General features: G+C 37.6%; 2 protein-coding genes and 1 long non-coding RNA gene across 3 annotated transcripts in view; all 3 read left to right on the top strand.

The window, feature by feature from the left end:
- LOC145243836 (uncharacterized) overlaps positions 1–11626 on the top strand; it is a 22137-nt gene extending 10511 nt beyond the window's left edge. Inside the window, exon 2 of the mRNA XM_080106865.1 lies at positions 6279–11626. Within this exon, the coding sequence (XP_079962991.1) occupies positions 7488–8426 (939 nt within the window). The 5' untranslated portion in view covers positions 6279–7487 and the 3' untranslated portion in view covers positions 8427–11626. The remainder of the gene's footprint in view (positions 1–6278) is intronic.
- An 11117-nt stretch (positions 11627–22743) lies between these two features.
- Positions 22744–41975, top strand: LOC145243838 (uncharacterized). Its single transcript, XR_013862949.1, has 2 exons — positions 22744–22842; positions 34603–41975. It is a non-coding gene; the product is annotated as an uncharacterized LOC145243838 (long non-coding RNA).
- An 8697-nt stretch (positions 41976–50672) lies between these two features.
- LOC145243799 (uncharacterized) lies at positions 50673–51275 on the top strand. Its single transcript, XM_080106832.1, has one exon. The coding sequence runs from the start codon at positions 50673–50675 to the stop codon at positions 51273–51275; it is 603 nt and encodes a 200-aa protein (XP_079962958.1).
- The last annotated feature ends 20814 nt before the right edge of the window (positions 51276–72089 follow it).

Genomic DNA, 72089 nt, shown 5'->3' with positions numbered 1-72089 from the left:
AAAGAATACTATAACTCGGATATTTACATACAGGTCCAACAAAGCAATACTTCCCTCACTGTCTGCAAGTGCAGGCATCCCTTACCTGAACATAATTTTCACCAGATATCCAACTGTTTTGAAGTCAAATAATGGGACCCCATTTCAGGGACAAGACTTCAGAAACTTTGCTATTCAGTCAGGTTTTAGACACAGAAAAATCACACATTACTACAGTGAAAGGTCACAACTGGAAAACCCAGTTATCTCATTTCCTTACGCAATATGGAGCTACCCCCCATACCACCACAAAAATATCTCCTGTTTAAGCTTGTACTAACAGAAAAATGAATATTGGCATACCTAATACTGTTGAGAAGCTAGCAGTAGGGCCGATACATGACAGCATAGAAAAAAATGATTTAAAAATTTGAAAATGAAAGAGTATGCGGATTAAAGCAAAAATACAAAGCCAATATCCCACTGCTAAAGAGACAAAGTCCTGATCAAGCAAAAGAAATAAGATAAGCTGTTCCCATCATACAACCTTAAACAATATACAGTCATGCAAAAGAAAGGGCAGCATGATAACTGTTCAGAGAGGAAACCACCAAATCACTAGAAACTCTTCTCTGTTCAATGAGTAAGCTCAAGCGCAACCCATGAGAAAGAAGAGTCTCACTCTGAAGGTGTGTACAACCCACACTCGCACACTGTAGAACACCAGCAACCCCAATGGCTGATCAACTTCGGAGACAAAACTCCTCACAGAAAAACAACCCCCAGTCCAACTTAAAGACTCCATAATGAAGTAATATATATATACAAAATAAATATAAAAGAGGATAATGCGTTCCAATAAGAATGAGAGGGATGTAATGTTGTAATTAAAGGGACATAACTCACAAAAGAGTTATCTGCCCCTTAAAAGGATATAAAGGATAAATAAAAACCTTGCATGCGGGCGGTTGATAAACTATCAATTTATACTCTGTTAGATTTTCCTTGGATCCTCACACCCGTGAGCTGGGACACTTACACCATTTATTTAACTTGAAAATCCTGTCTAAAGAATAGAGCACTTTATTGATTTTAATGTGACACAGCTGATGACATATATGTACCACCACCAGCAGCAGCAGGATGACATGTGTGCAAAGAACCAAGCTGGTGCATGAGGTGACATTACAGCCGAGGAATAGAAGGGAAAAGTGAAGAGAAAAAAAGCACCATGTGATGAGTGACTGGTGAGCACATGTCAGTATGAGATGAACATGTACTACATGGATTGCAAGTGTCTTGAGGGGAAGCACAGGTGAGGGCAAGAGGAATCTCTAAAACAAGATGCCATCCAAAAAAAAATGTTCAGATGAACATGTGCCATAGATGGAGTTGCAGATTTAGAAGCATGTGGGTTGTGACTGTGTGGTGAAACATGAACCAGTGAGAGAGATTTGAAAAACTTGTGTGGCGACAAAATGAAGGAACTTGTAATACCAAGATGCAGGCATATTTTGAAAAGTACCATGAATAAATGCCTTTTGTTAAAATTGAAAAAAATACTGAGTCATATTTCATTCCTTGCAAGACTTCTATATAGAATGTTGGGTTCCATTGTTAAAATATAACAACATCGTTGCATGAAGGGGATAACTCCATTTTATTAAGATTCTTTAATTTTTTTTGTACGAAAATTTAGGATGCTGAAACCAATGAAATAAAAAATTAGTCCTTTTTGAGGAAGGGTAACGTAGTCACAAACAAAAACAAAAGCAAAAAAAATCACCCATTTATAATATTAAAAACCTGGACAATTCGAAGGCATGTGAGTCTGATCTCATTCCTGCTATAATATTAACACAATGCTCTGCTGAGGTTGCTCCAGTTCTCTCTAAACTCTTCAACAAATACCTTACTAAATCTTGCTTCCCAGAATGTTGGATAATTCCTTCTGTGGTGTCAGTTTTCAAGAATTCTGGTGAAAGAACTGACCTACTCAATTATCGTCACATTAGTCTCCTTCCTCTCTTCATCAAAATTGAGTCCTTAATCAAACTATTCAACCACCTCCTAGATACTGACCTTTTCCGATTGACAGTATGGATTTAAGCAAGCTCACTCTACTGCAGATATCATTACTGAACGTGTAAAAATGTATTGGATAAGGCAGGGAAGGCTATGCCAGTAGCCCTAGATATATCTATAGCCTTTGATGAGTATATGACATTACTATATGAATACTTCTTGGGCTAGAGAAAAATGTAAGTTGTCCTGAATGGTCATAAATGAAAACATGCTAAAAATGCGGGTGTGCTGCAGGGGTCAATACTTTTATCATTTTCGATATTCATAAATGACCTCCCTGATAAAATTGTCTCCAAGATGAGTATATTTGTTGATGACACCACACTCTATAACAGATACAAAGAGAAAACAGATGAACGCATATCTAAGGTAATGGCTGAAACCTTAGATGAAAAGCTCCAGTCTGTACTGGAATGATGATGTAAATGCGTGAAATTGTGCACCAATTAATGAATTTCAGTTTAGATGTCATTATGTCAAGATATGTCCGTCACGTCTATATGAGAATCATGCCTTCTATGGTTTATTTTCTAAAGTGGGATCTGATTTTTTAATTATTTTCCCTGTTTGGATACCTTATACAAACTTTTATTGAACTTTTCCAGTGTCGTGAAAGGTTAAATTGTGAATCTGCCTGAACTTCTTGACATGCTTCAGTCAGGAAGAATTACTGATAAGGCCATTTACCAGTTCAGAGCAATGTTTTCTGCAACACAGAATTGAATATTGTTTTCATAATCTTTTTACCGCTGTATAAGAAATGTCTACACTAAGACTAAACTTCTTTCATTTAATAATTGCAAGAAACCTCAACCACTGATTGCCATGACCTTAAATTTCTTCATTTCAACCAAACGGTCGTACATTCAGAGGCAACATGGGTTGGAACAAATACATTGAGGACATTGCTAAGGCTGCTGCTGCAAAAAGGTAGACTCTTTACAATGCTAGAAAATTACTTTCACCTGACAGTATTCTATATCTTTACAAAGCAACTATTCACCCATGCATGGAATACTGTTGCCATATCTGGGCTGATAATCTGCTACTAGTCTCTTGCTCTTAGACAGGGTCCAAAACAAAAAAGGTTTACAATGTAGTAGGTCTCATACTATCAACCAAACTCCAACCCCTTCCCATCACTGAAATGTTGCATCCCTACTATGCCTGTTTTACAAGTATTTTAATGAAATGTGCTCTGACGAACTGGAGGCACTTGTACCTTCATGACACAAATACTCCTAACTAATCTGACAAGTAGCAAAGTCCCACCCATACATTGTAGAGATCCCTAGATGCCAGAAAGTCTTCTACTCTAATAGTTTATTTCCTCAAACTTCTAAACTTTGGATTACCCTTCCGGATCCCTGCATCTCTGACTGTACTGATTTGCAGAATTTCAAGTGTTAACAGAAATTCAAATGTTAACAGGCATTTTGCTGTCCAACTCCCTACATAATCCCTGTAGCTTTAGTCTTAAATTGTAGACCTTTTTATATCTAAGTGGCAGTGTGCCTTGTCTTGGGTTGAAAATCAGTCAAAAAAAAAAAAAAAAAAGTCGGGTCGCAATTTTTTTTAATAAATTCTCCATAGCAACTATCATTGCATTTCCTTTCTTTTTCAAAATGTCAAAGACTAAATTATCAATCTTATAAACTTTGTGACATTAAAAAATAAGTTGGTAAAGTTTAAGTTCTGTTTGTGATTGTTTACAAAGGATTTCTGCAAAGCTGTTGACTAAAATGTCCATCACTTTGAAATATTTTTACTATGAATGAAATAAGATTTTTTCAATTACGACAAAAAATATATTTAATTTTTACTTTGAAATGTTTTTTACTGTAAGTTTATTTCCAATAGTAAATGAAGTGAATGTGACTATTTTTATTAAAAAAACATACAATTTGAAACAATTTCAAATAAAGACTTTATGTAAACTACTTTAAAAAAATATTTTTGCTTGTTTGGTTAAAAAAATACAATTTGAAAAGAATAAGAAACACCTAGTTCATTTTACTATTGGAAAAAAAACTTGTAGAAAAAATATTGGGCAAATTTGTAGTTTGGAACTGGGATTTTGGTTCCATGAAACTGATTCCAAAAAGGCCAATTTAAATTTTAAAAATATGACAGCTACATTCTATGACGTTGAATGTCATATTTAATCTAATAAAAATGATAAAAAAATAAGAAAAATTAAACTTTTTAGGTTTTATTTCAGCCTTTGGTTCTGATAATTCTTTTTATATCGTAGATAAATAGTTTTTTATGGTTTTATGTCTGTAAAATAATTTACACCACTAAACTACAAATTAACCAAGCATTGAAATATGAAGGACTTTTGAGGGTCTTCGCGATGTAGTCAACGGTTATGCAGAAATCTTTTGTAAATAATCACAGACGGAATTTGAACTGCATCAATAAATTATTTGCAACTTTTGTAATGTTTGCATTCTTTGTTTTTTAAGGTTAACACCCATTTGAAAAAAATAGTTGCATCTTTCTTTTCTTTACAATTTCTTGAAGTTACATTATTTCAGCATTCAGCATTCTAAATTCTTGTATTTCATAGTAAGAAATAAACCTCATAGTAAAGTGGGGTTATCCCCTTAGATCAGTGACGTATTATAGAAATGTGCTAAAAAATAATACAGTTCGTATTTTGCATAGGTACCGCATTTTCTTTGTCTGTACTTGTACATAGACGTCCTAGAATAAAACTTTAGATTCAAGTTTTGTCAAAAATTTAGAGATTACTCCAATCTAGAATAATTTTTCCTTCAATGACAGAGGGTATAAAAGATTAAGTAAAGTATTAGAACATGTTAACGTTAATTCTTTTTTGAAAAGTGAGAAATAATAAATAAAAAATAAACCAAAAAAAGAAAAAATTGTAACATTGACCTTTTGGAAATGTTTGTTGAAATTCGGACTTAAGGCTAATTTTGATCTGGATAGTTCGAATTAAGCTTTCTCCCCCTTATTTATAAATCATGGCCGATTAAAAGATTATATCTCTCTTAGTCATAAAATTTGATTTTCTTAATTAAAAAAGTACTTGATCAATTCACGTGATTTTTGGAATATGACAGCTTCATTTTGTAATAAGTATGTACATCATAAAAAATTTCTGTATTTTTATTTTTTTTAATTAAGTGTAATTTTAAATAAACACCAAAATCTTTTTATTTGATGAAAAATAGAATTCTTTTATTTTCAAAATGGAACTGGCATTTTTAGCTTGAGAGTTTTTTTCTAAATAGTTAATAGTTAAGGTAAAATAATGGATGCAAATATCAGGTCAAATATTATGTTGCTGGTAACACATAGAACATGGATAACTGAGTAATTGCCAGCATTTTCACTTGCACTCACTCTAACTCACCCAGTCACTCACTCTGTCCTATTCCGAGTTGATAACAGTAGTTATAAGATGTGGACAAGATCATTCGTAGATCTCCACAACAGATTAAAACCCAGAAAACAGCAATTCTCACCCCTTTGTCAGAAATATATTTTCTCTTGATCCATAGATCATGATACAAAAATGTTTTAAAAAATCTACGTCATTATTAATAATTTTGTTTAAAAAGTTAATATAATATGGAATTTATTTTTCAAATATTATTTATTATTTCTTTGATCCACAAAACAAAAGTGTAAAACAAAAGAAGTTACAATTGTCCTATGTTTCTGCTAAAATTTTTCAATCATTGCTGCTGGTTCAGAAAAATTGATTTTGTGGCAAAGTACATCTCCATTATTTTTATCTGTTGCTGCTTAGTGTCCAAATTGTCTCAAAAGAATCTCCCGGGCCTGCTGTGTACCTCACTGAAAAATATGGAAAAATTGTAAAACAACTTTAGGTTGAAAAATGAAACAGGACTTTTATTTAAGCAAAGGTTATGCATAACTGAATAATTGTTGCATTATATAATAGACATAATTGTTTCTTCTTAATCCACAAAACAAAAGCATGATACAGAAAAGTATGAAAAAGTCTCAGTAATTATTAATATTTTTTAAAAGTTAATATAATATTAGTTCACAAAACATAATACAAAAATGTTTTTTAATCTCAATTAGTTAATAATTTTATTTAAAAAGTTCATATAATATTAGGTTTTCTCTTGATTCACAAAATAACAATTTTATTTAAAAAGTTCATATTATATTAGGAAATTTATTATTCAACTTTTATTTTATATTTTCAGATTCCCCTGCAAAAAGTAGAAGCTCACATCTGTAATTGGATTTGTACAAATCTTCATTATCTTGATGTCATGTAATATAGAAACATAAAAAATATATTGAGAAATTTCACAATCTGAATTTTCAAGGAATTTCAATTTCCAATATTTTGAAATTTGATTTATAAATACCCGTATATAACAATATTTATTTATCTCCTCTCCAGGAGGTTGGATACAAGGTCAGGTGGGGATGTTGATGAAGGTGTTTTTTGGAGAAATCTATTTGAGCTTGGCACACCCATCTTTTCTGTCTGTGTCGGTAAGCACTTAAGCAGCATTACACCTGTATTTAATAACACTCACCATCATATAAAATTTCAACATGAAATAGTGTTTGAGTCTCCATGTAATAACTTCAAGAATACACCATACAATATAGAGAAGTAAGGCAGAGATAAGACTTTGGTCCATCCTTACATTGTCAGGTGGGGCATTACAATCTCACAACTGACTTATGTTCTTGAAGTTTAAAATGGTGAAAAAGTGACATTTTTGTGAACTTTTAATTTCTTCAACAAGAAATTTGGAAAAACATTTTATTCTTATTTAACTGTTCATTTTCTACCAAGTTAAATGTAGTAGTTAAATATTAGCTGAAATACCGGTTTCATAAATGATTTATGATGCTAACCAAACCCTTGAACTATTTAATAACAACATTTGTTCAAATAACCAGATAGAATTGTTAATTTTATGTGATGTTTAGCTGTTATTATTGTCTAGAGTAAGTAATGAACTTTTCAATTAAAAAATAACTTTCCATTACAGTTGATTGTTATCCAAAAACTGAAAGTATATAATATTGCAACAGATGAAATTGGTTTAGTAAGAGAAAGATTTTGAATTGTGTTTTGAAATCGGCCATATTAATCATGAAATGTTCATAATGTGATAATTTGCCCCAAGTATCACATAGTATTAAGATACATAGACGAATCGTCTCTCATACTGCTAGAAAAATCACAATTACCAAATTGTATAAGAGTGAAAAAACAAACAAACAAGAAACCTTAAATTAAATTAAGTAGAAAACAGGGACCATCAGCTAATTATCATGTAGCTGTTTCAGATATTAAAAAGAACTGTTAAATTATATATATTGATGTGCAAGATAATAAAAGATATTAAAATTGAAATATTTGTTATACCATTTTGCAAAACAAGAGAAATATGGAAAAGTGCACAGACATAGGTTCTGATGATGAATCAACTGTTTCGGTTGCAAAAAAGGATTTAAAAACTGAGTTTTGTGAGAAGTCAGATTTCCATGAAATGTCTTCCGACTTTTCAATAAACAATAACAAACAACAGAGAGAAACAAAGACGGGAGTAAAACGATATTCTTGCGATATTTGTGGATCAAGTTTTTCTTTCAAATCTCAATTGTCACAACATAGTCGAAGGCATTCTGGAGAAAAACCTTTTTCTTGTCAAATTTGTGGTTCATGTTTTTCACGGAAATCGACGTTGTCGGATCATCTGCGAATTCACACTGGAGAGAAACCATATTCTTGTGACATTTGTAATTCGTCTTTTTCACGGAAATCTACATTGTCTGAACACAAGCGAATACACACTGGCGAAAAGCCTCATTCTTGTGAAGTGTGCAATTCAGCATTTTCAAGCAAATCACATCTGTCCGAGCACATCCGAACGCATACTGGTGAGCGGCCGCATTCTTGCGAAATATGCGGATCTTGTTTTGCAACGAAAGCAACGTTGTTGTGGCACACCCGGACCCACAGTGGAGAACGACCATTTCATTGTGAAATATGTGGATCTTCCTTCTCGCGGAAATACATTTTGTCCGAACACATGCAAATCCACAGTGGAACGAAACCATTTTCGTGTGAGATGTGTGGCTCTTGTTTTTCTCGAAAATCAAGTTTATCAGTTCACAGACGAATCCACACAGGTCATAAGCCACACTCATGTGACGTCTGTGATGCAACATTTTCACGGAAATCATTTCTAGTGGATCATGCAAGAACGCACACTGGAGAGAAACCATTTTCTTGTGAAGTTTGTGGTTCCGCTTTTTCACGAAAATCAAATTTGATTGGACATCTGCAACGACACGTAAAAAACAATGTGATGTCATTGTTTTAAGCAAATTCAGTATTGTTGACTCATAAGCCTTCTTTTTTGTCCCCTCAACAAAGGGATTGGACCTAGTAATTCACTCCTGCTAGTCTGTTCTGTACTTTTCCCAATAACCACACTTTGGATTTTTTTAAAATTTTGCATAAACATAAGTCATGGTAAAAGTAAACTTTTAACTCATTGAGGAGGATTCCGCATGCTCGGTTTGTTTAATAATGAATGGAAAAGATAAAATATTAGGACATCAAGAATTATTTAAAGACGACATGGTTGCTGAAAGAAATATTGAAAAAATCTTAAGAAATACTTAGACACTAGCAACAACATGCAAAAAATACAATGTCATTGTCTTAAGCAAAATCAAACATTGCCATTTGTTATCTTTTTTAATAATTAATTAAAAAGAGAAAGATGACAAAATATTAGGACATCAAGAATGATTTAAAGACAACATAAAATGAAAACATCTTAAGAAATATTTAGACACAATCCCTGGAAGACCAAGTTTTAGCGAAATACATATAGAAGGCATAAAATGGGTAACATCTCTTCTTTAAAAAGCTTTGGATCTGAATTCAAATTCTAATGAAATCCAGTGTTTCCTCCAGAAGGGAGTACCTCGATCTTTCTAAACTCAGAGTAAAACAAGTGTAGCATGCATGTTCCCCTGAGTGCACAGTGAATGAGGCATAAAAGAAATGACTAAGTTCAGCATTTGCCCTCACCTCTCATTTACTATCAAAAGTCTCCAGGGGACATTAAATCCTGATGAAAATGAACTAACGGTGCAGTTTTAGGACTTAACATATGTAAATTTGAGTTCTGCCCCATGCAAAAAAAGAAATGACTCAGTCCATCATTTGCCCCCCCCCATTTAGCCCCAAAAGTCGCCAAGGCCTTAAATATTTAAATTTGAGTTCAGCACCATGCAAAACTGCTAAATAGACATACACAGAAAATTTTGGACAAATATGGTAAAATAGTCCCAAAAATAGAGTGTTTTTATTAGCTCTAAAAGAGCCCCTGGGGCACGCCCAAGAGTTATTGTGAAGTATAGACAAACAAAATTGTATAGAAATCAGTTAGTTACAACTTTTCAGAAAGTTTTATAAAAATCCAAGACATCAAGTTTTTTTAATAAGTGCAAAAGTGTCAATTTTAGCCATTTTAACCTGAAAGGCACCCCTAGGGGGACAACCGGAGTTTCCCGGAAAATCTGGTTTGTTACCTTTTTACTCCTATCATGTTTAATGTTTATGCAAAAATTTTTAAAATTCCAAATCATAGTTATTGAGAAAAGTACAGACAGATGAATAGACAAAGGTGAATTTACAGGTCCACCCACCTTTTGTCGGGGGACCAAAAATGTGTGAAGTATAATTATGGGTTTTATAGGGCCAAACAGGAAATGATAGCAAAATATACGGACCTAAAAAAATTATTTATTGTTTGAAACAATTGGCCTAATAAAAATCAACCCTAAGAAATATTTAGACACAAGCATTTTTTTGGAGATGAGGGTTGATAACGTGTAGTATTTGGATGTTTCAGATTACTGTTTTCATCTTTAGTATTATTGTCACAATATTTTGGTCAATATAACCTCCAACCGCTTTCAGATGTCTTGTTGAATTACTATACACAGTAATAATATGTAGTAATAAATAGTGAGAAATAGTAAGATTGTACATTTTAAAAATAAGTTTAAGGCTCCTCAAACTCATAATAGAATTGTTCAGCATACATAAAAGGGTACTTGTGCAGAATTTGAACCGTCCACTCAGCTTTGCTTGGAACATGGCGTCATGCTCAGGGTTGACTCTAATCTGATGTAAGACGTCGATCAACCAATCAATGTGGAGTAAAGGAGCAGACCATAGGAAAATATTGGGAGAATTAATAAATTAAGTAAACTACACACCCTCAGATGTCCGTTCCTATATTTATACAAGATGAATATCTCCAGCTTGGATCAAAAGTTTCAGACACCGGAAGATGTTGCTACATATTACCAAACAAAACGATTACTCACTGCAAAGAAAAATTGGGCGTCCTGTGGTGGGAAGTGCATCATCATCAAAAGAAAATTTGTTTAATTTTACATTGGTTATAAGAATAAAAAAAATAAGGCAAAAAGATAATACATGAAAAGCATATAAAAAAGTGCTCTTTTTAAAAACTTTTGTTACAAAAATTAAGGAAACAAAAAATTAGTTATCTTATTAATTTTGTTCAATTTTGTGTAACAAAAAAGAATGTAAAAAAACAACTTGTTTACTTAAAAATAATTGTTACAAAACAAAGCAAAAATTGTTATGGTAGGTCGTTTCTTTTTATTTTTTCTGGTGATTGTATTATATTTAAATGTTTTCTTTGGTATTTTCCTTGAGTAGCATTGTTAAACTTTGATAATCAGCGACACTTAAGCCATGTCTCAAGCAAAATCGAGTGGTCAGTTAGTTACATCTGGTTCAAATTCTGGACAAGTACCCTTAAAAGTATATGCAATGTCTGAAAAAGATGTATACAAACTTTGAGTAATATGTTTCTGAATTTTTTTAGATGAGGATTAATAATTTGTATTGTTATCACCTTCAGTGTTATTCTCACGATGTTTTGGCTGATGAAACCTCAGGTGTATCTTGTTGAACCCAGGAGTTTTTCTATCAGAATTGTTAATCTTCACAGAATTTCAAACAGAACTCTTTATTTAATCCATGAGATAGTATAATCTCATTTAGTCAGCTATGACTTGTGGCGTAATAGATAAAGTACTAGGTAAATTTGTAATGAAACTGCTGACACATATGTAGCAACAGCGGTATGGCATGTATGAAAATTATCAAGCTATCACACAAGATGACGTCACAGCAGATGAAGAGAAGGAAAATAAAAGTGGAGAGAACAAAAGGAGCGACTTGGAAACGTGAGTGTGAGAGGAACTTTGAACAAAAAATGATTGGATGACCATGTGCCGTGGGGAGAGCTACAGACATAGCAGCAGAATGAAAAGCAAAGATTTAGAAAAAGCCCACAAAGCATCAAGGGCTTGAGTAGATATGTTGATCTGGGGGGAAGAAAAACCATCTGTTCGACATGGCAGAGGTTTGTACTATATGGCAAATGAAGAGACTTATAAAACCAAGATGCAAGTATAATTTGGAAAGTACCATGAATAAATGCCTTTTATTTAAACTAAAAAAAAAGCTGAGTCGAATTTCTTTACTTTTTTTTTTTGTTTCTTTGCAACTGTTTTTGTTGAACCTGTTAAAATGTAATGGCACCATTGTTACACATTCACTTTAAAAAAAAATTAACTTTATTTGTATTTTTTGATAGATATATTCTGAAAAAAGGATTAGAAAAAAGTAAATCTATATTTTTTTAAGGTTTTATTGAAATTTTATTAGCAATAGAAAGGATTATACGATATTGCAGTTTACAAAAACATTTGCCAACTTACCATTTACAGTAATGCTTGAAAGCAGTTATTTTAGATTTAGTTTAATACACAATAGTTTTCAAATCTAATGAATTAGGTTCAGTTTAATACACAACAGTTTTCACATCTAATGAATTAGGTTTAGCTTAATACACAACAGTTTTCACATCTAATGAATTAGGTTTAGTTTAATACACAATAGTTTTCACATCTAATGAATTAGGTTTAGCTTAATACACAACAGTTTTCACATCTAATGAATTAGGTTTAGTTTAATACACGATAGTTTTCACATCTAATGAATTAGGTTTAGTTTAATACACAACAGTTTTCACATCTAATGAATTAGGTTTAGCTTAATACACAACAGTTTTCACATCTAATGAATTAGGTTTAGTTTAATACTACTTCACAAGATTTCCAGCTACGGTATAACTGGAAATGTTTTCTCAATCATTAAATCATTTCTCTCCGATAGGCTCATAAGAGTAGTGGTAGATGGACAAAAATCGGAGGCCTGCAATATAAATGCTGGAGTCCCTCAGGGGTCAATCCTGGGCCCAACTCTCTTCCTGATCTACATCAATGACCTCCCTAAACACATACTTAAATCATTCGTTGACATCTATGCTGATGACACGGCCATCTACGGCAACACATCAAAGGCTGTAAATGACGAAGTTCTCTCTGATTCTCTCTCCTCTGATCTCGAGCGCGTGGTTCAGTGGGGGAAGATGTGGCTGGTTACCTTTAATGCATCCAAAATCAAACTCCTATCCTTACATCATCAACGCTCTGATCCCCAGCTGGCATCAATTGTGATGGATGGCTCTCGTCTGGGTGAGGCCCCGTGTTTTGACAAGCTTCTGGGTTTGACCTTTACTCCTGATCTGAAATGAAACACGTACATCAAGTCTGTTGCCACGGTCGCTGGAAAGATGGTGGGATCCTTCTACCGCTCCAGAAGATATCTCACTACTGATGCAATTCTCTATCTATATAAAAGCCAAGTACGGCCAAGGATGGAATACTGTTGCCATATCTGGGCAGGAGCTGCCAAAAACAGCCTATCATGCCTTGACAGAGTACAAAATAGACTTCGTGGTTTAGTGTAGGGGATGCCCTTTTCTCTACCCTGCAACCCTTCTCCCACAGAAGAGACGTTGCGAGCCTATCCTTGTTTTATCGTTATTTTCATGGCAGGTGCTCGTCTGAACTCCAATCCCTGGTCCCCCCTCGCCAATCTTTCACGAAAAACACCCGTCTAGCTGAATCCACTGTGAAAAATTTCCCCCACTCTATATCTGTGTCTAAATCAAAACACGGATTTCATGAACAAAGCTTCTTTCTTAGAACTGCACACCTGTGGAACTCTGTTCCGTCTGCCTGCTTCCCTCCGGACTACAACTTGGATGTCTTCAAGTCTAATGTTAACAAATTCCTAATGAACCGCCCTCTTAAGTAAACACTTCATCAAATCTCCTCACTAACGTAATGTACTTGCAATAACCCTTATCCCTGAGTGGCTTCCGGTCCTTGATAAGTGGTGATCACTGTGTAAAAAAAAAAAAAAAAAAAAAAAAAATACACAATAGTTTCAACATGTCATCATAAAACAAATCTGACAAAAGCCAATAAAATTATGTTTGAATTTTTTTACATGAAAACTGATTATTCCTATTTGAATTCTTCGGATGACTGTTCTCATCTTGAATGTTCTTTCAATAACATTTCAGTCAGTATAACCTCTGGCTTTTGTCAAGTGTATCTTACCATGCTCTTCTTCCATCAGCCATGACAGGTGTTACGTGTGTAGACATTCGTATAAAATGGACAGACGACACAGAGCTAGGTAGAAATCAAATATACTTTATTGCCGGTCATGCTGGAAGTCGCACACTCCCCTCCAAGGTGAGTTACCCCAACCAGGGGAGGTCAGTAGGTGAAGGGTACCTCTACAAGGAGAGTTATGCAGAGAAGGTGCAGTGTATTGTTTATACACGTTACATCTCCCCCTTATGGGGGATGGGGAACAGGAAAATTGAAATTTATTTGTTACTTCCCTTTTTTTAGGGGATGGAAGATATGTCCTTTGCTAAAATTAGGATGGATTGTCCAGCCAAACTTTAGTGTCGAATTTGATCAGCAGCAGAAGGCTTGGACCACCTCATGGAAGTGGTCGGAAAACCAGGAACCAACCAAACTGTGGAATGAAGTAGCCGAGTACCATGTGCCCAACCAAATGAGGCATGCATATGAAGAGAAACTCTGCAAATGGCTCAAGGATGGCTGGTTAATTCCCTACACCTATGAGAAACTTGGACCCCCAAAAGGCCTGATCCTGCTGACGGCAGTTGCTCAGCACAACAAAGCAAAGGTGAGGTCAGTGATGGACTACCATGAACTAAACACGCATGTTGATGCATTCTGATAATAATATTTGTGATAATAACCATCCTATTATCGAATTATACTCCCAACATGACATGGTGTCAGAAGCCAGATTACAAGGATATATTTTTTACAAAAATAAATCCATTTGGAAATAATGAATAAGCAATGACATTTGTTTTTCCACACGAGTTAAAAAGAAAAGAAAAAGAAAAAAAAGACGACTATGTGCATCATAGCCGCTAAACACGAAGGTAAGATAATTATCTTATACCAAATCGATATTATTTAGCATGGCAGTTTCATCCCAAGTTCCGCCACTTACAATAGATATGTCCAGTGCCAACTGTAAGATAATTTGAATTACCTCACTTTGACTGTTACACCTTCTTTTCTCTTACTGAAAAAAGGCAGAAAAAAGATACATCACCGAGATCCATGAGATCTGCAAGCGTCAGTCAATAAATTGTTATTCATTTTATATTTCCCCTTTAGTCTGTTTTTATTATAACAAATCCTTCAAAACATTATGCGGTATCAGAAGTGGAATCGACAAGAAAAGTTTTCTTTTCTTTACAGAAATAGTGTGTTTCTTTTCGATTCTCGGTACTTCCAATATTGTGTGTGTGTGCAATCAGTAATAGCAAGATGTCCATGTTTTTTTTCTTTCGTATAAATTCTTTGTTCTGCATATAATTTTTTTTTCTTTTCCAATTCTGATACTGTGTAATGCTAACAATGATCACAAGGTGAGATATCTTTTGTTATGGGCTTGTGTCGAAGGACAATAAATAAGTGACACATTCGTATTTCAGCATGAAGAAGAAAGGACAGTCGAAAACTAAATTAAATACTTTAGACAGTATGCAAAACCCAAGATCGAATTTTCATGTGACAAGACACGAACTATTGCAATGCAGACAAAATTCAGCTGAATTGACACACTCATTTTTGAAAAGGCTTTGTCAAATAGCCAAACAGTGTGAATACGACCAAATAGTGGAGGATACCCTTGTAGTCGATCTCTTCATATGCAGAATTTATCTAAAGTCAACACAGAAATTCTTAATCAAAGAAGGTAATGATCTGAATATAACAAGAGTGCTAGAGACAGAAGAGGCGACTTGCAAGCAATTTGAAGTGATACACAATTCACTGGAAGAGAGCAGTAGGAATATGAAGCAGAATATTCTATTCAGTTCTTTCTTCTTACTATTCCTTTCTTCCTGACCTTGATTTGCAATATTGAGTCTTTTCCCTTCTTCGCCCTCTTTCTGAGACGAACAACATGAAATCTCACCAACCAACGCAAATGAAAGAATGCCGCCCACACAAAAAATTCCAAAGTCTTTTATCTCCGTGGGAGCACAAACTCATCCAAATCAGCTTCCTGTACCATCACCAAGCTTTAGTCCATCACCTAACACATGCTAAACTTCTGATTGACCAACAATATGGATTTAGGCAAGCCCGATCTACAGCAGACATCCTAACTATAATCTCAGAACGTATATACCATTTACTGGACAAAGCAGGGGAGGGTAGAGCAGTAGCTCTAGATATATCTAAGGCTTTTGACAGAATATAGCATGAAGGTCTTCTCAAGAAAATCAGATCACACAGTATCACTGGAAGTATACATGACATAATTAAATCCTTCTTAGATAAGAGAAAAATCTAGGTTGTCCTTGACGGTCGTACATCTAAACAATATGATATAAATACGGGAGTGCCTCAGGGGTCTATCCTTAGACCTCTATTATTCCTAATATTAATAAATGACCTCCCTGACAAAATTGTCTGTGAGATGGGTATGTATGCTGACGACACCACGCTTTATAGCAGACACGACAGGAAAACAAAAACACATATCTAAAGAAATGGCAGAAACACTAGAGGAAGACCTCCGATCCATAGTGGAATGGGGACAAAAATGGATGGTCACCTTCAATGCTGCCAAGACTAAACTTGTTTCCTTCAATAATTACAAGAAACCTTCCCTACCGCCAATAGCAATAGCCAATGACTCTTTATCTGAAAGTACATCTTTTAAACTCCTCGGCCTAACGTTCACAGGAAACATGATTTGGAACAATTACATTGAGAACATTGTCAGGACCGCTGTGAAGAAGGTGGGTTCTCTCTACCATGCTAGAAAGCTACTAACGCCCGAAAGTATCCTATACCTCTATAAGGCCACCATTCGCCCATGTATGGAGTATTGTTGTCATACTTGGGCTGGTGCATCTGACACTAGTCTCTCGCTCCTAGACAAGGTTCAAAAGAGAGTCACCAATCTGATAGGTCCTGAACGGTCAGATAAACTGCAGCCTCTGTCACATCGCCGAAATGTTGGATCCCTCTGCCTGTTCTACAAGTACTTTAATGGCAAATGCTCTGACGAACTGCAAGGACTTGTGCCCCCTCGATGTAAATACCCCCAACAAACCTGACAAGCAGCTAAATCCCACCCCTACACAGTAGAAATCCCTAGATGTAAGAGAGCCTTCTACTCCAGTAGTTTCTTCCCCAGAACAGCTAGACTTTGGAATTCCCTTCCGGGTCCCTGCTTCCCCAACTGTACTGACATGCAGAGGTTCAAGTGTAACATGAACCGACATCTTGCTGCCCAACTCCCTAAACAATACCCCTGATGCTTATGTCCCTGATAGTAGCCCCCTACAACAAAGTGACAATGTGCGTTGTTTGGAGTGAAAATGCAATAAAAAAATTTTTTTAAATCACGCAGGCGCAGTGTCATTTGTGCATTAGATGTGATAGCCTTTGGCTCGTCATACATTATCCACAGAATAGTAAAAAGCCAACACAGTGTGGATATTGTGACAAAGGATAGCCTGGAGAATAGTGTCCAACAAAAAGAAAATCGTGCATGATGTGCAACAAAAAAAGGATACTTTGCCAATGTTTGCCACTCCAAGATTGGAGATAAAAAAAAAAGTACTGAAAATCGACACAACCACAGTGGCATAAAAACAGGCGAATCCACATGGCGACGCAAGGCGAAAGTAACATTAGTGGTTTAAGAGAAGACTATAAATATGAGACAACGAAATGGAGTTTCATTCTATATTAATAAATAACTTTATTTGTCATTCTCATTAGTAGCTTAAGTTGGAGAAAGAAACGTATTAGTAAGAGAGTTCATGGAAAGAGAGAGAAAACTGTTCAATGTGTTTAAAGATAGATTTAATATATTTCCGGCTTGTTGAGGAGAGAGTAGTTCAGTCCACATGTGTTTATAGCTAGTAGTCGCCGGAACAAAGGAAGCTGATTAACAGAGAAAGAAAGGGCAAAGTCTTCAGAGTATTTGCATGTTGTCGTGGGTGAATGTGAGTTGTATGTTCTTTAGCATGACAAAGAATGTTTGTTTGGGTACAGCATGTGGAAATAAATGGTAGTTAGGAGAGAACCATTGTTAGCTTGTATTACTCACGTTCTGATGGATCTCCCCTCCCCCCGCCGGCGATGTTTGCTGTTGGGCAGACCAGCGAGAAAAAGGATTAATGGTTTCGGATTTTGCCTTTATATACTCTATTATGTGATAGAGAGTTAGCTTGTGATTGGACAATCCAGGTAGAAAATGGATTTCAAATCTCGTCAAGAGAAGTAGCTTCTGCCTGTGATGTAATGGATGTCGGCTGCTACAAGACATTTATTTCCACTCCATTCGACAGTTGCTATCATCCACTAGCGAGGTATATGCTAAATTAAAAATTGGTAAATAGACATTGATGCGAAGGTCGATGCAAGTACTATGAATAACCTTTTACAAATATACAAAAACTATATAGAGTCCAACTCAAAGCAACAACCATATGGTTAATCACCTTCGGTGAACTAACGATTGACCAGGCAAATAGTTTCAATAATATTAATAACCAAAATTCATCCATATGGTTCTAAGATTACATGGCCTTCTATCTACACTCAACCAACCTTGTATATATTTAGAATTTTTTTTCACAACTAGCTCTGATTAAAATTAAAGAACTTTCTTCTCAATTCTAGCACAGAAATGTGGAAATTAACACCAAGTCACTAAAATCAAAGTTTTCTGTAGGAAAATGTAGTAGGCAAAAATCATGAACAAAGATAGGAAATAGTCAGTTTCGCCCTGTACCGCCCACCTCTAGAAGAGAGGGATTTCTTGGCTGTAATGACCGTAGAGAAAGAAGAAGAAGGAGACAGAAAAAAAGGCAGAAGAAAACTCGCTTCTCGCAGATACATGGTTCGTCACAAAGAAAATTCCAACCGCCAGAACCACCTACACACACTCTGCAGGACACTGCATGACTGCTTCTCAGCGTCCTGCCCTTATAGCGGCCGGGAATTATATATTTGCATAATCGCACGAGAGCGCACATGGTTCTGCGATAATTGCATGGGGTCAACATGGACGTCATCTTGGAACTCCCTCTTCCGCTCAGCCGCAACACAACAGACATATCTGAGATAAGCTCTTTATTTCCCCCCATTTCGGTTATTGCCAATTCTGCTACACTCCCCCCTGATCTCATGATCACAAACAGGGCAGGGCAGTCATCTTTGTTGGGTACTTCTTTGAAGAACCGGTGGGTAGCACTTCCTCATTGCCATCTTCCTTATTACCACCGTTATTGCCATCAGTCTGTTCCATTATCCCCTCTCGTGGTTCCATGGGCAGTGTTTCACAATCAAGTCAGGGGGGCAGTATCCGTCTTTGTTGAGTACTCCTTCGTAAAGGCAAGAGGGGCGATCCTTCTTCCGCTTCTTCAGTATATGCATTATATGGCTCAAAATCCTCTCCGTCGTCCGGTATCATACTCTTTGTTCTTTCAGAAGACATTGTATTGTCTTCCTCTTCCTCCGATGTAACAACATAATGGCGAGGGTGCAGATACTTCACATAGCGAGGCACACCGTCCACCAAAATTGATTGAGGGCTCATTACTTTGGTCACCTCACCCTTGCCGAATCTCGTGGTACATTGATTTTGCGGTCTTTTGACCGATACGCGATCTCCAACCTGGTAAGAGCTGTCCTTGGGAGCTGGGGACGCAGTTGCAAGATTGGTTTCCTTTACTTGAACTTCGTATCAATAAATCCTTTTGGCAAGTGCAGTGAAATGAGATACGTCGTCTGGGTGTGATGTGATACCAATAGACAGCCTCCTGTATGGGACAGCGCATTCTAGCCACTATTCGTTTCACTGTACAGTGACATCGCTCCACTATGCCATTCCCGGCTGGAGTGTATGCACAATGGAATCACAAGTGAACTCCCCATTTATGTGCAAATGCTGCAGAAAGCTGTGTCATTGTCTAAAAGGATTTCATGCGGCGAGCGACATTCGAGGAACACTGCCTCCAACTGATGGATCATGCTTGCCGAGTCCTGCCTCGCCAATTTCCTCCAAATGGAGAACCACGATGGACCACAGTCTGTTAGAGTTAAAAAATGGAAGGTGCCATTATGATATCCATTCTAATTCTCTGCCAATTCTCGTTCACTTACAGCTTTCCCTTTTCCCACTTGACCGGTGCTGAGTCAATGGACTGACATTCCTCACATTTCCGTATGATTGTTTTAATGGTTTCTTTTGTCGTGGTTGAACTTCTACTGACAAAGTAGATAGTGCGCCGTACCCCCAGATGTTCACTACCTTTGTGAATAGCCATGATTTGACTCATCCAGCTTGTCTGTGTGAATCGCGCCGATCACCGGGTCAAGCCCATTTTTCTTTTTCATCGCCTCAAACTACTGCTGTGGTACTTGTGTCAATTGGTCAGCTATGTTTCGTGCTGATGGAACCAGCGTCACATCCACTGTCAGCCCATACTCTTTTACAAGCTCCTTGAGAGTGCTTAGTCGCCTCCTAATAAGCATCTCGCTTGTTGCTTTGATGTGTGCTCGCACCTTTCCAGTTAGTGTGTCCAAGACCCAATATTATACGCGGACAGAATCTGTCTTTATGTGTAGCACCTTGTCCTGCCACTTAAGATCCAAACTGATGCCTTTCAATACGGTATCTAGCATCTTTCAATACCGCACCAATTGCTAGGGAGCTAGCATCGACCCATCCATTCAGCTCTTTGCCGTCCACACGGGCCGGATCGTCTTGCTGCACAGATTCTAAGGTCTGGAACATCATATGATGCAGTATAGCATCCCTCACTTCATCATCCCAGCCCTTTGTTACCGAACTTACTCTCCTTCTGAGTATTCCACAAGCCACACGAAGCCAACTGCACACCAGAAAGTGCCTGACGAGTTGACCACACTGGGAGAACAGTGTTTGTCACGTAACAATACTAGGAGCCTCTGGAATTGCATTTCCTTGCTTTCACCACAGTTCACTGCATTCCACTGCCAATTCCAGCACCTGTGCACCGTCCTTCAACCGCTCCGGGTTCTTGCACTCCAACCCAAACTTTGCTAGGTGTTCTCTTACATGGGTCGTGGGCACCACGTCTTCATTGACAAAAATGTGATCAATGTAAGCAGATACTGCACGGCTTACAACTTCTTCCTGGGATAATACTTTGCTGAAAATTGCTCTCATTATCACGGGAGCCACATTCAAGCCGAAACCTAGACGGGTCAGACAGTATTTTTCCCCATCGATTTCCACAGTCTGGTATGGCCACAATGTCTCATGGACCCGTACTTGTAGGTATGCTTTCCTGAGGTCCAGTAGAGACACGTTAGCACCCTTTTGTCTCCATTCACGCAGCTTAACTGCACAAACATCTGCGTTGGCCGTAAACACGTTTACATAATGATTTAGCTCCCGGTAGTCCATCACCAGGCACACTTTGGCTTTGTTCTGCTGTATCACAGCCATCAGGAGAATTAGGCCATGGGGGGGGGAGCCCAATTTATCCTCTGGGTACGGCAAGAGCCAACCATTATCTATCCAGGTGCAGAGCTCCTGCGTGTATTCTTCATGGATTTCTGCCGGCATTGGGTATTCTGACACTCGATTGTGTAACCTTTCAGGGTGGTGGTCCTCAGACCACTTTCACGATGTTAGCCACGATTGGCTTTGATGATCAAACATGTCGGTCAAATCCGGTTCATTAATAGAAATGGCTGTGCATTTAATATTTTTCTTGCTGCCCAGTGCCCAGCCGCACTGATCCTGTAGGCTTGACAACTACACCTTCCAGAGTTTTTATGGCATCGATGCCTAGAAGTGAGTCAAACCCCAGCGGTTTGCCACCCACCACCAACACATCGATTCTGGTAGACACACCTTCATCAGTGGATACAGAGACTGCTTCAACACCGCAACATGCATGGGATATTCTACCAATTCAACATTCACATTGGTTTTTCTCCAAGACCGGCACCGGTCTGCATGTAAAATCGTCCTTGAGCATCCTGTATCAATAAGCGCCAACCATCGTGTCCCATCAACATGGATGCCTGTCACCAGGAGCGTTGTGTTCGCATTTTGGTGGGGAAGGAGACTGGTGCTTATACGTCCTCCCCTTGCTTGTTTCCCGAGCAGTTTCAAGCCCAGTGTCCACTCTCACCACACCGGTAACACAGTATTCCACATTTTCGACAGTCCTTCGCAAGGTAGCCTTTAACATTAACCACGTCCTGATTTTGTTCCCCAGTCATCGTCAAAATTCTTGGAAAATTATGACATTTATAAGTTTTTGAGGATGTTGAAAACGAAAATAACGTTTAAAATTCCAGCAAACGAGTAGTTTCCAAGATATGAAGAATTTTATGTAAATTGAGCACCCACACGTTGACACTCCTCCAACAAAAATTTTGCAAATGTGTATTTCAGCAGCGTAAATTCAAGTTTTACACTAGTGGTTGTCATAAAGTGGGGGATCATTATACGTTAAATTATTATAGAAAAGTGATACCCCACTTTAACATTTCTTCATATATTGGAAACTACTCATTTGTTCATTTTAAACGTTATTTCCGTTTTCAACATCCTCAAAAACTTATAAATGTCTTAATTTTCCAAGTTTTTTTCTAGTGTGGAAAGTCGATTGTCTGCCCCTTGCCTATCTTATATTCCCAATAGGTGTCGCTAGCAGTGTATCATTCAAAAACAAGATGTCGTGAAGTTTTTCTTCGATAAAATGTCTGATAATATTTGATTTTCTTAAATAAAAAAGAAAACTACTTGATCGATTTACGTGATTTTTGGAATATGACATTTTCATACAGTGACAAGTACGTACATTATAAAAACTTTTTTCAGATTTTTATAGTAAAAACGATTATTTGTGGACCATTTATAGATTTTAACCAAATATTTTACGCTATTGTTGAGTTAAAACGAGTTTAAAATCAAATTTAAGATGGCGACCGGAAATGCAGGTTCGCAGAAAATGGAAAAAGAAAATAAAGACATTTCACAATGTCGATTTTTATTCGGATTTTAAAGTAAAATTATTATTCAATATTAAATATTTGACTTTTTATGGATTTTATGTTTAAATAAATGGAACAGCTTTTATTTTCGAATTATTTACGCAAAAAACAACAGCGCCATCTTGAATTGACCTCGACTTGTCAATTTGTCAACTCAAAATCATAAATTTGCTTTGTTCGAAGGTAAGTAAATATAAATATATACACTCGATCAGAATCATGAAAAACATGCACAACTTAAATAAAACCCAATTCTATGGTCAAATCCACGTCGCCTTATTTTCAAATATTTACGAATAAAGGGGGGGGGCACATCGATTTTACGATTCAAGATAAAAGCACATTTTTATCAATTAGACATTTTTGAAATGAATTATAACATTTTCTTTTGTATTTTAAGTGTGTTTCGTTTTGAAAATAATAACTTGCTTGAAATTTTTTTAAAATCTCTCTTAAAACACTCTAATAGTCGTATCATAATGTAATATATGTACACTCGTATTATAAACAAAACATTGGCGCCCGTTATTTAAGTACGTATGACCATACATGTAAAGAATAAGTATTAAAACAATAAAACCGTCAATTTGCCATAGATTTTTTTTCTTAGATTTGTAAATTTTGAAAAATCATTTTCCGGATATATATATATATATATATATATATATATATATATATATATATATATATATATTAGGTATGTGTAAATGAATGAATGAGTCATTGAATGACCGATGATGCTCAAAATGTATAAACATTTTGACCCCTCCCTTAACTTAAAAATTCATCAAAAATAAGGAAATAAATCGATTTTAATGAAATTTTCAGTATTGTCGGATTTTAACCGACTAAAAGGGGGAGGGGGGAGGCATTTCTGCAACTCAACGGGTTAAACCAGAACTCGACGTAGAAGGAAAAAACAATGAAACTCTTACCTTGCGTGGTGAACCCTTCACGCCTTTTCTTAGTCAACAGGAGTTGCAACGAATTGCCTCGTTGCTTACAACGACAGATCGTTGAGAAAACTTGAAGCACTTACCTGCGACTCTACTCTCAGGAAGAGTGACAGCAGAAATATTTTGTGTGGGTGACGACTCTTTTTATATTGGTAGTTGTTACGTTTAACTTATTTGATTGGCTAACTGGATTATAAGAATGATGGAGTGAACTGAATTTTGGTGGTGATTGGAGCTGAAGGAAATTGAATCGTTACCCTTATTACCAGACCGACAAGGTTCTACAATTTTTACCTAGTCACAGGTCTAGGTGTATCAGAATTTTTGTAGGAATTTTTGACACCCCTAACACGAAACTGCGAATAAAATATAAAAAAAACTCGTAATTTCTCTTTTAAAAGTGAGTTGTTTATTTTCTTTATTGATTATACTTCCAAAATAAACTATTAAAGTTGTTTTAAAAGTAATAGAAATATTTTATTTTATTTTTTTAAAAAACTAATGAATTTTACGAACTCAATATTTTTCAATTTTTAAACTTTAAAAATCTATCAAAATTTTTCTATTGATTCTATTTTTACGGTATTTTCAGGGTCAATGTGAAATTTTATGCCCTTTCCAATAAACCGAATATAATATTTTAGACAAACCTTTTTTTTTTTTTAATTCACGCTCTCCCCATTTTCAAGTGTCTATTAAAAAGTAAATAATTAATTTACTCACCAAAGTTTTATATATCACAAATTGAAGAGAAAGCGTCAATAGATAATATATTCAAATTTAAAACAAAAAAAGTAGTGTTTTTTAGAAATTTACCTGTAAAGTTCGAAGTTTAAAACCTTTTTTTTTAAACCACGTTGTTTGTTTTTTCTTTTTTTTTAATGAAACCTTGGTCCTTGCTCCTTTAATTGAAAAAAAATTAGGGCTTGACTTACATTTTTCGATTAGTTATAAGCTTGGAAAGATAGGGGGTCGAATAATTCACGCCTCCCATTTTGAAATGTCTATTAAAAAGTAAATAATTAATTTACTCACCAAAGTGTTATATATCACAAATTGAAGAGAAAAGGTCAATAAATAATATATTCAAATTTAAAACAAAAAAAGTAGTGTTTTTTTTAGAAATTTACTTGTAAAGTCCGAAGTTTAAAACCTTTTTAAAAAAAAAACACGTTTTTTTGTTTTTTTTTAATGAAACCTTGGTCCTTGCTACTTTAATTGAAAAAAAATTAGGGCTTGAATTACATTTTTCGAGGAGTTATAAGCTTAGAAAGACGGGGTGGAATTATTCAGTATTTTTCACAAAATTTCTGACACACCTATCACAGGTCGCAACAAACCATTGTTGCAAAATCCTTGTTAGCCTCTACCTTTCAGTGAAGAAAGTTTCCACAGTAACAGTAACCATGAAACAGGCTGCTGGACTAAAACAAAAAGACCAACCAACAAATATCGCCGATAGAGGGTGTTTTTATACCCACGTCGATTCTATGCAAATGTTAAGTCCGATCCACGTGAGTGGAAAAAAAAACCCAAACACTATTATAAAAGCAGTCGACCAAACACTTTCAAACCTCTTGCTTGAACAAGTGCCACACAGAATATCCATTGCTTCACCCCTCCACATCGAGTTCCGGTAAGTAAAAATTACCACAGTATTTATCAAATAATGATCACGGAATATAATGAACCAATTATTTTTATGGAATCTTAGTGGAAAAGTATTATTTTGTTTAAGCAAACACACCTTTAGTAAAGTTGTTGTTTTCAGTAGTAAAAAAAAAAATGAATGAATTTATTTTTACGTTTTTATGAAAATAAAGCATCGTAAATTGTAACAATTACAGAAGCAAAACGTGCAGAATTAATAGCTGACTGGGTAGGGGACATGGTTTTGAACGTCGGCTTATAATATTTTTTTTAAATTTTGCTTACTTTTTGATTATGTTTGAAAGAATTTCCCAAAGAAAAACTAGCGTGTGAAATAAAAATACATGGAATAATTTTATCTCAAATCTGAAAACCCGTACATTTCACTTAAAAATTCATTATGACAAGGATCGTGTTTACATTTATCTAGTAAGAGAAATATAAGTTTTCTGGCATTATTTCCATATGAAAAGTCTTAAGATAATGAATTAATACAATAAATGTACTTAACTTTTGCTAAAAAAGGTAATAATTAGCCAAAAATTGGACAGTGGTAGCAACAAAGTTTGTTGATTGTGTCAAAAAAAAATCATGGCGGCAAAATTCAAAGAGTATGGAGGCACATAAAAAACATAATTTATTTCAAGTGTAAAAAGGTCAATTAAATTCATTAAGTTACAATGACAGTTTATTCATTTTAAAAAGTTCAATTATTAATAGAATTTAAACTTGAAAGACAAACTGCATAAATTTTAATTAAATTCATTAATTATACTGATAATTTATTCATTGAAAAAAGTTAACACCATTATTTATTGATATTTATAGAGAATTCAAAGCGGAAAGTAACAATTTAAAATTATTGAAAAAATTACACACTTAAAAAAATACAAACTTATGTTTTAATTTATCGGAATGGCTACATGAAATTTAGAGTTGACTGACACAAACAGACGTATCTGAAAATGACGTTGGGTAGTTGGAGTGAGGAGGTAATTGGGCAAAACTTTTTTCTTCAAGACTGTGCATCTGTACTTACCAACATGGAATGTTCGTATAATTTTTACCATTTTTTTAATTTAATTATTTTTGTATGTTGCTGTGTTTCAATTTAATTTTTTTACTTTTTTTTCCAAGATTATATGAAAATTATCGTACATTGATGATTATACATTCATGCGTGCAATGAAAATATTAGAATCCTACATATAAAGATTACGTTAAAAATGTAACTATAAAAAAAGTAGAAATACTGTTTGCGATTATAATTTTTTTTTGTGAAAATATTAAATAAACAATGCTTAATTAAATGATAATATCGGTAGTTGGAGAAATTAATTTTTCTTCGAGTTATATAAATTTTGTTAATACAGACTTTACAAGCTTTTTTCCCCTTATGTTCCTATGAAAATTAAAGAATTTCAAAAAATTTTATAATTTACAACGCTTTAATTTCATGAAAAAGACAAAATAAATTCATGCATTGTTTTACTACTGAAAACCATAACTTTAGTAAAGGTATTTTTTGGTTTAAAAAAATAATACGTTTCCACTAGGATTTAAATAAAAATAATAGGTTCATTATATTCTATGATCATTATTTGATAATTCTACTGAAGTGTTGAGACATTATGTTGAACAAAGATGGTGGCGAAGAATCAAATGCAGTTCCAATCCTGAGTGTTAAGTAATTGCCAATAACAAAGATGTCAGCAAAGAATCAAATGCAGGTTCATGACCTAGACAATGGCGAACTGATTGAATTTAAAATTTGACAAGTTTTATAGTAACTTTAGAAGCTTTTCATTGGTTGGTTATTATAACTTGTGGTTATAAAAACGATCATCAAAAGCACCTGTCAGACTGAGGTACACCGCTTGGGTATCACCTAGGAGGACCACTCTCCCAGGCCTTGCCACCCGGCTTTTGGGTGGTGCGAGTTTATTGCTTGTCGCCTGAGGCGCCCCTATTGGGGAATGCAGACAGAGGGGTGCCTAGGCAATTTTTGTTGAGGCAAGAGTGCCCCATCTTTAGGGGAGCTTGCCTACTCTCCACCTTCTGGCCTTGTCCCACATTTTGCTGCGTTGGACAGCAAATAAATATCTACTCCCCATTTAGGAGTCAAAAACATTTAATACTTTTAACTTTTTTAAAAACTTTTTTATATAATGGAAAAATCCTTTCGGGTTCAATTTGGTTTGACTTAAGAAGAGGAAAATAAATAAAATAAAAATAAACAAATAAATGAACAAATACAATAAGAATATTTTTGTTTGTTTTTTTGTTTTGGGTACTTTGTCTTTATTCTCATTGGTCAAAAAGAATTATTAATATATTGGTATGTGTGCAAAAAGAAGCCATTTTTTTTTGTAAATCACATTACGTTTTTTTTTTTTGATACATATAAAAATAAACACTTTTCAAATATATATATATACATACAAATATAATCCTATTCAAATACATATTAATATATATGCACAAACACATACAAATATACATTTTTTTTAACAAAAACTGAAACATTCTGTTAGGTATTAGTTGGTTAATTTGGTTAGTAAGATAAAAATGGTCGCAGTTTAACGTCGTGCCTGAAACAATTTACAATCTATTATTTTTTAATTTTTTTTGTGTGTGTGTGTGTGTGTGTGTGTGTGTGTGTGTGTGTGTGTGATTTTGACATTTATGCTTCTCTTTTTGGGTTTCTGAAAAGAGATTTATTCATAATTAGATTCCAAAAAGTCCGGCTGTAAAATGGTTTAATTTTATCCTTTTTATAGGTTAAGTGAAAGTGTTGGCTATATTATTCTCAGACGTTACATGACTAAGAGTAATAGATTTTTTTACTTATTTCATCCCTTATGAAATGATATCTGATATCAATATGCTTCGACCTTTGATGAATCATAGTTTAGGTTTAGGCACAGATAAAGAGTGGGGGGATCATTGATAGTGTTTTCAGCTAGACGAGTGTTTCTTGTTAAAGATTGTTAGGGAGGGGGACCATAGTTTGAAGCTCAGTGAAGCACTTACCATGAAAATTACGATAAAGTAAAGACAAACTCGCTACATCTCTTCTATGAGATAGAGATTGCAAAGAAGAAAAAGGGACATCTCCTATGAGGCTACAAAGTCTATTTTGTACTTTGTCAAGGCAGGATAAGTCCTTTCTAGCAGATTCTGCCCAGATGTGGCAACAGTACTCCATCCTTGGACAAACTTAGCTCTTATATAGATAGAGAATTGCATCAGCAATGAGATATTTACTGGATCAATAGAAGGATTCCACAATTTTTTCAGCAGGTTTGGCAACAGATTTGATGTACGTGTTCCATTTAAGATCAGGAATAAAGGTCAAGCCCAGAAGCTTGTCAAAACATGAGGCCTTCTCAAGACGAGAGCCATTCATTTCAATTGATGTCATATGGAGATCAGAGCATTGATGATGTAAACATAGAAGCTTGGTTTTAGATGCATTAAAAGTAACCAGCCACTCCTTTCCCCATTGTAGCTCAAGATCAGAGGAGAGAGCATCAGAGAGAACTTGGTCATTTACGGTCTTAGATGTGCTACCATAAATGGTAGTGTCATCAGCATAAATGTCTACAAATGATAAAGATGTGATTTGGAAGATCATTAATGTAAATCAGGAAGAGAGTTGGGCTCAAGATGGAACCCTGAGGGACTCCACCATTAATACTGTTATCTTCTGATTTTTGCCCATCAACTACTACTCTTATGAACCTATAAGAGAGAAATGATTTGATAATTGAGAAGACATTTCCAGTTATACCATAGCTGGAGATCTTGTGAAGTAAACCTTTATGCCATACCCTATCAAAGGCTTTTGATATGTCAAGAGCAATTGCCCTAGAAAGGTAGCCTCCATCGAGAGATTCGCTAATCCTATGAGATATAACTGTAAGCACATCTGCTGTAGATCTAGCAGAACAGAAACCATCTTGTGTGTTACTAAGAAGGTTATTTTTGCTGAGATGGTTGATTACTTCTCTATTTAACACAGATTCCAGCAACTTACTCATGACGCACAGGAAACTTATTGGCCTGTACTGAGAGAGAGATGACCGATCACCTGAATTCTTAAATACAGGGTAAACTGATGAGATTTCACATTGAACATTGAAGTCTCCACATACATGAATGTTAGCTAAAGGATAAGCAGATAGGACATGGTCAATTTTCTCAGATATGCTTTTAAAATAATAACTCCACTGTTGTGGGAACCATAGAGAGTAAATATAAATGCAGTAGTGTGAACAAGTGCAACCCGAAAGCACATATAGGGTAAGTTAGCATCTTTTCTGGAGATGTCCCTACCATATGGAAAGCCATCTTTTATATAGGCACATATTCCATGCCCATCGCGATCTTGAGGATCAGATTTGGAAGTTAAGTTAGAGTATCCTTTAATTACAAACTCATCTAGGGGAATAGTCTGTCCAATGCCAGTTTCGCTTAGGAATAATAGGTCTTGTTTAGTCTCCTGTAATTGTATTTCAACCTCTGGAACGTTAAAACGTAGATCCCCGATGTTGGAAAAGGAGACATGGTAATGGGGGTCTACATTGGAAGTTGGAGATCCGGGTTTAATCATGTAGTTTTTCTTGAAACTTTTCATGATGGAGTTTTGGGATTTGTGGAACAGGTCGACAGACTTGCTTAGAGCAGGAGAGAGAGGGAAAGTAAGAGAGCAAAAGAAACAAAGAATTGTTGTTTTTTTTTTTGTAGCACATGATAAGGTAAAGCTGTAACAATTACCCACTAATATGGCATCGAGAGGCCCCACCAGAAGCTACTGCATGGTCCAGAATCCATTCACTAAATGGCAATACAGCGGCCCCAGTACTTTGTACCTGCTGTAAGACAGCCACTTTTCTGGTTAATTCAAGGTTCGGGTCCCTGACTATCAGCCGGATAATGGCAGCCCGATAAAACATTTACCTCTAGCACCCTTACTAGTGACATGGCTACAAGGATAAACATAGAAACAGAAAATTTTCGACATCGCTGGCGGTTTTTCGCGTAAAATACTGTCAACCTAGAATACTGCTTTTTCTTCTCCCTTTGTCAGAAAAATCACTCATTAAAAATGAAGACTGAGGGACAAATAAAGAGAAGCGAGAGTAACGGGAGCTGCTGATAATGCATCCACAATGCATTCTCTACTCTCCATTAAAAAAAATTAATAAAAAATAGATAACAAAGGATTTGTTTTGCACGATTAAGGTCTTTAATTGCCGGTCTCAATAAGTTTTAAGATAGCTTTTTACAGTATTACATATATCAAGCCTAGTTGCAGTCATCAAATAGATGAGGCTTCCACTGATTTCTCTGTATAATCGCTCATCTATTAATTTTGTTTCAGTCTCTATATTCTCAGGATTTGTACTCAGTTTGCAATCTTGCATTCCGAACTTGAGCAGAATTTTTTCAATGTACCGTGATTGGTTCATTAGTTTCATTTTCAAAATTAAATTTTATACTCAGGAACCACGACAATTGTCTAAGATCGGCCATTTTAAATTTTTTATTTAATTTATTTACAACATCTTTTAAAATGTTGTCACAATTTGAGGCGAGTAATATATCGTCAACCAAAAAAAACCAAAATCAACAATTTATTTCCTATATTTTTGGTATACATGCAAGCATCTACAGGACACTGCTTGAATTCTTGTTCTATTAAATAATCATGGAGTGTTAAATTCCAATTGTGAGCACTTTGTTTTAGTCCATATAACGATTTATTCAGTTTCCACACAAAATTTTTATTTTTCATTTTAAATGGCTCTGGAGGGTAAATATAGATTTCACAGTCAATCAGAGCATTTAAATAAGCATTTTTACATCCATTTGATGTATTTTTAAATTGTATTGAGTAGCAAATTGTAATAAAATTCTAATTGTCGTTAAATTTGTTGTTGGTGAAAATGTTGCAAAATATTCTACTCCAGAAATTTGTGAAAAACCTTTTGCAGCAAATCTTGCTTTAAAAGTTTCACTGCCAGAGGCTGTGATTTTTATTTTGGAAAAAAACCCAACATGAAGAAATTATATTCTTATCTTTTTGGCTTTGCCACTATTTCATATGTGTTATTTTCAGATAAAGAGTAGCAGTAATCCACTGCGTAATCTTGTATCTTTTCAATTTGTAAGAAGTCTGGCCTTTTTCGCTCCCTTATCGGGTATCAACGTGTCTGGTTAATATTTACGTCAGTGGTTCTACTACAATTGTCGTCATTATTAATATTTTCATTGTGATCAATTAAGATACTAGGTAATATTTCCTCACGTTTTTCATCCACTGGATCGCCATTTTTTAAATTTAATGTATCATTGAATTTTACACATCTAACTCTTTTTATGGCATTTTGGTCTGGAAAGTAGATTAAATATGCTGAATTGTTTTTATCATAACCTACGAAAATACCTTTTTCGCTTTTAATATTTACTTTACTGGTATTTTCAATAAATGCAAAACAATCTGAACCAAATATATGCATTCGATTCATTTTGGGTTTTACACCACTAAACGTTTCATACGGTGTTTTGCCTAATCTTCTATTGAGCGATCTATTTCTGATATATGCTGCTGCCATTAAAGCGTATGTCCATAACCTATACTTTAATTTTGATTCAATAAGTAGACATCTTGCCATCTCAAAAAAGGTTCACCATGCTATTTCAGCCATTTTGAAAGAAGAAATATGGTACAGATTTCTTGTGTTTTTTATGACGGTTAATTAATAGAAGTTCAAAATCTTTACTAGTAAATTCAGTCTCACTGTCTGAGCGAATACATTTTACAGAGCTGTACAGGGCAATATAAGCTAAATATTTCTTAGTGGCGAGGATAGTGTCAGATTTTGTCAGATTTTATTTTAGAAAATAAACTATAATTAAACCGAAAAAAATCGTCAATAAAGTTCAAAATGTACCTTAGATTATTTCTCCCCATTGGGTTGATTGGACCTGCCAAGTCAGAGTGCACACGTGAGAGAATTTTTGTGGCCTTTTTGTCTGGTGTTTTGCTTATATATTTTGTCATTTTCCCCTGTGCACAAACATCACAATTTGGGAGATCGTCTGAAGGTATTATTTTCATGCCTTCGACTACATTTGGTAATTTTTTAATATCAGCTGTATTGCAGTGTCCCAGAATTTTATGCCCAGTTTCCAAGTCATGACAGGCAGTTTTTGAGGGAACCATACTTTTTAAATAATATAGTCAGCCATTTTCTTTAATGTTAAATACAGTTCCATTAGGGTATATCAATTTTGACTTGGTTTGGGCAAACTTTATATATATTTGTTTAATGGCAGAAAATGTCTTGCTTAAATGTTAAAGTTTGAATCAAAATTAATAAAATCAAATTCCTTAGTGATACCGTGCACTGTAGCACCTCAGTCTACAAGGAGATTTTTACTGCTTGTGGTATTGTCAAAGTTACATGTGAATAGAAATGTATGTTCTTCCTCAAAGTTCTCAACGTTTTTTACGGAGTCCATTTTGGAGCTTTTATATCGACAAACTTGTAGTTGGGTCGTCCACAATTATAGCAGATAATTTTATTCTTTTTCTTGGGAAAATTACTTTTGGGGAAAACATTGCAGTGAGATGCGTAATTTGGTGGTGTCTGTTTTTGAGAAGCATTTTTGAACTTCATGATATTGCTGGAGTCTTTTTTGTCCATGAGCACCCGATTTGTCTCTTTGTAAATGCACAATGTCACTTTAAATTCACTGAAATTTATGGGTTTGTCTTTTTACGTTATAACAGTTGTAAATGGTTTAAAATCGGCTCGAAGTCCCTTGAGGGTCATTGATATCAACAGGCTATCGCTTATTATTTCACCTAAGAGTTTTAAGGTATTAGTGGTTGTTTCTGCTCCTTTACATCCTTGTTAAGTTTTAGAGACGTTTGTTCTGTATATAGTGATATAATTTTCGGTTTTCCTTTTGATAAATAATGCTCTCTTAATATGTTGAATGCTTTCAGTCCATCATCCAAGGCATCTCTTATAATCAGAGATAGACTTCTATCGTCTAAGCATTGAATCAGTTCTGAAAACCAGTTGCATTCTTTTCCAGAAATTTGGGGTCATTAGGATTCTCTGTTGGAAATTGTATCACTTTGTGTAATTTCCGAATCCTTAGATATCCCAGAAATTTTACCTGCCACAATTCGAATTTAGATTCCAAACCGTCAAAGAAAAGATGATGGCTAGGCGCATAACCTGTTAAATGTTGAGACATTATGTTGAACAAAGATGGTAGTGAAGAAGCAGTGCAGTTCCGATCCTGAGATTGAAGTAATTGCCAGTAACCAAGATCATGGCGAAAAATCAAATGCAGGTTCGTGACGTAGACAACAGCGAACTGATTGAATCCAAAATTTGACAATTTTATAGTAACTTTGGAAGCTTTTCATTGGTTGCTTATTATAACTTGATTATAAAAACAATCGTTGAAATCATTGGTGTCATACCCCCCATTAGGATTCAAAAACATTTAACAAAAAGTGAGAGCATTTTTACAAAGTTCTCATTAAAGAAAACAAATGGAACTGGATTGTTTAGTCTTGATGAAAAAGAAAACCTTACTTTTGCTACACATGTGAAGCTTTATCTAAAAAATCATATTAACTTATATACATTTAAAAACGTTTATCATTTTAACTAAAATATTCTTGGTCTTAAATAGTAATTTTTTTTCTAAAATAAAGTCTTTATATACTGATAGAAAAAAATATTTATATATCTTAAAAACGTTTAACTATTTCACTTTTTCCATCTTATTTTATCAACATTTATTTTCAATTATACATTCCCTAGTGTTACTGTTCTGTGTGTGTAAAATAATTTTCTTTGTATATGTAATATATATATATATATATATATATATATATATTAAGGTTTATTAATTATTATTTATTCACAGATACCAGTCAGTTAAAAAAACATGACTGATTAACGTTTATAGATTAAAAGTTTTAATTTTCAAAATATATTGATTAGCATTTTTTTCAAAGTTTTCATTGTAGAAAACATATTGAAATAAATTGCTTGATTTTGATTAAAAGAAAATTAACCAAAGTAAAATTTTATACTTGTGATAAAAGTCCGAATTAAAAAGGAAAAGTCATATATTAAAAACGTTTATAAATTTAAGTTTTTTCTTTTTGACAATTTCTAATTTTGTGAACTTTTATTTTCACATTTTTTACTTTTTGTTGATTTTTTTCTATAGAAAAAAGTGTGTTAACAAGTTAAAAATGTTTTTGTGCGATTTAATAATAATTCTTCTTTATTCACAGGATTTAGAGTGAAAAAAGTGAGTGCATCAGCATTTTTACAAACTTCTCAATGGAGAAAACAAATGGAAACAGTTTCAGATTAAAAAGAAAATTCACCAAAATAAAATTTTATTCTTGTGAAGATCAATGACAAAAAGTTTCAAGGAAAAAAGAAAAAACTGTTAATTTGTATTTGTAGAGGAACTATTATAACTAAAAAGAACACATGGCAACAAAACGTTATTCTTGCTACATATGTGGAGTTTCATTTACAAAAAATTTTAATCTAAAAACACACATCCGAACACATACTGGTGAAAAGCCTTATTTATGCACAATATGTGATGCAGCTTTTTCTGATCGTTCGAACTTCCGATCACATGTTCGAACACACAGTGGAGAAAAACCTTTTTCTTGTGATGTGTGTGCATCGGCGTTTGCTAGCCGTTCACATTTACAAAAACACACGCAAACACACACAGGCCAAAAACCTTATGCATGTGACATTTGTGGGTTTGGATTTTCTGAGCGGTCGCATTTACGGAACCATGCCCGAACGCATTCTGGTGAACGACCATATTCATGTCAAGTGTGCGAATCATCGTTTTCAAGCAGTTCGATTTTGTCCCGACATATACGAACTCACACAGGAGAGAAGCCATATTCTTGTGACGTGTGTTCGGCATCGTTTTCGCAACGATCGAGTTTAACAACACATGCGCGGATACATTCTGGCGAGAAGCCATACACATGTAGCATTTGTGCGTTGTCGTTCGCGAGCAGTTCCGTTTTATCGCGACATGCACGAACGCATGCACGAGAAAAAAAAAAGTTTTCTGGTGAAGTTCACGCTTAAAAAGCCATATAAAAATTATACCAAAGAAAAAAACTACATTTTAAATCAAACAATGTTAATACTTAAAACAACACTTGTAAATGAATATATTATCTTGATTATCATCTTCCATTTGATGCGGATTATGAATTCATGTTACTTAGTTTTCCCTATTCTTTTTGATCCAGGGAAAATTGGTTGATGGACACCAACTGTTGAGAGATTTCCAATCAAAATCTTCGCCGTAGCTTTCCTCATAACATGGACAGGCCAATGATTGATCCTTTGACATGGCCAAAAAGTCTAAGGGCTTTACTTTTGATCATTATGACAGATGAATATAACAATACAGAAAATAAAAAATCTTATTCTTGTTAAATATGTGGTGATGCAGTCAGGCAGAATCCAGCTTAAAAAGTCATGAGAATATGCATAGGAGTTTAGATTATAATTCTAAATTGACCTTAAAGAATACTCATAAATGAATATAGCCAAGACAGAAAATAGAAAACTTATTTTTGTAGAAGGTGATGTAATGTTTCTGAATTTTACAGATGAGGTGTGATTATTCATATTATTTGGATTTTTAAAACTACTGTTTTCATCTTCAGTGTTATTTTCAAAACATTTTCCTCAATGTAACCTTCTACCATCATCAGGTCTATTATGTCAAACTCCGGAAGCTTTCTGTCAGAAACGGAGAATGTGCACAAAATTTTGAACAGTATGCTTAATTTAATCTATGGGAGTAGCATGCTCTCATTCCACCAGCCATATTTGGCTTTTGCATTTCCAACCTTTACTCAACAATTGCTCTTGACATATCTAAGGCCTTTGATAGGGTATGGCATAAAGGTTTACTTCACAAGATCTCTAGCTATGGTATAGCTGGAAATGTCTTCTCAATTATTAAATTATTTCTTTCTGATAGGTTCATAAGAGTAGTAGTTGATGGGCAAAAATCAGAAGCTCACAGTATTAATGCTGGTGTCCCTCAGGGTTCCATCCTGGGCCCAACTCTTTTCCTGATCTACATTAATGATCTTCCAGATCACATCCTTACATCATTTGTAGAGATTTATGCTGATGACACTACCATCTATGGTAGCACATCTAAGACAGTAAACGACCAAGTTCTCTCTGATTCTCTCTCCTCTGATCTTGAGCACCTGGTACAATGGGGAAAGGAGTGGCTGGTTACTTTTAATGCATCTAAAACCAAGCTTCTCTCTTTAAATCATCAACATTCTAATCCACATCTGGCATCAATTGAAATGAATGGCACTTATCTTCAGGAGGCCTCAAGTTTTGACAAGCTTCTGGGCTTGACCATTACTTCTGATCTTAAATGGAACACGTACATCAAATCTGTTGCCAAGGCCGCTGGAAAAATTGTGGGATCCTTCTATCGATCCAGTAGATATCTCACTGCTGATGCAATTCTCTATCTATATAAGAGCCAGGTACGTCCAAGGATGGAATACTGTTGCCACATCTGGGCAGGTGCTGCTAGAAAGGACTTTTCCTGCCTTGATAGAGTTCAAAATAGACTTTGTAGCCTCATAGGAGCTGTCCTTTTCTCTTCCCTGCAACCTCTATCTCACAGAAGAGATGTTGTGAGTTTGTCTCTGATGTATCGTTATTTTCATGGAAAGTGTTCGACTGAGCTTCAGTCTATGGTACCCTCTCGCCAAACTTTAACTAGAAACACTCGTCTAGCTGAAAACACTATCAATAATTCCCCCCACTCTTTACCTGTGCCTAAACCTAAACGTAGATTCCATGAACAAAGCTTCTTTCTTAGAACTGCATGCCTGTGGAATTGTCTTCCGTTTTCCTGCTTTCCGACTGACTACAATATGGTTGTCTTCAAGTGTAATGCAAATAAGTTCTTGATGAGCCGTTCCATATAAGTTAACATATTTACCAAATTTTCATTACTAATGATTACTATATTGTCCAATTTCTACTGTACACTCTTTAACCCTTATCCTTGAGTGGCCTCTTGGCCTTGATAGTGTGGTGATGCTTGTGTAAAAAATAAAACAAAAAACTAATCAAAAGAGCACAATGCTGTTACTTTTACTTAATCATTATTTGCTGTAATTTGCTTAAAATTCCACAAATAGAAAGTTTTAATTATCGTCAAGATTGTCTGCTCTTTTAGATTTTCGATTCTGCTGTCCCTTTCGCTTGATAAGTAGACATAGTCAAGCAGGCAAGAAAGCCATTCTTAGCATGGTAAAGGATGTGTGGACTTTCAATTTATTTGAAATAATCATTAATCAGAATGAGTCATAACTTGCTTGTCACCATCACCACTGTGGGCCCAGATCGCTGGTTTGTGGAAATAAGGACAATGAGAAGTTCTCAGGTAGTGGTTAAGGGCTTTTTTGAAGCAAAACGATGAGTCGAATAGAGAAATATTAAAATATTTAAAAACGGTCAAATTTTGGGGGGTTTAGAGTCCACAAATTTAAATTGGGATTTTACTCCCAAAAAGTGAAAATTAACTATTTGGTCATATCTTAGTGAAAAATGATCCACTGGCAGTTGTTTAGGGCTTGTTGTAAATCTGATAATGTGAATACGATATAGTATATATATTACAACATATCAATCAAGTAGGATATCTTCAACAAGAGAAACATAAAATTTCTTTGGTAAGTTGGAAAGCCTTGCATGAGATCTAATAGTGTGAGCATTTGCACCACATTCAGTGCAATACTTATTAGGATGCAATTCATTGGACTGCTTCACATTCAGTGCAATACTTATTAGGATGCAATTCATTGGACTGCTTCACATTCAGTGCAATACTTATTAGGATGCAATTCATTGGACTGCTTCACATTCAGTGCAATACTTATTAGGATGCAATTCATTGGACTGCTTCACATTCAGTGCAATACTTATTAGGATGCAATTCATTGGACTGCTTCACATTCAGTGCAATACTTATTAGGATGCAATTCATTGGACTGCTTCACATTCAGTGCAATACTTATTAGGATGCAATTCATTGGACTGCTTCACATTCAGTGCAATACTTATTAGGATGCAATTCATTGGACTGCTTCACATTCAGTGCAATACTTATTAGGATGCAATTCATTGGACTGCTTCACATTCAGTGCAATACTTATTAGGATGCAATTCATTGGACTGCTTCACATTCAGTGCAATACTTATTAGGATGCAATTCATTGGACTGCTTCACATTCAGTGCAATACTTATTAGGATGCAATTCATTGGACTGCTTCACATTCAGTGCAATACTTATTAGGATGCAATTCATTGGACTGCTTCACATTCAGTGCAATACTTATTAGGATGCAATTCATTGGACTGCTTCACATTCAGTGCAATACTTATTAGGATGCAATTCATTGGACTGCTTCACATTCAGTGCAATACTTATTAGGATGCAATTCATTGGACTGCTTTACAACACCAGCATCAGAACGTTCAAGCAGTCTACAAATAACATCAATTAACTTTTCAATTAGTGATGATTTTCTTGAAAGGAATTTCAAATAATTACGGATGTCTTTATTGTTGGACTCCAAACATTCCTCTGACGTTTCCTAATCTGCAGCCATCATTCATAGCCATCATTCATAGCCATCAACTCGACTGAATGTTGAATTATTCCACGAAGAGCATGATTCAGTTTCACCCATTTAAAATGATCACACATATTCCTAATTTGGCAAAGAATTTTCATCTTATCAAGGTTAACTTGTCTTGATGAAAATACAATACTAAGGATTGTTGACAACTGGCGATGCAAAACCAATAAATTATCCCAGTATTTCACAGGAGTCAATTCTTGATATCAATAAGCTCTTCAGAGAAAAATGGTCTTCCTTGAAGGCCATTTGTTGATGTCTCATTTTTTCCACCAGCAGAATTACATTTATCCAGATAGAGACGATTTTCCCCAGGAATTTTGTTAAGGACTTTTTCTCTGGAGGCACAAATTGGATCACTTAATAGCTCTGACTTCTAAATCTGTTGTTGGTAGTCTATGTATCAACGATGCATAACTTTGAGGAACCATGTAGTGCCATTGATGCAGGCATGGATTATGGTGATATTTTTCTGGTCTGATACAGAAATTGGTTTTGCTGTAACACCTTGCCTGATCTTAAAGTCACCACTTTTATAAGGAACCACACCATCATCATCAACTAGACTTCCCAACAATTTCAGTGTATCCTCAACACATCTGCTCATTGGGAATACATCAGAAATAATTCAGGATTTGTCCAGTCTGCCTATTTGCTAACACAAAGAATACAATCTATATCATCTAGTCCTAACACATGCTTCTTAAACTTTCATGGTTTCATGAATTCTTTACATCATATGCCTTATTGCCTACTTGTGCATACAGACCCTCAGCTTCCAACTCTGCACAATTCCTATCAGCTGTGGGGATGACAGCATTGAGAAGGTTTTTATCTGTCTCTTTCTTTCATCATTTCAAGGACCTATGTTACTAAAACACTTTCATCTTTTCTTTGTTGTCATTTGCACTCTCAACAACATCAAACAATTTTACTTTTGTAGCAGCAAGTTCAAGCACAGCTGAATTTACTTTCTTATTGTGCTGACTCTTAAAACGATTAAATTACATCTTGGATTACATTGAATTTTTTTCCACATTTACTGATACACACATAATAATTAGGGGATTTTGTTTGTGGATACTACGACCTGTAATCAATGATTACTTGGAAGATGTTTTGTATCATGGACACTTTGCTGATTTCTTCCATCTCATGTCAATATATATCTGAAATGTAAATATTGATGTTAGAAAACAATTACTGAAACAAACAAAAATATTGTGAAGAAAGTTTAAATGATATAAAGGAAAGTTTAAACACAAGAAAGTCAAGGAAATCCCAAACAGACATAGGGAACTTCTCAATGGACAATTCTCAATTTCTGGGAAATGAGTATGTATGCTACAGTTTATGAACACTAACAAATAAACTAACAACATAGCATGCATTAAACATCCATTGCAACAAATGTTTTCTATTTGAAGACACATAATTGCAAAAAGAATTGCGGAAATATTTTAATATTTCAAAATTTTTCTTGTAACTATGAAATATTTTAGGGTAAATTATTCTGCAAACGGCTAGATCTCACATATTGCACCAGAAACCCATAAACCATGGATTTCAAAACGTATGTGTGAGCTTTAGCCCTAGTGAAAATATTTTGCAATTTATGCAAAAAGGAATCGTCCGGTTTGGGTAAAAAATATACAATTTTGGCATGCTTTCTTTTTACAAAGAAGAATGAAAATTATACTAAAATTTTCTGGAAATGTTCATTTATTATTGATTTTATTAGTTGAAAAGTTATTTTTCAACATTAATAACCTTATAAACAAGTAAGGATGGTTTTGTAAGGAGTTTTTCTATTTTTAAGAGTTTTTTCTGTGGTTGGTACAGTTTTACTTATGAAAAACAAACCGCGACGAAGGTTTCCAACTGCAGATTGATTCCTGCAACTTGAAAATCGTATAAAATCACTAAAATTAATGCAATTGACTTGATTGTTTTTGTTTTATCAGAAATGTGTTTTACTTTTTATTTATTAAATTAAGAAAGTTTTAAAAACACATCATTTGCCTATTTCCACTATTTCGTCCAATCTGCGGAGCAGAAACTGGAAGTCAAAAAGAGCAGATAATCTTACCTATAACTGAAATTCTAGATAAAAAACTTTGTTCATGGTAGTTTCATTAATTTTAAGAGAATGGTTTTTCTCGGAGCTATATTTTATGTCCAATTCTGTTTCTTCCTTATATAAATTATTTTTTTAGAGGTGTTCTTGATTAACATCTATGCTGATGATATCACTCTATTTTCTGGTGCTGCTTCTCATCTATCTCCCTGGGGTCTGTTGAAATATGCAGCTGATCTAGAAGTTGACCTAAATTCGGTTGTGTATTAGGATAGAAAAGGGTTCTTTTTCATTTTATCCTGTTAAGAATCAGCTTGTGTCTTTCTATTGTAAGCATGTCTCTTTTCTTCCTGAGATCCTTATGGATGGCTCTGTTTTTGAGAAATAAACTCTGAAGCACATCAGTTCTACACATTAGATGAACATCTACATATTAGATCCATTTCTTTTTCTACTTATTGTAAACTCAGTACTTTTTATGGTCCTATACACATTCTCATACTTACAGCTATTGTGTCTCTCTACAAATCTACTTTCAGATCATGTCTGAAGTACTGTTGTCATATTTGAGCAGAAAAATAACTGATGAACTATACCATGTCTTATGGCCAGCATATGTCAAACTGGAAAAAAACTGCAATCAATAAACATTAGAAAATGCATTACCATTGCAAAAATGTACTACTCATGTTAAATGTTTCTTTTAGATATAATGGAAATGAAATTTGGGTTTTGATACTTAATTGAAATTAGGGAGAAGGGTTTGAAAGAAGTCTCAAACAAAGAAGGTAATATGGAGAGAATGAAAAAATGTAAAGAACTGAAAATAAAACCAATGACATTATTTTATCTTATATGTCTCGTTTCAGTCATTTACCACAAAATAAAATTCTGTTTTAGGAAGCCTAATAATTAGTGATCTATGGCAATAAGTAGTAAGATTGTACATCTAAACAACAAAAATATGTTTGAATTGTTCACAAAGCATAACGGATAAAGTAATAGGTAAAATTCAATTGTAAGTGACACTCTTCTGAAGTTGTTGGTTCAATCCTCAAATGAGTAGTTTGAGTAATAATATTCTAAATAATACAAACCTAATTGAGATGAAATGCAATAATATGAAAGAAGCTGACGATAAAGAAAGTCCAAAGAACAGAAATTATTATTGAAAATAAAACTGACGACACTATCTTATGTAAATTTATCTTATTCATTTATCAAGAAAGTCACAAAGGTCTTTATGTCATTAATGAAGTAGCATTCACCCTAAGCGGATTGAATTGGCTTCTTCTGAAAGGGAAAGTGCCTTCAAGTAAAACCAACACAAAGTCAAGTATCTCGATTCCTTTGTGTTCTTAAACCAAAGGAAATGGTTGATTGTTGAATTGCGCCCCCGTTGTATCAAAGTACCTGCAGAATGTCTTCTTGGTTCCTCCTCTTCTCTTTTCTCTCTCCCAACAATCGAGCACAACATATAATAACAAAACTCTAAAGCACGTCTGACAGCACTGACTTCTGCTAACAGTCTGCCCCTCCTCTTAACAACACAGGCTTTTTATATCGCAAAATTGTTCACCTCTATTTGCATATTCTTCTAACTCACGTGATCACTACTCTATAAATAAGAGTCTTGACCGTTTCTTTTCTTTCTTTTTATTTATTTTCGGTGACCGACCCGTACGTGGTCTATCCAGGTAAGTCACGCATTTCTCCACACTCCCCCCTGATCTCGTGATCACAAACAGGACATGCGGGCAATCGTCATTGGCAGGTACTCCTTCAAAGAATCGGGGGCAGCACTTCCTCATTGCTGTTTTCTTCATTATCACCATCATTACTACCAGTCTGTTCCATTATCCCGTCTCGTGGTTCCATAGGCGGTGTCTCACAATCAGGGCAGGGGGGCAGTATCCGTCTTTGTCGGGTACTTCTCCGAAGAATCGGAGGCGTCATCTCCTCGGTGTGCTCCATCATCCCTTCTCGCAGGATTTCGCAATCACGGGGGGTGGGCAGCATTCGTCTCTGTCAAGTATTTCGATGAGGCATTACTTCCTTGTGTCCATCGCTCTCATTACTATTGTCATCGGTATGTCCCATCATTCCCTCGTCTGGTTCTGTTGGTGGTGTTTCTATGCTCACCTGAAGGGGCAGTAAGTGATCAGGATCATCTCTGAACGGTGTGTGATCCTCCTCATCGTCCTCAGAATCAGAAGAGGTATAACAAGGGCGGATATCTTTTACGTGACGTGGTATGCGACCAATCAACATGGTCTGAGGACTTATGATTTCGTCTATTTTTCCCCGGAAAAATTTCGTAGTGCACCCAGCATTCGGGGGTTTTATCCAAACAAGGTCACCGCTTCTGTGGGTCAATCGGTAGAACTGCTGACTATCAAGGCGATGGTTCTAGGTTCAATTCTCTGACACTCTTCACACGAACGTATGGCTGCTTTCACTGATGCTTTTGTAGTTGCAGGGCATACTCTTCGGACAAAATATGCAGTCCTCTGAATTCCAGGATGTCCACTCTGCTGGTGTATCATACGGATCTGGTCAGGTGTTAATTGATCCGTTACAGTCGCGCATGTTTGTTGTTGAAGATCGGATCCCTGCCTCATTGCATCGATCCACCTCTTTGGTACTCGAGTCAAGCTATCAGCCAAATTCTGCATCGACGAGACTAACGTAATGTCTACCTGTATTCGTCAACTAGACGCTTAATTATTGCTAGTGTCCTTCGTACTAGCATTTCACTTGCAGCTCTAGTCTTAACTCGAGCCTTTCCAGTCAAGGTGTTGGTTAACCAATGGTAAACACACAATGAGTCAGTGTGGAGATGCACAACATTAGTCTGCCATTGCAATGCGAGATTAAGACCTTTTAACGTGGCATCAAGTTCTGCCAAATTTATATGTTGGGCATCATTTTTCGGACGAAGCCAGCATGCATCTTCCACAACAACACCTAGTTGCTCCAACACGACACCTGTAGCCAACGAACTTGCGTCAGCTCATGCATTTAGTTCGTTTCCAGACACTTGCCACTCACCCCGGGCAGGGTCATTCCTATGCACTCTGGACAACATTTCAGCCATCATTTGTTGGAGAGAATCATCATCCGCAACATCGTCCCATCCTTTTGTTACTGTAGTCACTCGTCTTTTCACCACTCCTGTTGCCGATGGGAGCCATCCAAAGACAGGTAGATGTCCTACCAATTTACCACAGATGGAAAAAACAGTACGTTTTGTTAATACATTGGGTAACTTTGGAAGTGGGCTCCCTCACTTCCATCGCAACGTATTGCCCTCCTCCCAGACCTCAAGGCCTAGCACAGGCACTCCATCCTTTAGGCGCTTAGGGTCTTTGCTTATTAACCCAAACGCTTTCAGTTTTATTCGAACTACATCCACAGACATTATGTCCTCATTAACATAGATGTCATCTATGTAGGCTGAAGCAGCTTTTGCTGTGGTCTCATCCTGCATCAAAACAGTTTTAATAATGGTTGTCATAATCAAGGGTGCTACGTTTAGGCCAAAACCCAAACGTGTCAAACAATATAGTTTTCCCTTGAGTAGACTGTCTGAAACGGCCATAATGACTCATGGACACGTATCTGCAGGTAGGCCCTCTTTAGATCCAGAAGTGCTACATTGCTCCCTTTTTGACACCACTCTCTCAGTTTAGCAGCGCACACATCTGCGTTTCTGGTAAATGCATCAATATGCCGATTCAACTCTCGGTAATCCATTACGGGACGAATTTTTTCTTTGGTAGGTTGTTCAACAGCCATGAGCGGAATTAATCCCTTGGGTGGTCTCAGACGTTCCTGTGGGTATGGTATTAACCAACCGTTGTCAATCCACATCTGAAGTTCTTCTTCATATGCGGCCCTATTCTTGGTAGAAACTGCATACTCTGGAATCGTGTTGCACAGCCGATCTGGTTCCTGGCCCATGGCCCATTTCCACTTTGCAGTCCACACCCTTTCGTTGTCATCAAATGTAGCACAGAAGTCCTTTTCTTCAATCGACATGGCTGCACGGACGTCTTTCCCTTCTCCAAGCCTGATACCTCTAGCTGCTGTGATTGTAACGCCTCCTAGTGCTTGTATTGCATCAATTCCAAGCAACATGTCGTAGCCAAGGGGTTTCTCCTGCATCACCAGAACGTCAACTTTAGCTGTGTCACCCTTCTCAGTACAGATTGTGACTGTCCCTTCACCACAACATACCCGTGATAAGCCATTGATGGTCATAACGCCGACTGGGTTCCTCCACCACACCGGACAGCAATGGGCACTAACTATAGACCTGAACACTGCACATCATCAAGTTTAACGCTAATGACAGGCAATCCTGTGTTTATTGGTTGGCAGGGGGCAAGGGTAGCGATAGTACCTTGCCCCCAACTTCGTTTCCCGAACAGTTGCGAGATATGTGCCCAAACTTATTGCAGCGATAGCATTGCACTGGTCTCTTTGATTGTGGATATACACCTCTCCTATCACTCCGGCACTCTTTAGCAAAATGATTGGCCTCCCCACATTTATAGCACACTGGGGTGGCATGCTTATTACTATCTGGAAGAGAGTCCACATTGCCTCCATGTCGAAAACGAGCTGCTGCTGCAATTGGTTCCTGTTCCTTACAGATGTTTCGAGCTCGGGCCAATAACTCATCAGTTGACAATTCATCGATTCTTGATGATGCCCGCAACAGTTTACTGACCTCCTCGGGTAGGCCTACTAAAAAAGCACAGCTTAATATTTTATCGTTGACCCCACCAAACGGTACAGATAATTTTCGCAGGTCGGCTAGGTACACGTCGACTGTTTCCTTGGGTTGAAGTTTCCGGCTCGTGAACTGTTGCCACGCAACAAATGGATCTGTACCAAACGCTGTATACAGGCTCTGCTTGATTTCATCCCAGTCTGGTTCATCCCCGAGTTGTTGGTAGACTGCATAGGCCCCCCCGGTTAGCCTCAAAGGGATAACTGTGGCTGGTTCTTTAATTTTGCATGGTTTACAGATTTTCTCTGCCTTCTCAATCCATTCGACGACAGCCGGTCCAGTGGTAGATCTGTCGAACTCGGGTATTAAGCGAATGTCGAATCTGTCCATTGTTAGTCACTGCACACCAAGCGCCGAAATAGCTTAAAACCAAGTCAAGTATCTCGATTCCTTTGTGTTCTTAAACCAAAGGAAATGGTTGATTGTTGAATTGCGCCCCCGTTGTATCAAAGTACCTGCAGAATGTCTTCTTGGTTCCTCCTCTTCTCTTTTCTCTCTCCCAACAATCGAGCACAGCATATAATAACAAAACTCTAAAGCACGTCTGACAGCACTGACTTCTGCTAACAGTCTGCCCCTCCTCTTAACAACACAGGCTTTTTATATCGCAAAATCGTTCACCTCTATTTGCATATTCTTCTAACTCACGTGATCACTACTCTATAAATAAGAGTCTTGACCGTTTCTTTTCTTTCTTTTTATTTATTTTCGGTGACCTACCCGCACGTGGTCTATCCAGGTAAGTCACGCATTTCTCCACATCAAGAAATACTGAAAAATATTATTACGGTTTTTCAGATATGTGCAAATACATTTTTCACTTTTTTTTTTTCAAGTATAAGAAAATGATGTTTACGAAAATACTTTTGAAAATTTGGAGGCATTATAACAATATTTTTAAACTATCATAATATTTGAAAAAAAAAGACTAATAGTAAATTTTGGATTGTCTTCCCTTTCAGCTAATATAACGATTTCAAAAATGAAAAAGAAATTCTGGTCACTAGTTAGTCTAACAGTTCAGATTATAATTAAATTGGTTTGATCTTTGTTGAAAGACAGATACCATTGTTTTGGGATATATCCTCTGATGTTTGTTCTATTGCTGTTGATTGCTCTTCACCCACTATTGAATTTGTATCAATGGTATTTATTATATAAAACTGATATTAAAGTAGATTTAGAGCCAGTATGGAGATGCTAAGCGACCATATAACTATAAGGTAGAAACAGAGACAAAAAGAGAATGGTTATAGCAAAGAGAAGGATGACAATGGATCGTAAATAAATACAAGTGGCAAATTCAAAAGGCCTGAAGATTGTGGTTGGTCTGAGTAAAATAGAATCAGTCTCTGGAACGGGGCAGTTTGATGTCAGTAGACACTGGAGGAGGTAACCAGACAACAGTTGATACTGGAACATGGCTGCTGAACGTCAGTAGGCAATGGAGGTGGCCACCAGACGACACTGGATACTGGAACAGGACTACTGGACGTCAGTAGGTGTGGCATGCGTAGCTGGATATTGGCAGGCTTTGAAGTGAGTAGCCTAACTTTGACCAGCACTGGTTAGCATGTGGGAGGTGTTGGAGGCACTGAGGACTGCAGGAGGGCTGGAAGACTGTAGAAGGCACTGATGGTTGCAGAAACCACTGGAGACTGCAGGAGGCACTGAAAACTGCAGATGACACTGGGAGGCTACAGGAGACGCTGTAAACTGCAGAAGGCACTGGAGATTGTAGGAGGCACTGGAAAGCTGTAGGAGCTGCTGGAAACTGCAAGAGTGAGCTGGAGTCTGTTGATTGTAGAAGGGTATTCTCAGGAAGCAGGCAGGCAGTATTAGAAGTAGTTTGTGGTTATATATATACCCACACCAAATGCCTACATGTATTGGTGCACATGATTTGCATGTGCTATTCGTGTGGCTAATATTTTTGGTGCGAAACAGAAACGCCGCCATTATGTGTTTTCTTTGTGGAAAAATACCGGTATTCTGAAATATGTCTCGACAAGGTCCTCTCCCTGGGTAATTGATTATTATCAATTACCAAAGAAACAATGCCAAAGTTCTCTGCAGATTATTTGCAAGGCTTATCAGAATGATGAATGCAAGTGGGTCTGCAAGATTGTTTGTATTCTCAGTCTGCAAGAGCGTCTACAGAGTCCAAGAGATGAGTGCAAGTGAGTCTGTACTTGTTGATTGTATCGTCCATTTTGTGGAGATAATTGTCAAGATTAGTGGTACACTATGGTCGAAATCAGTTGTACAAGATTTGCTTTTGAGTCTGCAGTGCTAAGTTCAAGTGGATCTGCACTGGTGTTGGTGTGCATCGTACTAGTTGATTGGGTACCCTGTGTGTTGATTGAACGTCCAGTTGTTGAATTTTTTAATGTGCATGTTGGAGCTTAACTCATTTGAACTGGCGTGACATCTTCCATCATGTTTGTTGATGATGTCCGTTGAATTTTATGTGATTGATGAATGTCTGTGAGGGTTAGGGTTGTTGAATCTGTTTTTGAAGAGATTTGGTGGGCCTTGAAGGATGTTGATGTTTGCAGAGATTGACTTTTTACATCTCATATGAAGTCAAGAGCTTGGTGTTAGTTCTGGGCTAACTTGGTTGAGATGTTCGATAGTCATGGTTGGTCAAGTCTGGGTGAAATGTCATCTTCTTCAAACATGCATTCCAGGATGATGTGGGCAATTTTTGTTTTGTAATCTTTGCTGGCCGTTTTCGGCTGTATCTTAGAATCATGCCAAGGTTACCACTTGTTGCAGTAGGTCGAGAGGCGGTATGGAGATGCACCAATCGACCATACAGCAACTATAAGGTAGACACAGAGGCAAAAGAGAATAGTGATAGCAAAGAGAAGGATGACAAACATTGAAATTTGTTTAATGACAATGAATCGTATTTTATTTAGAAAAACAAATAAGTGCAAGTGGCAAATTCGAAAGGTCTGGAGATTGTGGTTGGTCCGAGTAAAACAGAACCAGCTTTTGGAATGATGCAGTTTGACGTCAGTAGACATTGGAGGAGGTAACCAAACAACAGTGGGTACTGGAACATGGCTGCTTGACGACAGTAGGCACTGGAGGAGGCAACTAAACGACAGTGGATACTGGAACAGGGCTGCTGGAGTGCTGGACGTCAGTAGGGCATAATATGGGTAACCGGACGTTGACACGGTCTGGAGTGGGTAGCTTGACGTCAATCGGCACTTGAACAGGTAGCATGCGGGAGGTGTTGGAGGGTGCAGGAAGTGCTGGAACGCTGCAGGGGGCGCTAAAAACCACAGAAGTGAGTCAGAGTCTGCTGGTTGAAGAAGGGTAGTCTCAGGAAGCAGGTAGGTAGTAGTAGTTTATGTAAGTAGTCAAATCCCCATAACTGAAATACTTTTCTGTTTAATGTTCCTTAACTACCCACCCCCATCTAGTAATACGTGATGCATGACAAATCCAACAGCTGACGACCTCATAAAATTCCTCAACAAATCACAATACCTCCTTCATACAACCTACCATATTCCTGGTAAACTTACTCTAATTAACCAAGATAAAGAGCGTGAACGACGAACGAGTTCGTCACAATCATGGAACGTAACGAAATTGTGCATTAGTGCGAGTGCGCCTCTTCCTCTCAAGTCCTGACGCCCCAATGGGGGTCTCCACACCGACCTCTTGTGCTCAGTCTCTGCTCTCATCTTCACCTCTTGAGGAATCGTCCACAAAGGTATATTATATGCAGAGAAATTGGGGCAAAATCGATCCTCATAATGAAATGAAGAAAAAATACAAGGAAAAAAACAATAACATGTCTAAAATGGCGATATTGTTTCTATATTTATTAAAGCAACAAAATTCAAACAAAATAACTTGTCTTTATTTTCCTATAATTTTTCTTTTAAAGCTTAGAATTAATATACAAATGCACAAAAAACAACGACAAATAATCTTTTACGAAGCAGAAACAAAAATATTTAAAAAGGCATTTCATCGAAACGAGAAAAGATTGTTTACAACTAGCCGACATTTTTGTGTAGATATTTTTAAAAAGAATCACCTTAACGTGTTCTTTATTCTTATTTCCATGTTTTCCATCATTTTCTTTATTAGCTTCTATTATGGAGTACGTAGCTACGGCTACAACTAAATACGAAACTGCGTGCGAAGTACACACAGCTCTGTACGAAGACATCTGCCGATAATAAAGCTTCTGGCGCTTAACATACAAACCACAGCCTTTGTCCTCTTTTGTTTACATTTCGCCTCATTACATGGTGTAACGAAGTGGGATTTAATTTTTTCTTCTTTCCGGAACGACGTAAACACTGTGGATAATTATAATCGTTCAGCAAAACGTACATATTTTAACTCGGACTTTGTGTTTACATATCCTGGCACGGAATTTATCAACCACGTGGATTCGGTCATTTTTATACATTCGACAGCTACAACATGGCATATGCAATTCCACCACCAGTGAAAATGGAAATGGACGGCGATTTACGAGAGAACCCTGGGCCCTCTTCAAATTAACCTGGGAAAATTATCCAGCTTCAACGGAAATTGAAAAAAAAGCAGCAAAAATACAGGTACGAACTCTGCTTTCTGTTATCGGTAAAGAATGCTTACAGATATATAAAAATCTGCCAATATCGGAAGAGGAACAAGCGAGTACAAAAAATATTTTGGAAAGGCTTACAGACTACTTTGAGCCTTAACAAAACACCATATACCAACGGTATATGTTTAATTCCTGCACACAGGAACAGGACGAAAAATTTGACAGTTACTTAAATAAATTAAGAAACCTAGTTAAAACCTGCAAGTATGGTGCGCTTGAGGATGAATTACTGCGTGACCGAATTGTGATAGGTACCAGCAATAATAATGTACGGGCCAGACTCCTTAGCGAATCTGGACTTACCTTAGACCAGACAATAAATATTTGCCGAAGAAGCACTGAACAGGCTGAACAACAGCTCGGCAAACTTAACAAATCAATAGAGAACATCCACTTCACAAAAGCTGACAAAAAAAAGACACGCGAATTTATAAAGGACTGCAAATTCTGTGGACAGAGTCACGACAAAGGGAAATGTCAGGCCTATGGACTAACGTGTGCGATCTGCCTAAAGCGCAATCACATTGCCAGGGTATGCCAATCACAGACACAGCCCACCCCACCACAACAGCCAAACAAACCCATGACGCAACGAACTGCAAAAGTGCGCTATGTCGAAACAGAAGTGCCCAGCAGTGACGAAAGTATTTATGTTCTCGGGTCTCTGTCAGACCGCAAACATTTGTCTATCCATCCCAGGAGACAGTGCAAAGACCACGTGTAGATTCCAAATTGACACAGAAGCAAGCTGCAGCACTTTGGCCCTTGCTGTCTATAAACATCTTAAAAAAACACCACTACAGCCTTCTCACACAAGGTTAAGGCTGTACGACAATTCCATACTGCAACCCTTGGGCTCAGTAATACTTCATTGTGAGATAAATGGCATAAGAAAAAAAAGCCAACTTTCAAGTGGTGGATGGCAACTCACCTTAACTACTTTCCGGACAGGCTAGCTCAGCTCTGAGGCTGATAGCTTTTAATACAGAATGTGTGCAACAACTGAGTGAAGTAAAGGAGACAAGGACAATTACTAAAGAAGATATCCTCAGAAAATATGAAGACGTTTTCTCTGGCCTGGGGAAACTCCTGGCGAATACAAAATCGAAATCGACCAAAACATCAAGCCTATACAAAATAATCCCCGCAGGGTTCCTCTGCCACTGAAAACGGAATTAGAAAGAAAACTCAATGAATTGGTTGATCAAGGAGTAATAGCCTGGGTCACAGAACCAACCCCATGGATCAACAACCTGGTTGTCGTCCGAAAGCCAAACAAACTGCGGATATGCATTGATCCATACCACCTAAACAAGGCGATCAGGCGCAACCATTACCCAACACCGACTGTTGAGGAAATTGCAACTAAAATGAAGAAGGCCAGATTGTTTTCTGTTGTTGATGCTAAAGATGGCTTTCTTCAGGTTGTTTTAGATGAATCATCTTCCTACTTGACAACCTGCTGGACCCCATTTGGCAGAATACGATGGCTTCGAATGCCATTCGGAATCAGCTCAGCCCCCGAAGAATGGCGGCGACGACTCGACCACTGCTTTGAAGGAGTTGAAAATACCCAAGTTATCGTAGATGACACCATAATCTACGGGTCTGGTGACAGTGATGCGGAAGCGGACAAAAGTCACGATGCTGCCTTTACAACACTCCTGGAAAGGTGCCGCAAAGTGGAAATAAAGCTGAATCCAGACAAGCTCACTTTTAAAAAATCTTCTGTCAGTTACATGGGACGTATCTTCAGCGCACAAGGGCTAGCACCCGATCCAGACAAAGTCACGGCAGTATCAGAGATGCAACGCCCTACAGATATTCAAGGTGTTCAACGATTGCTGGGAGTTGTAAACTACCTCGCTTAGTTTGCCCCCAAACTCAGCACAGTATGTGAACCACTGCGACGCCTTCTTGACAAGGAATCTGTGTTTGACTGGCGACCACAACATGAAACAGCATTCACGCAGATCAAACAGCTTATCACCAAAGCCCCTGTTCTTCACTACTATGATGTGAGCGAGGAGGTCTCACTTGAATGTGACAGTTCAGAATTGGCCTTGGGGCAGTCTTAACACAAGATGGACACCCAATAGCATATGCATCCCGGGCACTCACAAAAACTGAGCGAAACTATGCCCAGATAGAGAAAGAGTGCTTTGCTATCGTTTTTGCAGCAGAATGATTTGAACAATACATCCTTGGCAAAGAGAAAGTCAAAGTACTCTCCGACCACAAACCCCTAGGGACAATATTGGCAAAACCCATTCATGTGAGCCCAAAGCGACTCCAGCAAATGCGATTAAGGCTCAAAAAATACTCTCTAGATGTGAGATACAAACCAGGACCCCAAATATACATTAGTGACACACTATCTCGGGCATCGCCACCTACTGCCCCAGCTACAATGGAAGAGAACCTGACCATATTTCATCTGCAAGAACAGGAACTCGCAGAAGAGTTAGAAAACATCAATATGGAAGACGACCACTTTGTCACTGACCACTGCCTCTCACAGATACAAGAGGAAACTAACTGTGACACAACATTTAGGACATTAATCGAAGTCACAAAAAACGGGTGGCCAGAGGACAAAAACGACAGCCCACTCAACATCAGGGAATACTGGCCATACCGCGACGAACTGTCCTCTGAAAATGGCCTGGTATATCGAGGCACACGCCTCATCATACCGACAAAGCTTAGACCTGACATGATCGCCAGAGCACATAAATCCCATCTGGGCATTCAATACACACTAAACACAGCCCGGGATATAATGTTCTAGCCACGAATGCATGCAGAGATCACAGAAGCTGTTCAAAGGTGTGAAATTTGCCAACTGACACAACCAAAACAACAAAAGCAACCTTTGATGACCCACCCGATACCAGTTCACCCTGTTTCATGTGTGAGGATGCCCACGGATAAATATAACATAAAACCAGTCGTTGTGTTTACTCGGCAACCATCTTTATTTAATACTCCTCTTACCCCGGTCAACTCCAAGGGGCGTTACTCCAAACGGTGTAACACCTGTTGCTGTTCATGCAACATCTTCCCTTTTCTCAAAGAAAGGAGAAACAAACAACAAAGAAAATCGTTTGAACGGAATTAGAATAAAATATATATAAAAAAGTGACCTAGGCATTCATTGGGCAGACTACCCTCCTGCCTAACAGGGATTATTCTGCCCTTCCCTACTTTATTTCGCGTAGTCCCTGAATCTCACAGGATCTCTCACTACTCTTCCTGACCGTGTTGTTCGTAGGCTTGCTTTTGTTTGTTCGGGGCTTGATATCATTGGGGGTGGTGTCGGGTTAACTCCCTCTCCTAATTCACTTTCATACCCAGGTTGGCCTGTGTCATCTCTCTCTTCTATGCCCTTACCTTCATTCCTGACTATTTCGCTCTGCACTCCGCATGGCTGGTGAATCAACAATGTAAGTGGGGGTGCTTCTGCAGTTTTTTTCAAGTCGAACCTATTCCGTCGATATAGCTCCCCATTCACTTTTAAATTGTATGACCGCTCATCCAGCCTCTCCCATACAATTGCCTTCTTCCACTCTCTCTGACCCTTTACGTGGGGTTTCATCTGTACTACATCTCCAGGGTGAAACGGTTGAAGTGGTTTCACTTTGTGGTTAAAAAACTGTTCTTGTCTCCTGCTGTCTCGTTTGACACACTTTTTGAGGTTTTTGGCCAATTCTAGTCTGAGTAACTCCTCTCTAGTTGGGAGAAGCGTTTTTGTTCTCCTTGACATCAGCTTCTGAGCTGGTGATAAGAGACCCTTAGATGGTGTATTCCTATGATCCAACATTGCTAGGTATGGATCAGCCTTATCGTCCATCGCTTTCTGGAAAAGGTTCTTTGCCATTTTTACTGCAGATTCCACTTTCCCATTCACCTTGCTATTGTATGGACTGACAGTTGTATGCATAAAACACCACTTTTTAGCAAAAGTGGAAAATTCCTGGCTGCTAAACTGAGGACCATTATCAGTTACCACCTGATCTGGTATTCCATGTTGTGCAATATGATGTTTCAGTTTGGTTACTACTGTCTTAGCTTCTGTATTTTGAAGATGATCAATTTCCCAGAAGTTGCTCATGTAATCCACAGTACAAAGATAGTCTCTATCTGTAAACTTAAACAGGTCCACTCCCACTTTCACCCAGGGTCTGTCAGGAACTTCATGAGCCATTAATGGTTCGGCTGGATTGGTTACTTCGTATTTTCTGCATGTGGGGCATTTTGAAACCTAGTCTCTGATCTCACTGTTCATGTTTGGCCAATACAAACATTCTCTTGCCCTTCTGCAACATCCTTCTATTCCTAGGTGTGTAGAATGCAGCTTCTCCTTCAGTATAGCCCGCTGGGTAATTGGAACCACTACACGATTACCCCTGAAAATTAATCCATCTTGTACAGTCATTTCATTTCGTATACCAAAAAACGATCTCACCTCTGGGTCAAGATGTATTTTTTCGTCTGGCCATCCCTCCACAATTACTTGCTGCAACTGCTGCATGCTTCGGTCTTCTGTTGTGGCTGAGCGCAGTTCAAGCAGCCTCCTCTCTGTTACAGGAATGTATTCAGCTTCCTTGACATCATCTTCATTGTCCATATCTTTGCTGTTCACTCCGTGGACATATGCTCTTGATAGCGTGTCTGCAAGGAACATCTTCCTACCTGGATGGTACAGAACGGTAGCATCATAAGCCTGTAATCGCATCAGCATGTTTTGCAGTCGTTTGAGGCATTTTCCCAACTCTTTTTTCATGATATCTTCTAATGGCCTATGATCGGTCAGTACCGTTATCTGTCAACCAAACGTATATTGATGAAACCATTTGGTAGCATAGACTACTGCTAGCAGTTCTTTTTCAATTTGTGCATATCGGGTTTCTGTGTCAGTCAGCGCATGGCTGATATAGGCTAGAGGTTGACCTTCCTGCAGTAGTGCAGCCCCCATACCCTTCTCACTTGCATCACATTGAATGACCAAAGGTTCGTTGGCTTCATAGTATCTCAATACTGGCGCCTCACTCACTAACCTTTTAATTTTTCCAAAAGCTCTTTCATGAATTTGGGACCACATCCATGGCACATCTGCCTTCACTAAATTCCGAATTGGGGCCATCACGTCGGAAATATGTGGCAGAAACTTTGCTAAGTAGTTCACAAATCCAGCCAATCTTTGCACGCCTTTAACATCTGTTGGGCATGCCATCTCTTTTATAGCTTTTACCTTCCCAAGGTCAGGAAGTAACCCATCACTGGTTATCATGTGACCTAGGAAAGATATAGATGTTTGTCGTAGGTTCAATTTTCCAGCATTCAATCGAATCCCACGATCACAGCATCTCTGCAACAGTTTTCTCAGTTTTTTGTCATGATCAGCTGTTGCTTCCTCCATTGTTTTACCTTTCCCAATCACCAGAAGATCATCTGCTTTGTTGATCACACCCTCTAAATCCCATACATTGTTAAAGAGGGCCTTTTGAAATATCTCTGGAGCTGGAGTAATCCCAAATGGTAAAACCTTCCACCGAAACCGAACAAATGGCGTGGTAAATGTAGTCAAACGACTGCTGACTTCATCCAATTTCAAATGCCAAAATCCGTCTAGTAAATCCAGGGTGGAAAATACTTTGCTGTCAGCCAGTTCTGGCAGCAAATCATCCAATGTAGGTAGTTGGAAATGTTCCCTTTTCAAAGCCTTATTCAGTGGTCTTGGATCTATGCAAATCCTTAGATTTCCATTTTTCTTCATCACCAATGCCAATGCACTTACCCATGGAGTTGGCTCACTTACTGGTTCAATAACTTTCTTTTTAACCAGTTTCTCCAATTCAACTTTTAATTTGTCTTTCAGTGCGACTGGCATTCTTCGTGCTGCAGCTACATTTGGTGTTACCGCTGTATCCACCTCCAAATGTACCGCTCCAGGTAACTGACCCAATTCCTCCTTAAATACATCTCTGAACTCGTTTATAATGTTGTCAGAGTTCTGGCTGCTGGATTCATCCACTTGGGAAATTTTGGCTATCATTTTGAACTGGTCCTGGTTGATTGTGAGGAGTGCCATCTTCTGAATTGCATTTGCTCCCAGTAAAGGATGGAAATGCTCTTTTACAATGACAAACTTAACTGCATATTTTTGTCCAGTTTTGGGGTTTATCATTTTGACTCGACACTCTCCCAATGGCTTCACTTCTGTTCCATTCCACATCAGTGTTTTATTTGAAGGCTCCAGTGTTTTCCCATTACATGCTTCTCATTCAGTATGTTTATTGATGCTCCACTGTCAAGCTGAAAAATAATTGGCTTTCCTTTCACCATCATTTCCGCCTTTATCACCTCATGATTCACAGCGTTAACTTTTTCTTTTATTGTTACACTGTCTACCTGCCCATAGTCTGAAGAACTACTACTTTCATCTTGATCCTCGTATTGTTGCGTTTTGACAGTCTGCACCTTCTTTTTCCTTGCTAGTCTGCATTTCGCAGAAAAATGATTTTTTCCATTACAGTTGTAGCATGTCTTGCCAAATGCAGGACATACTTCCTTGTTCGGTCCATGTTGCAGTGTACATGCTCTGCATTTTCTCACAGTTTTTTCCCCTGGCTTTTTCTTGTGTCTGAACTCCACTCGGTTCACTCTCTCAGGCCTTAGGATACTGGCTTGTAACATAGCATTTTCAGACAGCTTACAAATGTCTATACATCTTTGTAAATCCAGCTGTCTTATTTTAAGTAACTCAGCTTGTGTCTGAGGGTTACGTATTCCCAGCACTACTTGATCTCTGAGTACTGAGGAAACGCAATTGTCACAAAAATTGCACATTTTTACAAACGTCCGAAGTGCCGTAATAAAAGATTCAACAGTCTCCGTTTCTCCTTGCTTTCTCGTGTGAAAAACATAACGCTCGTAAGTTTCATTTGTTTCCCCTATAGCATATTTATCAAACGCCTGAATAATTTCCGTAGGCGTTCTTTCATCTTCGGCCGTTGAAAAGTGAAACCCATAGTACACTTTCAAAGCATTATCCCCTAACATATGAAGCAAAAGTGCAGTTTGATATTGTATCGACGGGGTTGTCAGATACGTAATAATAGCATAATTATGCCATTTCAGCTTAAATAGCTTCCAATTCTCTGTCAAATTCTGATCCATACAAAGGGGTGGTGGTGGTCTTATGCCAGCTACCGGTCTGTTTATTTCCCTCATGTCTCCTTCCGACATTTTTTTTTTTCCTCACCACCTCGTGGCGTCGTAATTTTCACACCGAAAAATTAAATGTTACTTATCTGTTTATTTTTTCTTTTTCTGCTACCTTTCCACCATTTTGTTTTTTCTTCTCTTTATTGAAGATCCCACCGCTATCACCATGTTTCATGTGTGAGGATGCCCACGGATAAATATAACATAAAACCAGTCGTTGTGTTTACTCGGCAACCATCTTTATTTAATACTCCTCTTACCCCGGTCAACTCCAAGGGGCGTTACTTCAAACGGTGTAACACACTTGGTAGTCTGTTGCTAGTGACTGTTTTGATATAAACGGCAAACACTTTGTAGTAGTGGTGGACATATTTTCAGACTTTGTGGAAGTTGGCCAACTCCCTGATCTAAGCAGAAACTCCCTTGTCAGGATGATCAAACCTATGTTTGCCACACATGGCACACCAGCTACCATGATAACTGACAATGCTACCAACTATATAAGCAGCGAGTTTCACAAATTCACACAGTCATGGGACATCAGGCACATAACCTCCAGCCCTCACCATCACCAATCAAATGGACGGGCTGAAACGGCAGTGAAGCTGATGAAAGGAATCATAAAAAAGTCAACAAAAGAAAGGGAAGACTTCTGACAAGCCATACTTGAATGGCACAATGCTATCACACCTGGCATGCATAGTTGACTGGCACAAAGGTTCTTTTCAAGGCGCACTCGCTCCATGCTACCTTGCAAATCCACAGACTACATACCACAAGTGTAAGCAAATACACAGCAAGCGCTCATAAATAAAAGACAGGTAGCAAAAAAATACTATGATAGACACACTAAACCTCTGCCGGATCTCACTATTGGACAGTCTGTTAGAGTAAAATGTCATCCGCAGATCCCTCACAGCGATTGGAAACCTGGCATCATCACTAGCAAAGAAGCACCACGCAGCTACGGAGTCCAAGTAAATGGGAAAATCTACAGAAGAAACCAAATACACATTCGCCAACCAACCACCCGCTCAACCAATACACCCATCATACCTAATCATGTTCCCATACCGCAAGCAGCAGAAGATAATGCTGACCAGACGAAACCAGTGCTGCAACAACTGTCAACACATGACAAACAACCTCGCAGGTCTAGTCGTGTTGTCAAACTCCCTACCCGACTAAGAGACTATACACTAGACAACAAACACACACAAAACATCAACAAAACACAAGAGACAAACACATTTAAAATGAATACACAGACACACAAATATCAGCAAAACACAGCACATTTAAAAGTAATAAACAAAAACACACATAAGCCCAGACTGTAATGGGTAATAAAAAACCAATAAAACATTATTGAATAAGGGGGATGTTATGAAGTACGTAGCTACGGCTACAACTAAATACGAAACTGCGTGCGAAGCACACACAGCTCTGTACGAAGACATCTGCCGATAAAGCTTCTGGTGCTTAACATACAAACCACAGCCTTTGTCCTCTTTTGTTTACATTTCTCCTCATTACAGCTTCCTTATTTTTGCGCTTCTAGTTCAGTCCTGTTTTCTTCCTGTTTCTTTTTGTCCATTTTTTTCTTTAATTATTTCTAGATAACTTTTTCACTTTGTTTTCTATGCAAGTTTGTGCAAATCGCTGTTTTTCTTTGTTTCTTTTACTGTCTATATTTTTCTTCCCGGTTGTAAGTGTCAAAACTGGTCAGACAGTGGCACATTTCTGATCATATTTAGTCTACTTTTTTTCTTATTTGATTTTACTAGGTTGAATCGTATGTCACGAGCACTAATTGTAAGATCACATGCTTTCTGCTCAATAGCACCTCAACATTGTGTGGCCTGGATTTCTGTTCTTTCATCTCGTTCAGTTTTGGTTATGTCATCGTCTATCGTGGATGCATATGGGAGTGCGCATGGATTCACAAGTATAAATATAAAATAAAACAATTAAAAAAAAAAACAGATTCCGATATTTTCTATAAATATTAGTTTCACTCTGGGCGTGATGTAAAAAAAGATCCCATCCTCTTTGTTGGAAGCGTGGTAGTATTTTTTTATGTATTTAGGTAAAACCAGTTTAGTGCGATTAAAATTTGTATACATATTGTTTTATCTTGTTGCATTTGTTAAATAGAAAACTGTTCACACAGGTGTTGAAGTCAAACACAAGGAAATTAAATTAGTTTCACTACTAAATATTGCGGCATAACTCGGAGCTATACGTTCATTCTAACCCTTCAACAAAATGTCTTTTTGTTGTCTCTCATTTCCTACATCTATACATGGCTATTTGAAACGGGTATCTGATATCATTTTGTAACATCAAATTTATCGCAAGTCCTACAATTAATCGTAAAATTATGATACATATATGCATAATAATTTACTAACCGTTCAGAAAAAAAGACAAATATGTGCATTTCCCCACAGACTTGCCTAATTAGGGGCCATTTCTCATATGGACTGAGCGTGTGATGAGAGATTTGTTGCGGACTAGCGTAATATTATTTACACACTAACCGCTACAAAATAAAATATGTTAATGAAATAAATGGAATGGAAGGAAGGAAAGAACACAATTGCTGTATAAAGAAACATGTCGTTTATTTTTTGTTGAAAAAATATGGTTTAGGTGAAACGTGTTCAGTTCACTCATTGACGACTGTGCGTGTGGAAAAAGAGGAATAAAGTAAGAGAAAGAGAAATGGTAGTCCAGACTATAGAAAAAGAAGGAGAGAGAGAATTGACCTCAGTATAGCCATGCGTGCATGGTAGCAGTCGGCCACGTAGAAGTGTCTTCAAGCCATAAGCTGTGGACGCGAACTTGTCTGGTTGACGAACCAGGGCAAAAGGGGAAAAAAGAGGAAGTTGAAACGTTGTTTTGACTTTTATACCAGAGTCAGTGTTCTGACTGCGCATGTCTGGATTTCACTTAAAAGGAAGTGACGTCACCAATGTGTGTATGTTTGCGTGCGCGCGAGTGTGTATGTGTGTGTGTACATGAATGTGTGTATACGTGCGTGTGTGTATGTGAAGAAAAGTATGTTGCACAGATTTTAAAACTTCCTTTTCTTTTGCAAAGAGAGGGGATTAACAATATCATCCATGTTCCTCGTAGCAATTCCCAAACTTCTTTCTCGGGACACAACAGAAACCTCTTCATGCCCCTTACCCTGGGTTCGACTTTGATAAGAATACTCTAGAATCTAACATGGCAACCATCACTGGACTAAATAGTGTAATGCACATACATGCCTATATACAAAAATAGATGTGGCCTGACTTTCACTAACACCCTTTGAAACAAAAATGTAGTAGGCAAAAAAAAAAAAAATAAATAAATGTTCTGTCAGCAACAGTACAACTTCAAAATAGTCAATATCGCCCACCTCCAGAAGAGAGGGAATTCCTGTCCGTGGTAAAAGAAGACACACTCCAATCGCCAGAAACACCCACACACACAGTTTGCAGGACACTGCCGACTCGTCTCTAGCCTCCTGCTTTTATAGTGGCCGGGAATTATCCATTTGCATAATCACATGAGACAGAAACGTGATTTTCCGAGAGTTGCATGGGGTAAATGCTAATAAAAACCCCCGGACGCCATCTTGGAATTCTCTTTTTCCCCCCAACTGGTGACACAACAGACGTACCCGAGGTAAGCTCTTTTCCCCTCATTTTAGTTATTGCTACTTCTGCTACACTCCTCCCTGATCTCATGATCACAAATGGGGCAGGGGGGCAGTCGTCTCTGTCTGGTACTTCTCCGAAGAACCGGAGGCAGCACTTCCTCCCTGCCATCCTCCTCATCGCCATTATTGCCACCAGTCTGCTCCATAGGCGGTGTTTCACAATCAGGGCAGGGGGGCAGTATTCGTTTCTGTCGGGTACTCCTTCGTAGAGGCAAGACGGGTGGTCCTTCCTCCGCTTCTTCAGTATGTACATTATATGGCTCAAAATCCTCTTCGTCGTCCTGCATCATACTCTCTGTCTTTTCAGAAGACATCATACTGTCTGAGTCTCCCTCTTCCTCCGATGTAACAACATAATGGCGAGGGCGCAAATCCTTCACGTGACGAGGCACACCGTCCACCAAAATCGACTGAGGGCTGATCACCTTGGTCACCTCACCCTTGCCGAACCTCGTGGTACATCGATTTTGCGGTCTTCTGACCCATACGCGATCTCCAACCTGGTAAAAGCTGTTCTTGAGACCTGGGGACGCAGTTGCGAGATTGGTCTCCTTTACTCGAACTTCGTATTGATAAATCCTGTTGGCAGGCGCAGTGGAGGGAGATGTGTCGTCTCTTGGTGTGATGTTATACCAGTAGACAGCCTCCTGTATGGGACAACACATTCTAGCCGCTATTCGTTTCACTGTACGATGACATCGCTCCGCTATGCCATTCCCGGCTGGAGTGTATGCACAACGGAATTGCAAGTGAACTCCCCATTTACATGCAAATGCTTGGAACATATTGCTGCAGAAAGCTGTGTCATTGTCTAAAAGGAGTTCATGCGGCGCGCCACGCTCGAGGAACACTGCCTCCAACTGATGAATCACGCTTGCCGAGTCCTGCCTTGCCAATTTCCTCCAAATGGAGAAACGCGATGGACCACAGTCTGTTAAAGTTAAAAAATGGAAGGTGCCATAATGCGTGATATCCATTCCAATTCTCTGCCAATTCTCGTTAACTTCCAGCTTTCCCTTTTCCCACCTGACTGGCGCTGGGTCAATGGACTGACATTCCTCGCATTTCTGTATGACCGTTCTGACAGTTGCTTTTGTCGTGGTTGGACATCTTCTCCTGACAAAGTAGGTAGTGCGTCGCACCCCCGGATGTCCACTATCTTTGTGAATAGCCATGATTTGACTCTCATCCAGCTCGTCTGTGTGGACCACGCCTATCACTGGGTCAAGACCGTTTTTCTTTTTCATTGTCTCAAACCACCGCTGTGGCACTCGTGTCAGTCGGTCAGCAATGTTTCGTGCTGATGGAACCAGCGTCACATCCACTGTCAGCCCGTACTCTTTCACGAGCTCCTTAAGAGTGCTTAATCGCCTCCTAATAAGCATCTCGCTTGCTGCTTTGGTGCGTACTCGCACCTTTCCAGTTAGCGTGTCCGAGACCCAATGGTATACGCAAACAGAATCTGTCTTTATGTGTAGCACCTTGCTCTGCCACTGGAGAGCCAAATTGATGCCTTTCAATACGGCATCCAGTTCAGCCAAGTTGATATGTTGAGAGTCATCTTCAGGTCGCAGCCAACATACATCTTCCAGCACAGTTTCACACATCTCCAAGGCTGCCCCAATTGCTAGGGAGCTAGCATCGACCCATACATTCAGCTCTTTGCTGTCCACACACCAATTTCCCTGTGCCGGATCGTTCTGCTGTGCAGATTTTAAGGTTTCGAACATCATACGATGTAGTACGGCGTCCCTTGCTTCATCATCCCAGTCCTTCGTTACCGAACTTACTCTCCTTCTGAGTATTCCGCAAGCCACACGAAGCCAACCGCACACCGGAAAGTGCCCGACAAGTCGACCACACAGGGAAAAGATTGTTCGTTGCGTAACAATACTGGGAGCCTCCGGAATTGCATTTCCTCGCTTCCACCGCAGTTCATTGCGTTCCATCCTGACTGCCAATCCCAGCACCCGTGCACCGTCCTTCAACTGCTCCGGGTTCTTGCACTCCAACCCGAACTGCGCAAGGTGTTCTCTCACACGGGTCGCGGGCACCACGTCTTCATTGACAAAAATGTCATCAATGTAAGCAGATGCTGCGCGGCTTCTAACTTCTTCCTGAGATAGTACTTCGCTGACAATTGCTCTCATTATCAAGGGAGCCACATTCAAACCAAACCCCAGACGGGTCAGACAGTATTTTTTCCCATCGATTTCCACAGTCTGGTATGGCCACAGTGTCTCATGGACCCGGACTTGTAGGTATGCTCTTCTGAGGTCCAGTAGAGACACGTTAGCACCTTTTTGTCTCCACTCACGCAGCTTAGCCGCACAAACATCTGCGTTGGCCGTAAATGCGTCTACGTAATGATTTAGCTCCCAGTAGTCCATTACCGGGCGCACTTTGGCTTTGTTCTGCTGTATCACAGCCATCAGGGGAATTAGACCTTTGGGGGGTCCCAATTTATCCTCTGGGTATGGCACGAGCCAACCATTATCTATCCAGGTGTGGAGCTTCTGCGTGTATTCTTCACGAATTTCTGCTGGCACTGGGTACTCTGACACTCGATTATGCAGCCTTTCAGGGGGGTGGTCCACAGACCATTTCCACGATGCGGTCCACGTTCGGTTTTGATGGTCAAAGGTAGCAGTGAAATCTGGTTCATCGATAGAAATGGCTGCGCATTTAATACTTTTCCTGGCGCCCAGCCGCACTGATCCTGTAGGCTTGACAACGACACCTCCTAGAGCTTTTATGGCGTCGATCCCTAGAAGCAAGTCAAATCCCAGTGGCTTGCCATGCACCACCAACACATCGACTCTGGCAGACACACCTTCATCAGTGGATACAGAGACCGTTCCAACACCGCAGCACGCATGGGACATTCCACCAATTGTGTTGACATTTACGTTTGTTTTTCTCCAAGACCGGCACCGGTCTGCATGTAAAATTGTCCTGGAGCATCCTGTATCAATAAGCGCCAAACATCGCGTCCCGTCAACATGGATGCTTATCACCGGGAGCGTCGTGTTCACATCTTGGTTGGGAAGGAGACTGGCGCTTATGCGTCCTCCCCTTGCTCGTTTCCCGAGCAGTTCCGAGCCCAGTGTCCACTCTCACCGCAATGGTAACACCGTGTTCCACGTTTTCGACAGTCCCTTGCAAGGTGGCCTTTAACATTGCATTTGAAACAGGTCACGTTAACAGGATTATTCTGGGCCCTGTTGTTGGATGAGCGTGTGGCCGCAACCACATCCTGATTTTGTTCGCCAGTCGTCGTCAAAATTCTCGCTCTCGACATTAGCTCCCCCATGGTCAGGGCTTTGATGTTCGGCACCTGTTGAAGAGCAATTGAGATGGTGTCAGGGAATCCAGTGACAAAAATTAATTTTGTGAGTCTCTCTGAGCTTTCTCCTGTGAATCCGGCCAATCCAACCAACTGCCTGATTTTGTTGGCATACACATCCACACGTTCACCAGCCCATCTAACCATAGTTATTTTTCTATATGCTGCAAACGCGTCATCAGTAAATGCCTCCTTTAATCGAGCCTCAATCTGGTCTATTTTCTTTTGATCGTCCCCCTCCATTTCTATGTAGAGGGCAAGCGCATCGCCTTCCAGGTATAAAGGTAGCAGACTCGCTACGTCATCCACCTGCTGAAGTTGTGCGATAAGTCTCACTTTTTTCAGCCACGCTACAACGTCTCCCTTGCCAGAGAACGGCTTGATAATATCACTGCTTATCCGCACCTTCGCCATATTCGGGCCGAAATAGCTTGAAACAAAAATGTAGTAGGCAAAAAAAAAAAAAATAAATAAATGTTCTGTCAGCAACAGTACAACTTCAAAATAGTCAATATCGCCCACCTCCAGAAGAGAGGGAATTCCTGTCCGTGGTAAAAGAAGACACACTCCAATCGCCAGAAACACCCACACACACAGTTTGCAGGACACTGCCGACTCGTCTCTAGCCTCCTGCCTTTATAGTGGCCGGGAATTATCCATTTGCATAATCACATGAGACAGAAACGTGATTTTCCGAGAGTTGCATGGGGTAAATGCTAATAAAAACCCCCGGACGCCATCTTGGAATTCTCTTTTTCCCCCCAACTGGTGACACAACAGACGTACCCGTAGTTATTGCTACTTCTGCTACACCCTTCTCTTTCATTGTCCTTTTATGCACATGTTAATGAAGACAACTTTGATCAGCATCTCGGTACAGAGATGGATTGGTTTGAAACTCTAGTAAGATCCTTTACGATGATGAGTGAGGTGGAAAAACCATGGTGATTGCTAGTAATATTGTTGGATTATTTTACTGCCCCAGACATTTATGCAGGATACAATTTTTACTTACAAATACTTTTTGGTGAACACTTTTTCATATACAATCTTGTGAAATTTTAAAACAAAACAAGCAAAAAACACGAAACAGATTCATTACTAAATATTTTACTGCAAAGAAATATGGCAAAAATATAAACAATTCTCAACACAAACGTGTTTTTTTTGTGCAGAATCTGGAATCCGTGATTCTTATCATCAACTGTTGATGCAAGGAGAACACATATTTCTACAATGAATAGTATCTTGTAAAACTGTTCGACTTAGAATGCAAAATATAGGTGAATATTGATGGAAGTTTCATAATTTCTAAACTGAAAACAACTTTAATAATGAAAATATACAGAACTAGCTGGCCGCACGGTGTTGCCTCGTCATAAAATACGCATAAATATTATATTTTAATTTATATAGAAATTGAAACATGTGCATGCGAACATTATGTTTTTACCTAAACATTTCACTTGTAAGCAAAAAAAAAAAAAAAAAAAAAAAAAAATCTCGATCTGAGATCGAAACTAAAACCTAAAGATATTGATTCAAGTATGATAACATTAGGCCAGCTTGAAACGTTCTTTAAAAAGTTTTTCAAACCTACTTATTCTTAACATATGGACGATTCGTGCATGCGCAGTTGTGAAACAGTTGACAAACAGATATATATCCGATTTTCCGGATAAAAACTGAATAAAAAGTTTTCTACATGTCTGAATACCCTATACATCAAAGTTCAAGATTATAAATCCGTTGAGTATATCGGTTGAGAAGTGTCCTTAAACAAACTCACATTCTCACTTTTATAGATGTACTAGCAGGCCGCATAATATGCATAAATATATTTTAGTTCATACAGAAACTGAGACATGTGCATGCAAGAATTGTTTTTTTCTAAACAATTCACTTCTTTATGAGTATAAAAAATACTTGAACTAAGATCGAAACTAAAACCTAAAAACAGTGAGTTAAGTACGATAACCATTAAGCCAGCTTAACACGATCTATAAAAAGTGTTTTCAACCCTACTTATTCTTAACATTAAGAATTCATCAAGTGACCCATTCATGCATGCGCATTCACAAAACTAAAGCGAAGACTGGCAAATGGAGGTTGTAGTCCGAAAATTGCCGCAAAGTTCGTTGGAGCCGACTGAAACAAAGGGATTCACTAACGACACAAAAAAACAGGATATAGAAAAAAGTATTAATTATTAAAACAATAAAATTTACAAGTTTTGCAAAACTTATTGTGTTTGCGGCTTTAGAGAAAGTCCAACTATAAAGTTCTTTTACGTCCAAAGAATTAGACGGCTCTTGTAATGTTCGTATAGGCACAAAATTTTAAGAGAGGAATTTTCCTACCTGTTGCTTCATGGACGAGCTGTGGTTAAAAGAGGAAGAGACTATTGTTCTAAAAGCGAACCCGATAAACGGGGCTCCCTGATTGGTCAATTAGACAGACCCTATTTTTAGATTGTTAGTGTATTAAAGGGAGGTAAGTGGGAATGATAAACCCCTTTTTTATATAAAACAGTTGACAAACAGGTAAAAATCTAATGACTCCCAAGTATTAATTTTCCAATTTTTACCCCTAAGCAGCCCTTTTTCTGGATGAAAACCTATTAAAAAGTTTTCCACGTGTCTAAATACTCTATATACTTCAAGTCTGTAGACAAAAAATTCGTTGAGTATATAGGTTAAGAATTGTCCTTTCACACGCACATTCTGGCTTTTATAGATATACTAGATAGATTTACTTTAAGATATTTTTGATATCATAAAAAAAACAATCATACCGTAGGAATATAGGTCGGGATTTTTCAATTTATAGGAACGAGATTGTGTGTGTCGCAATTTAATTGAAGTCGGAAATATGAGTGTATCTACCAGACCATTGAAGGTAAATTTAATGGGATCGCCTATTAATAGAAATGTTTCATCAATCCACATCCTTAAATAGAGAAATAAAAATGAAATCTGGAAAATGACAACACTCAACAAAGAATACGAGATCACTGTATTAACATAAAATAAACAACATTTGTTCACATGTCAGAAATATTAGCTTAAATCGTCCCAACATAAGTTTTTTCTTGTGTGGAATGTTCATAATGAAGGATTAATGAAGTGAGGATTTTGTGAGAATAGTATGAGGCTTGAAATTTTTATGATAAGATTACCACATGTGGGCTTTAGGTTAATGTGGCTATTTTTGAGAAGAACAATCCATAAATCAAATAAGTAAATACATGCGCGTGCGCGCGTGTGTTTGTATCATAAGAACAGTAGTTCAAAGTAAAATTGTTTAACAGAAATTATTTACTCAATGTGGTAAGTTTCCACGAGGGTCGTGTCTGTCATGTGCAACTTCATAATGGGTGTTTGTATATCTCCCAGGACGGAGTTTACTTGAACACATGTTAACACTTGAGAAATTGAAGAAAAAACTGATTTGATTTTTGGCGGGCAAATTTTTATATACAGGCCTTCTTAAACATTCCAGTCTGTTTGCTGTATTCATACAGGAGGGAGAGTAACATAGTTCCTTTTGTTTTATGTGTGCAGTCAGTGGTTCCACCACAACGTCATGTATCTATGCTTCATATACGTGGGTGTATTAAAGCGGGGATTGCTGTGAAATGGTCCTGCTAGGCATTTGTTCTGATCGGGCTTTAGCGGTTTGTACCAAACTCATATAATCGTAGTTTATAGATTATATCAGTAATTAAATATGTATTTATATGCAAAACAACAAAAACCATAGGTGAAAACAAGTATATTCTTTATAAAATTATAACATGATATAAAACATTCATTATTCCATATCTTTTGACGAAAATTGTATGAATAAATAACAGGTTAAACTCGTGTTCCTTGTATATTTTTCCCTTTTGCAATGCATAAGTTCATCTCTTGTTAAACTAACATTTAAATAAATTCTCGTCGATGATTGAGAGGCTCCTCTATAGAAGTTCACTAAATACAAATATGCAGTATAAGAATTATATAGAAAAAGCTTATTTTACGTTATACATTTTTTAATGCAGAATAGTGATAGTCACCATCACCCATTGAGTTACAATTATGTAATGATGATGGCAACTTCCTGTTTCGTGAGACCATGAGTTTCTGCATCTGATGGACTGCAGCATCTGCTGTGGCTATGCAGGTGGAGCTAAAGTTGCCTCTCCACACCCAGGCTTGACCAGATAATAAGAAGAGTTAGGTTTTCCCAGTTATCAGGGTCCCCCTCTCGGCATAGCAGATGAAGTCCGACAGAAAGGCAAACCACAGTGTCAGAGCTAGCACAGTTGCCGGGGTTGCTGGAAAAGTCTTGCAGTGCTTACTCTTCTACCTATCAGGACTCCCAACCAGACTTTTGTCAAGGTTTACTCCCTTAACCCTTGCGTTTTCCAATGCAGTGGAACTATTTGCCCATGATGCACATACAAATGAATTTATACATAAATGAATATAATAAAACACGATATGTATAGCAAGACACTATCCACTTCATCTTCGGTGAAAAGTTCAATTGGAGAGTTCATTTAATAAACGCAAAGTCTTTCATGGCGATTATAATGATGATGCACATGTAAATGAATTGATCTATACTCCTATAAATTGTTTTTTGTGTATTGATATTCATATTAAAAACCCTTGAAAATACAACTTTGTTATATATGGGTCGTGTTATTACATTCATCTGCAAAAGATCTAGCTAATTTGCATATTCTTTTAAACATTCATTTTAATTAATTCCCTATTAGTTTTTTTTCGGTTTTCTTATGGGATGATCATATTTAGTTAACTATTACGTGTAATTATATTCATGCAGATATTCTACATGATTTATACTTGCATAATAAGTTATTTGTGTAAAAAGTTATAGTAAACACAAACCTCTTTCTATATATATTTATGTATGCATATGGGTTTAAAAAAATTTTCCTACCAAACTCCCCCGTCAGTTTTTGATCTATAGACATGAAACTTCATATATAGGTGATTCGAAATAATGTGAAATATCGGTTCAGATTATACTTAAACTTCTGCATGTCAGTATATTCAGGGAAGCAGGGATCCGGGAGTGAATCTCAAAGTCTAGCAGTTCAAAGGCAGAAACTATTAATGTAGAAGGCTTTCCAGCATCTAAGGATTTCTTCAGTGAAGGTGTGAGATTTTGCTGCTTGTCAGGTTAGTCAACGGTATTTATGTTGAGCGGAGTACAAGTGCTTTGAGTTCGTCGGAGTACATTCCATTAAAATACTTGTAAAACAGGTAGTGATGCAAGATTTCAGCAATGAGACAAGGGTTGATTGATAGTGTGGTACCTATTAGGTGGAGACTCTTTTTTCCGAGTCTGACTAAAAGCAAGAGACTAATGGCAGATGCACCATCCCACATGTGGCAACAAGACTCCATGCATAGCTGAATTCTGGTTTTGTAGAGATATTTTTAGGTGTGAGTAATTTTCTAGTATGGCAGATAGATCCCACTTTTTTTTTTTTGCAACAGCCTAGAGAATGTCCTCAATTTATGTTCCAATTCATGTTGCCTGTGAACGTTTAGTCGAGAAGTTTGAATGAAGAGCTTTCAGGCAGCATATTATTAGCCATTATTAGACAGTGAGTAAGAAGATTTTTTGTAATCGCTAAAAAAATAAGCTTAGTATTGGCAGCACTGAATGTTACCATACATTTATGTCTCCATTTCACTATAGATTGGGTGTCTTCATCTCAGATTTCAGTCAGTTATAGGTATGTGTCCATACATTTTCTCTTCGTGCCAGGTATATAGCGTGGTGCTACCAGTAAATATACCTATCTCTGAGATAATTTTATCAGAGAAGTCAATTATGCATATGAAGAAGAAAAAAAATCCAAAGATCAACCCTTGTTTCACATGTGCGTTTTTATCAAGTATTTTTTGTTTGTCCATCTAGAACAACTTGAAATTTCCTCTCGGTGAACAAATTTGATTATGTTAGATGTTCGTCCAGAAATAGCATATGATTTAATTTTTATATGCATATGATTAGCATATGATTTAATTTTTATTAGATTACCTTGATGTCAGAATCTGTCAAAAGCCTTAGATATATCTAGTCTCCCTAGTTTATCTAATGTGTGGTATATAATATATATGTGGCACTATTTCTCAGTGCCACTGTTTCTAACATACTCTACAGCATGGCCGAGTGGTGATTTGGCCATGGGCATAGAGATACAAAGAAATGCCTTCCTATAATTCCCTTTCTAGCTCTGTCTCTTTCTGCACGGACCATCATGACGTGAAGACGCATAATTCTGTCTCTCCATAAATGAGGGGGGAGCACCTCCCTCCCTCAATACTAGTTAGGCTAGTTAGTTTAGTTTTGTAAATTGTAAAAGTTTTTGTAATATATATTGTATCTATATTGTAAAATAAATAGTTAAGATTTCTCATATATATTACAATTGTGTTGCGTGTCATTTTTCTTATGTTGCCATAAATGTTTCCATAAATGTCTTAAGTTGAAAGGTGGCCCTGAGGACGAAGAAATTAAGATTCTCACCAAAACGCTACCAGGGTGAAAAGCTCATCTTGAGAAAAGAAAGGAGCCACACCCAGATCCAACATCTCAGATTAAGATTTTCTTCTTGATACACAGACCCTAATGATTGGCCCATCTTCATATCTTCATGAGACCACTCTAAGACATTTAGTATAACATGTGAAGCCAGTCACACCTCAGTGACCGGCTGATAGTGTTATATATATATATATATATATATGAAGTGGGTTCATTTCACAGTCGGATTTCGATGCGGTTTACTTGATCTGTGTTGGTTAATAGAAATTCTTGTGTGCGGGGCATTTGCTCAGTTGGTAGAGTGCTTGCCTCGCATGCAAGAGGCTCGGGTTTCGAATCCTGAGTTCGGATGTGTCTAACTGATGAGCCCAAATGAGGGCGAAACTCGAGTCTTGGACTTCCGGTTCGTTGGCTGTCATGGCTCTTGTGAGCTGCGGCGTTGTTTGGCTGTGGAATTTATTATATATATATATATATATATATATATATATATATATATATAAAATGGGTTAAGAGATTCCAACGAAAGAAAGATGTATATTTAAATAAGGGTTTTGAAGTCATTGAAATCGTTTTTACGCGGCGTTTCAGACGTTCTGTGATGCGTCCTCGTCAGAAATTATTTTCAAATGTGAAAATAATTTCTGACGAGGACGCATCACAGAACGTCTGAA

The sequence above is a fragment of the Euprymna scolopes genome, chromosome 22, assembly GCF_053919585.1.
Source record: "Euprymna scolopes isolate OS-2025 chromosome 22, ASM5391958v1, whole genome shotgun sequence".
Lineage (NCBI taxonomy): Eukaryota > Metazoa > Mollusca > Cephalopoda > Sepiida > Sepiolidae > Euprymna > Euprymna scolopes.
The sequence above is the reverse complement of the archived record's forward strand: the minus strand, read 5'-3'. Positions and strand labels throughout refer to the sequence as shown.

Excerpts from the sequence above, each read along its gene's own strand:
- LOC145243799 (XM_080106832.1), top strand. The coding sequence starts at position 50,673 with ATGTTTAATTCCTGCACACAGGAACAGGACGAAAAATTTGACAGTTAC.